The sequence below is a fragment of the Opisthorchis viverrini genome (assembly GCF_000715545.1).
Source record: "Opisthorchis viverrini unplaced genomic scaffold opera_v5_379, whole genome shotgun sequence".
NCBI classification, from domain to species: domain Eukaryota; kingdom Metazoa; phylum Platyhelminthes; class Trematoda; order Opisthorchiida; family Opisthorchiidae; genus Opisthorchis; species Opisthorchis viverrini.
In genome coordinates, this window is record NW_008752040.1 from 130,814 (window position 1) to 200,213 (window position 69,400).

The following is a 69,400-nucleotide window of genomic DNA, read 5'->3' on the forward strand; positions in this document are numbered from 1 at the left end:
CAGTAAGAATCTGGGGTTTTCCGATTTCACTTTTAAAACGAAATCTTCATCAGTTTCTCATTTTTATTTCGTATCAGCCGTCTCAAAAACAAAAGTTGATGAGCATTCCGCCTACTTTCTGCTTCTCTGGTGAGCTAATTTGGTTTCGCCTTGACAGACCAAATTAGTTTTTAGTTCCCTATGGCGCAGGCGTATCCTCATAATTCGGAGTAATAATTTAATAATATGATAATAGTTGAAAAATCCCAGATGTGCATCGATACGCTTACGCAAACACACAGTCCAAGTTCTTTGTACCAATGCTTGGCTTTCTTCCACGGCCACATCCACTTATTGGTTTACTGCTTGTCTTCCCAATCGATGAGCTTATTAAGGCGGAATGGGTATCGCAAATTTTGCAAAGTTAAAGCGGAACTTAATACAGCCAAAGGGAAGGGTATTTAAGTGTGTAACGAAGCCATCTGGGGCAAGACACATGTCGGTCGTACTCAAAAAGTGCGATTCAGCACGACTGTACGGACTGTCTAATATCTGGGAGCCAAATGTCCCAACAAGATCGTCACTGAGGGATCTAGGCTTTTCATCAAGTGAAGTAGCTAGTTCCATAGCTAGTATACTGAAGCCACATACGGGGAAACCGTCTTTCGACTTTTCCGACAGAGATTTTGGGTTGCTTTTGGAATTAGACAAATCTTCAGTGAGCTTCAACTTCAACCGATTTATACAGGACTCCAGAAAGAGAATGTTTTAGAGGTAACCAGAATATAGTTAAGGAAACCGCACAGCTTTTTGAGGATGAAGTGACTGGGAGCACAAAAATCCATTTAGTTCTTGACTGGTTTGTTTTTAATTCAGTCAACTGTACGCAAAACCGATGTCTAGAAACCAGGCGTAGACTATTCCCGGCTCTGGATAACACATAATTGGAGATTTAGGACGGAAGACCTTAGTCCGTTACGACTAACAACCAAGAATTTTTTGGGCTTGTGTCATATATGATGGTATCAGACCCTCAGTTTGCGGTTAGCTTCAAGCTAGAGTCCACTTTGAGCACACTATCCTTCCCAAATAAGGACTGCGACTAGGAATACAGCGGCCAGTGATTGAGACCACTGAAATCACCAAGTATCCCAGAGTGAATAGAAGAAATTGTAGCGCCAGGGAGCACATACACAACGGTTTTATATAAGCAGAGCTGACCCTCTAAGATGTACAGTTTCAATCAAGCGGAATCGGCCATGAGGCTAAACAAAATTAGCACGATCCCAACTCTTGGCCAAATGTCGTAGTACTAATCCAGCAACAAATATCAATTAAGTAGTGCAGAGGAACTGACTAAGAATTCTCACAAGAATTAAACCGGAAGAACTAAACCATGAACGTGATTCGAAGCAATTTAATTTTCCTCCTGGCCCATCGGTTTTTGTACTCACTAGCCCACAATGATAGACCTAATCCCTAAGATAACATCAGAAACTCTTTAGCCTGATAGTGAACAGAGATCTCTCTGTCTAGTTTTCCTTCCACGTTAGAACTCAGCCAATCACATAAAGTTTCCACTTGTCCTGATGAACTGTCTGTGAAAAAAACGAGACGTTGCTCGGTACTACGTCTACGGACTGTCCTCTACACTTTTCCATAAAAGAAGAAATTTTTAGTGTCATAATGATATCACAGAGGAAATAAAATTTTGAAACACAAAGTGTGAAGTAATTGTCGTATTGCAACACCACCGTAGGAAAATTCAAGCGGCGTTGCTTGGGAGAGGAAGTTCGTATCATGACACGTTAAATGGCGTTGGTACTACATTCGAGAGGGAAACTGAATTTGTACCTGCGCCTTTGTATGGTGTACGAAAGTATGCAGCAATCCAACTGAGCTCTGAAGAAAAAACAAGTTGAAGTTTACCTAAGAGATTCATCTACTTAGATGCTGGAGGAAAATAGACACACTCGTGTAACAATGAACGTATTTTTAAATTGGTCCAATACGGCCTCAAAATAGAACCGACTAAGTTTAGCTACAACAGATTTTTGCTGGTTTTTGGCAGTTTGCAGACACACCAAATAGTTTATGCTCTGAACTGGTCCGAATGCCCAATCGATTCTTGTGCAACGAGTCAGAAACGTGCGTCCCATTATTCGTTCCACGAAAGGCTGAAATTTTTTTTTCTGAATAACTTTAGCCGATGTGATCTGTAATATACAAACTGATATGCGTCTATGTTTTGTGCAACAATCGTTGAGGCGAACCCAAGAAGACTTACCTCAGAGGGTGAGAGATTGCACATCAAATTGTCAGCGTTCGGTGGCACTGGTTTGGTTGATAAAGTTTAAGGACCTCACGAGTGGCCTCATTCTTCTATCAACTCTCATGCTAGTCAGTTGGTTTTTTACTATCTAAAGACTCTTCGAGTGGAATATCTTAAACCAAATATACCCCACTTGACGTGCTCCGGCAGAGTCAAGCAAGCAGTCATCCAGACTGAAAAGCTCTGACCGCATCGTAAATTCTAGGTTTGAAGCGGCCTATCCTTTTCTTTCACAATGACATAAGAAGAGACCGTATTTAGAATAGGCTGATATAATTTATGGAAGGTCTTCACAGGGCCAGCTGATTCGGCTCGTTCAAATTAAGTACGGTGCTCCATACATTTACATCCCACATGTTGCACACACCCAAAGGGTTGAAAAGCCTAGAGGATGTCCCTCACTAAGCCATATGGTTATCAGTAAATTGATGTAGATCCTGTGAAAAGTCACTGTACTGTTTGGATAACGAATTAGCTCCAAAACTATTTTGGACGACCTAATGATGAGAAAAGATAGTGGGAAAATCGCACGTCTACTTACTTATAAAAACCGCAACGTCTTTCTTGTATGTTACAAAGTTTAACTACATTTTCCGCCCCATTCCAAAGTAGTTGACTGCTTTGTGGCATGTTATACGGAACAGTCTGTTGTTACTGATGTTACTGAATGATTAAATAGTTAAATACAATATCCACTCTGGAATTATGTTAATTGTATATCAGAACATTTCATGTGATTTGCAAGCGAAGCTAATAGGATATAGATACATCATGAATGGTTCATCTATGTCCGTGAAAATGTTCGGTATTTGGAGGGTGGAGGATAGACTTGTACAAAGATAGTTAGAAAGCACCGTCTTATGTCATTCCACACTATCAAAACTATTGTCAAACTTCTACGCTTAATCGGCCAGCGAAAACGCCCGGTATAGACAAGAACGTGGCGGAGGAATGTGCACAAATGCTATTCTGAAAAGAGAACATTTTGTAGCACAACACTGCTTATATAAGTTTGCTGTAAACTTTTCGACAACACACTACCGGCTCCTTGATTCTCGGATCTCACATCTTAAGCGCAGTCAATTAGTCTCCGTCAACCTAATGCCCTACTTGAGCTCACATTATACGGGACTCGACAAATGCTCTCATATGCAACCTAATTTGGTTTCAAAAATAGGCTCAGTTAGTTCCCAGCCGAATCTCACATCTTGAAAATCGTGGCCAACAGCATACTTCGTTTATGGATACCGTAAGCGAGACATTCAATTGAGTCTGTCCTTAAAACCAATTTTTTGCGTATTGGTCTTATCAAGAAACACTCGCCAATAAGAAGACAATTAATATCTTGAGTTGCGTCCCAAGTGACGTATGAAACAATCTTTTTGTGCTATATCAGGTTACACATCATATCATAAATATCATAAACTTCAGGTAAATTCAACACCAAGTTACTTTTCACCATGGTATATAACTCAACCTGCTAACTTGTTACTGCCCAAACGCGTACATTTTGTCTGTGAAAAAGCAACACGTAAAAATCAACCGCAAATTCCATTCTATTCGACAAGAACACCCCTATACTGAGGTCATACGAGTGAATTTCTTTCTATTCGACAAGAACACCCCTATACTGAGGTCATACGATGTGAATTTCTACCCCCGCCATTTTTCTCAGGTCCACTCGCTCGCAGTATTTTCTTGCATTTATGTCCTACTTAAAATCAGAAAGCGGTACGTTAGTGGCTGTTAATTGTTAATTGACGCGTTATCGATCATACACGGGCCATTTCTAAGAGATGTGATAGCCTTCGTTTTTTGAAAACTTCATGAATTAGTCGGAACAGGCTAAGACGGTTCGTTCCCAGTTTGTTCATTGCTTATCGGACTGCTTTACGAGAGGTACAGTTTTCTACAGCTCGCGGGATTATTTTTTAAAAAAAAGAATGCCCAGTGCCTAAAGACTCGCTACATTTCGTTTGTTTGCAAAAAATATTGTCTGAGTAAGCCGGTTTGAGGATAGATTTGTAAACACTGAATAACATTTCCAAATGTTCTTAGCAGAAATTTGAAGAGATTTTGATGCACTTCAAAGTGTATTGCAAATATTCAATCATTTGGGTTCTCCTAGATCTGTAATAGGTCTTACTGGTATGACGTTCCCATTTTTCTCCTTGTTTTTCTCCCGTTTTCATTGCTTTTTCTAAAAATCCCTTGGGTCACTGAACTGTTCACATGGTTTATGGGAACACTCTGTTAGCCGATATGATCAACACTGCTGAATGAGTGGTTTTATTCCAATTTCATAGGAAAGGAAGTTTTATGATTCACTCGGTGCATGATCGCAACTGTTCGCGCTCCTTGCATATGGGGCTATTTGCAGTACAGCTTCTTTCAAAGCTCTACTCAACTAATGTGTGACATAAATAGCCAAATAGCTTTCCTAAATTTAATCTTTTACGTCTTTTGTCGATAAAACAACGTGCATGCACAGCTTTTGGACTGAAACTATGGTCCAGTTGAAGGTGACCGTGCATTGACTTGAAATCGGAAGTACACGATGTCAGCCACTGGGTGACCCTGAGTGGTTCGCCTTCCCAAAGCATCTATCGCATACATCTTCATGAAGTGGCCCAAATGGAAGCTACAAGATTTTAGGGGGATATGGTCACATAGATATGGCATTTTGAGTGATAACTTTTTTAAGATGCTGCCAAGCGGCTATCGTTGACACTCCTCTGCTGCTTGTTCTATTGACTCGCTGGATGAATAACCAAATCGTTTTTACCTAGTTCACCACCCACTCAACATTTATGATAAGTTCTCAGTTGCAGACGGGAGTTGGCCTTAACATTAGTTTTTTACTTATTTCACGAAATAACTTTACTTTACCTCTCTCCGTGATGAAAATTTGCGGATTTCGAGGACTACTGGAGCCGTTTACGGTAAGAAACTGTAACATATCCCCTCTGAACACTGTGAAACCAGTCACTGTGGCCAACCGTTGATCGAGATGGTAACTCAGATAGTGGGAGCAGCATTGGTGAGAACAAAGCAGTGGTTACATTGTTCTATGCACTAGAGAACAAAATTACTAGAACCGGATATGTGGCACCAAATAGGACAAACGAGATACAATATAATTAGAATTGTCCAAAAGTAGGGCACCAGGTGGTTCTTTTTGGTAATCTAGCACAGTTCTTCGAAATGCGACACCATCCAAAAATTCTTATACATATTCATATAACAATGGGCCATTGTGAATTGTTACAAAGCACACTAGCAAAGGCAGTCTAATTTCGGTATAATAGAGTGAAACGAAGTACATATGCAACAAGTAACCCAGCTCCTGTTGAACGCTCCACGAAACGGACAATTTTCGAACCAACAGCTTGGGATTTGTTGGGTGTGAACTGTAAAATAATATCCTGAATTTGTCATTCTCTAACTTGCTTTCTTCTATGCTTAAAACACCGAGGATGAATGCCCCTGTTTATCGATGACCAGTCACTTTATTTCGCATCAGACCTTTTCGCTCACCATTCATCTGAAAAGGATTCCTTCAGCTTAAACATGGGATCATTTGATCTGAAAACCGGAAAAATCAACATTTGTGAAAAAATCCCGTAGAAATTATTTTCCCCGGATTTTTTTCAGCCACGTTTTCTCGGAGCGTAGGTTGATAATACGTGCAATCACAAGTGTAGCACAATTCAAAGTTAAGTCAGACGAACTTATAGCACAAAAACAACGGTTTACTATAGTCTTATCGGAGAGAGAGTTTAATTTATGTAGTCATGGCAACTACCAAGCTATAGTTACCATGTGCAGTTGCGTCACGATCACAGTAGAAAAATTTTGAAAAATTAGTTTGAAGTACACGCACGAACTGAGGAGTTTGAAGGGTGCTTCGCAGGTACAAAGTATATCAACAGAATAATTCAATGGAGGGTTATTTTGGCTTCTTTTATGAGTTGTTTGCTTACACACAGAATAGCTGTTAGACCATTAACAGTTAAATGAGATGAGATAAACTAGGATAAACGTAGGAATGGATTGTGGCAACGAGCCGGTGGAAAGGTCTCTCCAGGACGCATGTAGGTATCTGAATCTCACACCGAAGACCTCTCCTTGAGGTATTACACCGAAACTTTAACTAAAAAGCCTGAACCACAAGTCTAGGAAAACGTTAAATTTTTTACTCCCGAAATGTACTCGATGCTTTGACTTGACCCTCCACTCTACAAGATGGTGGGCCTTTCTACGGGAATCAGGTTCAGTGACTAACCGACGGGTTCGCCTATCCAGAAAACATTATTAGAAAAACCTAAAATTTTGACTCCATATTCTGTTGCACAAAATAGCTGTGTTCGGAGCCACGTCTAGCTCTTAGTAAGGCCGGAATGAGACATCACCATTACGTGACGTAGTTATTTATTTTCCTCTATTCCTCAGGCTATTTTGTTACCCTTCCTATGACTGATCAAGTTTCAAGACCGAATTGTTCGAGTTTATACAAAGTGGACTCTATGTTAACAGTTTTTCTATATTAACTGTTTTCATGGCTTGATTTGCTCACATTCATTGAACATTTCGTCCCACTTCCGATTGCATGACATTTTTCCCGTCACATATGTCCGACAGCACACTGCCCTTTCTGTGCCATCCTGGTTTGCTAACTGCCCAAGGTTCAGTCTAGCCGTTAGCTTTCCTTTAATTTTGGGCATTATTTACTATTAATTTCTTATGAAAACACGGTTTAACTATCTATACTCTCTTCCTACGTCTTCCCACGACTAATTCAATATACTGTTTGTTGCCCCAATGCGGCTACATAAACGCCGATGAAGTTCGTAGAAGTCCGTTTCGCAGTAACTATTAATGACCGTCCGTCGTTGAATTGGACTACACGCTACCTGTCAGATAGGACACTTAGACCGTGCGTTTAGGCTAATTAACCAACTCCTTGCCTTGAGATCACGGCCTTAGCACAGGATCGTACAACACCAATAATACATTGGAGCTCAACTACCACTGAATGACTAATCAGTGTTCACTGTCAATCAGAATGTGTGGTTTTCTGGCCGGAGTTTTTTTAATTAGGCTTACCCCAAGAGAGGGAGGTAGAATCAGTGAAAATGCTGATCACCTAAATGAAATACTTCTAATAACTGCTGCACAGGACAATCATACAAACATCAAAACCACCTCGCAAGGCTATTCATTTAAGTAGGGTTATCAGGTTCCATCTGTCTAGCTGCTACACCATAGGATACTGGGGACGGTAACGTAGAAGTTCGTTAACTTCCAGGGTTTGAACCCAATCACTTATGAACAACCTTGTGTCACCGGATGTTCGTCCTGGTTTCATTCCCCTATGTCATACCGAAAACCTGTGTTTTGACCACATCTCCCTGAATACACTGCTCCAGCGATCCAGCTAATTGATGCTAGTGGTAGGGTGAGTATTCAGAAGGTGGGACACAACATTTCACCATTTACTTCACCCATAAAACTTATAGGAAATTGGGTTCAGGCAATATCTTGACAAAACTCCGATTCACACCGATATAGAAGCCTAATATCCACTCAAGTTGGTTGAACTTTCTTCGTCTCCATTTTCACGCGTCTGTTGGACACAAACATGCTTCTCGTGTGTTATCACAATACCGAGGTGATATACGTAATTATCTGTCTGAAGGCTTTTTACACGTGTTATTGGACACACGGAGATGAAGCACTCAGTCGTAGACGATAAGCCGTTTTGCACTATACAGGCTCAATCCACTATTCATGAGGTTGCTGAAAACTTTTTGACATCATAAACGAGAGATTCGACTGCGTCCCGGGTGAGCTTCCCGCCACAACCAACTTGGTATGCAGATGAGTGTACAAGTCTAATTTTGCATTCTTTTAAAACGTTAGTTTCCATCGAAGACACTTGGATAAGTGCGCCGAAAACTTTGATCGGATCCAGTCTTTCCTGGTTCACTAGAATCGAACAAAATAGCGCTTTTATTGGATCTTAAGAAGCTTTCGAATTTACCAGAGTCATGGCTGGAAACTGATGCCAGTGACAAAGTGAGTATGATTGTAAAGTATCGGTTAGCCATTTCAAAAACCGACCTGCCGGCGAGTATCACACATCCAGTCACCAACTAGATGAAGTGGAATTTTCAGCCGACCTAGTTTGTTGATTGCAGTTTATACTGCCGTATTAATATCGCCGCACAAATCTACGCAACCTTGTCGCTTGAATTTCCTCTACAAACCAACTTTCTTGCTCCGTAAGTGGAAAAACAGATAACTGAACATTCATGACTTGTCAGCTGGACAAATTTGGTTAGATCTAGACATCATAATGCGGGCATGTGGATATGTATGCACCTAATCTCTGAAGACGCATTGTGACGCATCTGAATTGACTGTTGTCTTCATTAAACATCATAATTATAAGGTGATCGTGGAGGCAGAATATAGCAGCAGTGACAGGAGTTTAAAATGTTGAGGACATGTTGAACGCGTCATATGAGATGGTACTTCGCCCTACAGTATAACGAAATTACGCTTTTAACCTGTCAGACATGCCCCAAACAGCTACGTTTTTACCGTTCAGTCACAACCTCTCAGTCTTGACCTTTTCACATAGTTTTGTCTACGGTCACCCCAGTCGAGCGCTCGTGGCGATGATGATAATAAGAATGGCTATGTTGACGATGATGACGATAACGTCACTGGTGATGATGTTGAAAGTGATGAGGGTTGCGATGTTGATTGTTGTGGTGGTGATTGCCTGCGTACTGGCAGTGATGATGGTTGTGAGAGTTTCAGGGACAGCAATGCTGGTCTTGGTTGTGTCATATTGGTTGTTCCAGGATCCGACCACTACCGAGACCAGATCAAATTTTTTATGTTCCGGAGTTCAAAACTGCTCTTCCTCTACGGTTTCAGAAATTCGGCAAGATTGGTTTCATCTTTTGCAAGGATATTATTTTCAAATATGTGCTAATTACGTTCCGGTCGATGCGATATTTTATTCTTGACTGGCAGAGTAATTTAGCCGGAGATTTGAAGATTTTGAAATCCTGGCCCATCACTATTCACAAGCTGGAATTCCTTTACAAAAACACTCATAGCAGAACAAAAACCTCTTGTGTTTCTTGATAATGACCGCTGGTGCTCATCATTAAAAATATTAATAATAACAGTATTATTAATATTACTAGTGTTGTGAAAACTATGGTCAGTATTTGTAACTTTCCAGTATCCAAAGACAGCTCAAATTAAGTACATGCTGTAACTTCTTTGTGTGTTGTCTCCATTGATCAGCAGCAAACAAGACCATTCGTACTGGTTTTCTTTGTTCATTCACAAAAAAATAGCTATCACCATCGTGCATTATTCGGATATTCACAATTTTCTTTGGCCAATTCTAAACATTTTGGGTTACTCCTCATTACTTTAATTAAAATAATCTCTATGGGAGACTGTTATCAGTTTCCGGAACTGGCAGAGTGCACAGATAGAAATCACACAAACTGGGTATTTCTCCAAGCTGTCCTTTTAGACACCTGGCGCAATTTTCCCGGTGTAGACTTGAAGTGGTGATACCAGAGGGTCAAATAAACGGTTAGAATTCCTTGGTGAATAGGCAATTGGTCCGGTGGGTAAGTGGCCCAGCGGGAGACTGAATCATATTGATCATGATACGCGCTGGTTGACATACACCCATAGCTAGCTGGTGTCAGCCAAAGGACAATTTTGCCTGTGTAATGGCTGCCAAAAATTCGCTTTTAATACCGGTCTTGGCTCCACACTTGTATCGCACATGTTAGTTGGTCGAACCAGATCAAGACAGTTTGGCTGCTAAGCCCAAATGTGTCTATCCTTTCGGATTAACTAGAAGCCCATACTATTTTGCCGTACTCATATCTTAGGAGCGTAATTTTCTTTAGTTAGGTATGATCGAACTCGTTTTGTTCTATATTTGGATGGTCATGAAAATACACGCTCAGCATACCTAAGTGCTCGATTTGATAGAAATAAAATCATTTGTATGTCTGCAAAACTAAGAGTAATCAGCTGTGCTCCGCGTTTTCTGATTCTCACAAACCGTGACCTACCTTTTTTAGAATCCCAGCTCTGGTCAAAGTGGCATGGAATGGTCCATTTAGGCGTGGTTTGGACTGGTTTAGAGTACACCTTGGTGGGTTTACGTGCCTGGAAAACTCAGATGATTTAGGCAGAATCTTTCTTCATCCAACAATTTTTTGCAGCATGTCGTTGTGCATTCTGTTTGTGACTGGTCAGACCACAGTCCCCGTGGGCTCTATTTTTTGGTGGTCAGGTGAAGTAGCGCTGAGGATACCTCTGAAGCTACATGAATCAGACAGCGCGACCTCTCCACGCCACATTATTTTATGTTCCTCTTCCCATTTTACAAAAAGAAAAACAATCGCTTTTACAGTTCATCCAAGATCCTCAAGAATCGACGCTGATACTCCTCTAATTTAATCCCCACTTAAAAAACCCCATCCGACAAACAGACACTAACAATCTTAGATGGTTGTAAGTGACCGCAGGCTTTACGCGATCACGATGCGCCAATCAAAAGACCACTGAATCTGGCACTACTTCTCGGACAAACTCAGACACTGTACGCGAAACCTCCCCAGGTATCAGGCCCCGATGATATGATGCTTGTCCTCTTATACCGTAGAACAGAAAGGACGGCCTAGTCGACTTGCAGACACGCACCTTGGTCTCTAGCCCCAAGCCTTGGTTTCTTATTACTTGTTTCTCAAGTTTGTCAAATTTCACTCCAGTCTTGGCAACAATGAATTCCGTATGATGCTCAACGGTTATTTCAACAGAGAGAGCGATACCCATCAGTCATTAGAACATGTTGTCTATCTGACAAAATTTAGCACGTACCGAAGGGTTTCTTCAAGTTGCTTTGAAGTATGCAACAGCATTCGCGTAGTACCGCACTTCTTCATGCGTACGTACAAATAGTACGCAGAAGACTCTTGCATTTTAGCTCTAATTCTGCCACACTGGCTTCACCCATTACTCGAAAATTTTTAGCGGACAGCCATAGTAGACAAGAAGTTCCCTTAGGATTTCTCTGTAAATCGAAATTACAGTCTTTGTAAAGTATAAGATAGCAGGAGACGCTGAAGTATTCCACTACGATGTCATCCCTAGATATATGTTTTGACTGCTCTAGCTGAATTTAACATGTACCAGTGTAACGGTGGTACGGCTTAACAGCCAGATACCTCTCCAACTTTTTGATTGGATCTGGCTATCAATTTCATTCGGAATCAATCCATTAGTTGCAATGCGGCTTCCAACTTCTTCCAGAGTAATGTGTATTCCGATGTAGTTGGAGATTTCTTTTGCAAGTGTGGCCTTCCTCAGCTGATTTTCCATTGGAAATTTGAATCTATTCTCGTCGTCGCTCTTCGATAATTTGAAGAAAATTTGAGTGGTTATTTCTTCTTTTTTCCCATTCGGTCTACTCACTGCAGCACGGATGATACCTATAGGTTGTTTTAAGCATCCTGGATTCTTTCATCTGGCCTGCTGCACGACCTCCAAAGGATTTTGCTGGTTCACATAATTATTTTGTTGCCGTCAAACTAAAGCTTTGATTTGTTCGCTTCTCACCATGCGTCCTCGATGAAGCTTCATTTCTGAGCCCAGCTCTTCCGTCCACCTTGTAATTTTTCTCTCCTTCTCCTACCCCTCAGTTGGGTAAGAGAAGCAGCAGAATCGACCTTGTTTTTGTCCAGTTGTCAATCACTTTACCTTTTGATTGTCATTGGAACTATGGTCACAAAGTCCTGCCGCGTAGCTGATTAGTTCCCATTGTCAACACGTGGCACGTCAAGTTGTGATATGCTGCAATAAATCTGGTTTGGAGTCAAATGTAGATGCAGTTTTACATTGCCATACCAATCGATTTTTGGACATCTCAAGAGCTCCGTATCAGATCGTACACTTATTGCATAGCAATGGTAAATTTCAACTGTGTTCTGACACTCTGATATGTTGCTGCGCTGCTGATTCTCCCGAGAACTCGTTTGACTGACAGCTGTTGGACTTTTCGCTGATTATTGGTAACGCGACCAGATAGTCACAAATGAGCATACCCACAGGGCGCAATATCACCCTCTGAGGTTGAATTTTGTGTATGCGATGGTAACTGAGAGCGTAGTGCGCTGCCCAGAAGGGTGGATGCCCGTGGTACAGAATCGCAATTCGTCCGAAAACACCTAACCAGAGTAACACGACCACTCAACCAAACAATAAAATCATCATAAAACAAGGTACTATTTTTGGGTCTAATCTGACAAGAGTAAAACTAAGGTGTTAGCCTCGCTTTTTTGATTCTCGCTTAGTAAAACTCTGAAAACATGTGAATGAATAAGGATGGTGAGGCTCTGAAAGGATAGATTCAGGCACAGTAGGGTGAGAATTCAATTCGTTTCACTGGGCTCTAAATAAAGGTTTTCTTAGCGAACAAACAAATTTGGTTTTACGAGAGACTCAACTGGAACCTAGTTAATCTCTCGTTTTCAGGCTCAAGTAGAACATAAGGTTGACGGAAACGCACTGACTGCGCCTACCTGATGAGCCTTGAGAAGTGCAAAATCGGTAGGGGGGTTGTCGAAGAATTTTCGGCAACCGTATGAGTAGTGCAATACGTACATAGATGTAGCGCGATATCTCGAATATCGTGCCAACTGAAATATGGGGCAGCCTGTTGCATCACATTCCGTTGCCTGGACACATCACGAACGAGAGATTCAGCTGTGCTCAAGGTGAGCCCCTCGCAAAACCAAATTTGTTTTCAAATGAGTGTAGTTCGCCAATTTTGTGCAATCTGGTTTTAAGTAGAACCTAGAATTGACGGGAACATGAAGACTGTGCCCAGTTTATGAACCCCAAGAAGGGCGAAGCAGCTTGTGGGCTGTCGAAGAATTTTTAGCAACGTTATGAGTAGTGAATTACGTATATGAAGGTTTTCTTGGTGTCATTGCAGGTGACAAATCGAGACTATGTTCACCTCATTATTCTGTTACCTACCATGTATAGTTGAATAATGAGGAAACATTTTTTTGAAAAATGCTTAAACGACGTTTGTTCAGAGCCACACGATTGATTCTATATCTCTTGCTCGTCATACAGGACAAGTGACCTAAATAGCACCATGTCCACAAGGAGTTCGAAAGTTCCATTGGTAAATGGCTAGTGCTTGCCCTTAAAAACACGATCGCTACCCCGACAGTTACACTTTTTTGTAAGTGAATTTGGTTTTGACAGGAGATTCCATTGAATCCAGCTGGATCTCTCGCCTGTTGTGGTTTCCTTTAACCTGCGACATCCCGAATATCGTACCAACTAAAAATGAGGAAATTTGGCGCTTCAAATTCATGTGGAAAAGACCATCATAAACTAGATATTCGGCTGGATTCAGCTGGGTCTCCCGCCACTAACAAATTCATGCGCATACGATCCCATTCGTCGAACTATGTTTAGTTTCAGTTCCAGCTGGACATGAGATCTAGGAGATCTCTGGGGCTGCGCCCACCTGGTGAATCCCAAGGAAGGCAAAACCAATCGTGGGTCATCAGAGAGACCTTATAAGTAGCGTGCTACGTCTGGACGATGAATACTAATCGCCCTTCAAAAAGGAGGGATCCAACCCCGGTTGCACACTCCTGAAAATACTGTATGACTCTAACGTCGAATCAGCTTTTTGTAGGTTGCTCCACAGCTTTAGCTTTTCTGTCATATTCGATGGCTTTTTGGCCCGGTTTCGACCAAAGTCTGTCTCAGATCATGGTAAAACTCTAGCACCACTTTTTAATGTTCCCTGCTTACCGGGAAGAAGGCTAACAATTCAACGCGAGATGACGGTACAACTATTCCTCCAGTGTCTACCGGAACAAACTAGTACGCATGTTACCCACACGACAACCGTGTGATGACAAAGATGCATCTGCCATGATATTCCGTAAAGAGAATTTATTCACAACGTGGAGATAAAAAATCTGACCCAAGAGCTGCCCTGTTCTAATTGGTGGGACAGTAACCCCTGGTTGAAATAGATAAGTTGCAACCTTAAGTGAACTGTTTTGTATAGCGCGATTATTTCACTGTTCAAATCAGGGTTCTGAATCACTCCGGCCTGGAGAATCCCCTTAGGCTCGCTGTGGCAATTTGAGATCCGAGGAAGTGCCACGGTTTCACTCTGAAGAGGATATTGGCGTTCGTCTGCTCGCTGAACTGGAAACAGTCAGGATCCAGACTGTCCAGTCCTTCCATACAATAAACGACTTTGCTTGATAGAAGAGGCAGGTCGCAGAAAACGGATAAATAAAACAAAAAATCAAATTGACCTCCCGAACCATGGATTTGAAATGGAAAACAAAGCGGGTTTGTATACCGGCACACATGTCATTTGATTGCTGTGACTGACTCCTATGAAGATTGTGATATGCTGTCTTACCGTCGTTTGTCACCGAGCTGTTTCGTGATAAAGCGCTTTGCCAAGTCATCTGCTTTTTGGATATATTGCTTCGCAGTCGAAAATCTGGCACTGTTTTGAGACATTGTGAAAATTCTACGTGTGTTCAGAGCAATGCATTAAAAACCTGCATAAAATTAGGTTGTTTCGGTCTTATGCAAAAGCCCGCAACAAGCTATAACAAAAAGTTAAAGGACAAAATCAACCAGAGCAGCGCCATGGTATAAAAAACAGGAATGAAAAGGTGAAACCCATCGGTGTACGTGATTGTTTCGGTGAAAACCATTTGAATAAAATGTGTTCCATCAACGTCGGCTACTGAATCAGTCATCGGAGAGTGTAATTTCCATCGATTGTACACGTTTGCGTCACTTCGTCTCGCTCACTTATTTCATGGCAACACTCACCAACTTAGCTTCTTCTGTGTGGGAAAATCTGAAAACATGCCTGAGGGATGCTGGTGTGCTTACTCGATGTGACTTTTATTTCGGCCTTTTCTGTGGAATATCCAGTTCTTTCAGGTGGCTTTAATATCTTCTGTCATGTTCTGACCAAACGTTTATACTTCTACCGAAATGAATGTTGTCGGTTTAAGTAACCTTACATAGTTATATCTACACCGACTGTGCCAATTCAATGGAGCTCAAGTCTGCTCACAAAGGGCTTTTCTAATCTGTTGCTTTATTCGGATGTAGATGAAACGTTTTAAAATTTCGAATGGACTTTGTTATAGCTCCTGAGAGTGCGTTCCTCAGAAATGGAAATGTAAGCAAATATTTATAGCTGAAAAATTTTCTCAATGGAAATTTCCATCTTAAGAGGAGGGAATCCTCTAGATTGTAAATGGCAGCCTTCGAATTTGGATATTTTGAGCTTGTCTTTCTGACCCTGGATTGTTTGCTAAATCCCGCTGATTTTTTTAGTAGTCTGAGATGATTTTGATCAAACATCGGACTAGTACTTGAATGTCAGTTGACTGCAACTGGAAAGCAACTGTTGAACACAGTCAGCATTTTGGGTAGGATAAATGGGGTACAATTTAATTTCACATTCACACAACTCTCCTTCGAACAATCTTTCTCTTGTCCCGGCTCAGTTATTCTGGTGAGTTCACACCAAAGTGGGGAAGCAGTGGATTCGAGTTTCACTCTTGCTATTACCAGCAGTGCATGTCCTTGACCATGCAGGTGTTTAAACTCCACTTGGCGGGTACTATCCCCCTATGAGCATGATTCATTGTGTGTTTGTATTGTGATTGTGATCTTCAGCTAGACTAGTAGCATAGAAGGTGAAATGACATCACTGAGCCGGATAGATCTAACATTGACCTATCGAAAACAGTAATTTGAGCAAAATTTATACCATTCCTGGACACTGCCATAATTGGTTAAAGTCTGATGTTAAGATCTCAAAAGAATGTCAAATCACTGGTACTAACAATTCTATTCGGACTGTGACAACGTACCGATAGCTTTTGCGCCAAGTTGCCAAGGGCTATTGCAGATACCCAGAAAATACCATTGAACACCAGTCCAAGCCACCACTTGACCTTGTTGATTGCGTCTGTTGCATGATAACTCAGATTCATGTTCGCTTATGTGCACGTCCGTCACTGAGCTTTAGCGAGATAAATCAAACGACTGGCGAAAAGGCTCGTTTCTAAATCAAGTTAAAGTTCGTAGCAGGCTCAGTATAAAGCCAGGTGGATTTGTCGTCCAAGCTGTTCTACCTAGCTTCTCGGTGTGCATATGGGTGTATCTTGCCAGTTGCGTTCAATTCGCAGTTCAAAGAGAACATAAAAATGGCGTAAACTTGGGGACTGTGACTACCTATGAGCAGGATGCCTCATCGTACCATTAAATTGATCTTCTTTCTAAGATGTAACAATCACAATGTGGACAGTGTGTTCAGAGGTTGGCGAAGCTCACTTAAGCAAATCATTGAGCGAGGAACAACCCGTTTTCTGTGCTTCATTTGGCTGCCCATCATGCATGACCCCACTATGCATTCTTCCGCCAAACACAACTGGTATGCTCTCTAATTGAAATTTCACTGAGGAGAACCCATCGGACTGTGTGTGACCTCATCGGCAAAGCGGTGTCAACAACATATTCTTTCTTGAGTCATCCGACAGAGCTAAGCGTTGTCACCTGTAAAATTGCTGATGCCTTGTTTAGCGCCAACGACGGGTTCGGAGCTCGCTTTCACACGCTTCCACTTGCGACAATGCACTCATTTGCATTTTCAGCAACTTGTCAGTAACTTCCTTTATGGAAGTAGTTAGTACGTGATTTGTAGACAAATATGGTTTTGCAGGCGACTCACCCGGAACCCAGCTGAATATTGCGTTTAGGATGTTAGTTATCTCAATGTCATCATTGTTTTAGGGAGCTTGGTAACCGGTAAACAAAGCTGCATGTTTGTTTGTTTTTGTTTGTTTCGTGGTTTACTCTCGTGGTGCCAAAAACTACATGGGCAGCAGTTCGTAACCCGTACCAAAACGCTTGACATAACACCGAATTTATGGGCTTATACTAGTCTTGTCAAGTCCACCTTCTCTCACCATCACCGCCGTCGTTCACTTGAATCGTGACTGGATTTTCGAAATGTTCGCTTTGTTCACTTTTTAGATGGTTGGTACTATAAGCGTCCGATCCATGTTTTCTACTCGGCTAATTAGACAAGATCCCTTGTTTCGATCGGCGAATGTTGAAAAAGTGCAAAGTTCACTGATAAGCGTAACTTGTCGTGCTCCGCCACAGACGTTCCTGTACTTGGATGCCTAGTTGTGTCACATGAATCAGGTTGCATATTGAAGGGTGTATTGAAGGGTGTTGGACGATATTCCTTATCATACGAGTACGTTCAACATCAAGCTGCATCGTCATCACCACTCGGCTTTCATATCGTTAGGAGCCGTGATTAAGAGTTGTTTGTACATAGTAAAACTTTGCACGTACTGCTAGAGTGGATTGTTTTGGTCGGCCTTCTCGGATAATCAATAGTTTGCAATATTGTTCAGTAAGAAATTGTTGATAAACATACTATAACCTGATTTGATAGGCTCTCCCTGCTCCTGAGTTGAATTGTCAGCCTCTCGTTCAAAGAGTTGGGAGATCACAAAGTGGATAAACACTATATCAACGAGGAAATGAGATTGATTATATTTAGACTTTTACACACTCATTTTCCATAGAGTTGTCACAAACAAAGAAAACTGTTTTACAAAGACCGAAATATTTTTCAAAATATTTTACGAAAACTAGGCGAAAATCACCAAACACTGCGGTAGGCTGTTTGCTCTCCGCACAAAAATTATCAATAGCTCATCGATGACTAAAGCCAATGATGCTATTTTATTCTGTATAAATTTGTTCTCCCACATTAGGAATTTCTTCACGTCTTCTCAACTTCGGGTTGCTCATGATTTGCATTTCGCAAACAACCGCCAATTTTTGTCCATAAGACAATGAAAGACGCACTCAGTCATAGAGTGACGGCTTCTCCAGGTCACCGTATCTCTGAGACACCCATTACCCGCTCATGCAACACACAGCAGTCTGTCTCTAGACGTCCAAACCAGACAGACAGTTCATATTTCCACTCCGTGGTAAACACACGCACCCAAACACCTGTCTACTTCGCCGTTGTCTCACGGTTTGTCATAAATATTGTATGGCCCACTGAATCACCGAAGCGTCAGATTGGATTGAATGAGTTGGCTAGCGCTTTGTATGGGTGATGTAATTGGAAGCCACATCACGAGCGCATCAATCGGATTGCAGCTCCTTCGGATGTTGGTCAAAATTGCGCACCGTCAAGCACCGAAGCAATATGGGTAACTGGGTCGGCCTGGGTACGAATTGTCTAAACAACTGATAAGTCTAAGATCCAGTCAGTCGAAGACTGGAATTATCCGTCAACTTACAATGGAAGCGAGGTTTGTCTGTGGATGAAAAACAGACGACTAACTAATGAGACGGATGAAGAAGACAAACAGTTCTGGACTATGTTAAGTTGTCTAAAAAACAGTCCAATTTAAATCCTAAACACTATCGACATAATTGACCTGGTTAAAACCCAATTTAATATTGGTTCAGGCAAGTCAATGTCTGTGGGTGTCAGCGTGCTGAAAAGAGGTTATTGTTGTTCTTTTCCGGCCGATAGTCCGCGGTTTTTTCTGAACTGTAAGCATCGCCCTCGCTATAGACTATACAGCTGAGGGCAGTATCGTACTGGCCACAATGACATTTGGAAATTGTGCACTTCTAAAGAGGTTTAGCCCATAAATTAACTCACTGGGATAGCAAAGCATCACCCTATTTATCTGGTTGTTTCAAACTAAGTAACTGGATTGACAATGACCCAGAAACATTGAACATAAGACACACCACGCGTCCAGATACTGAGAAATCTTGGTTTTTTCGTGTAAGGGCCACCCGAGACGAATAGTACACCAAAAAAGACGAGGACAAGTTTTTGCTTCTACTTTTTGCAACGTGCATCCCAAAGTCGATCTTGCGGTGTTCCGTATTTTTCCACTTAGAAAGCAAGACGAAATACAGGAGAAGGCTTGTGCACATCAGTCGAAGACGGAAAAGCTAATCGATTAGAGGTAGACTAGGTCCGAATGGGTCTAAATTAACTCATCTAACTGATAGTCGTTTGGAAAAGGGCAGGCTCAGAATTGCACTGATAAAATGTGTCATGCAGGTTCCGGGAGAGGCTCCTGTGTGTATTGCATGGCCATAAAAATGAACTGAAATGAGTAGCGGGAGCTGAACTTTGGTGGGATATACTCTTCTGTGCCCATGATAGCATAAATTGTACATGACTTTTATGCAGACCCATCGTATGGGTTGTTTTTTGTAAGCTGAATGCTTCAGCTGTTTGTGAAAACGGTGATTTGGAGAAACCTTGTTACTCGTATTACGCTTCCGTTACCTATCATTAGTTCGCACCGTTTCAACTCGGCTGCATCAGTCTAATGTGTGTCCTGCGCGTGGTCATACATGCATGAATCTGTCACATTTTCAGCGCCGGTTCCACAACCTAACAACAACGCAAACTGTGCCCCGCGTAAGTCAACAGAAATTCTTTCCCATCAACGGCGACACGGAAAAACGGCAGAAGGCGCAATGGATTATCGGCTAACGCATGTTCATAACGCATGTTCACAACTGGTGGGCGGAACCCATCTGGGGATGGCCAAATGAGGGAACTTCCATCCTGAAAATACAACGAGATTGATTAGTAATCGGTTGACCCGATAAAAATGTATGCATAGTGTAACTGTCATTAGAATGAAGTGCTTTGACAGGTTGCTTGCCTTGATTTTCTGGTCGAACAGCACTCTGCGGTTAATCAGTGTATTACCTAAAGTAACTCTGGTTTCATTCAGCACAAGATAAATTTTGGTCGCTGAAAACTCTTCGACAGCCCGCGACCGGTTTCACCCTTGTTGAGGGGAGGGGCATCAGGTAGGCGCAGTCCCCGAGTTTCCGTCATCCTTATATTCTACTTGAAACCAAATTGACAAAATTAGCGAAATACACTCATTTGCACACCAATTTGGTTTCGACTATATACTCACCTGAAACTCGGGCACTGAGCCTACCTAATGAGCCCCAAGAAGGGCGAAACCGGTCGTGGGCTCTCGAGGAGTTTACAGCAACCTCATGAGTAGTGCATTACAAAAATGTATATGTATCGCGATATCCCGACTATCGTAGTGAATGAAACATGAGGCGACCTGATGCAGCACATTCAGTTTCCTGGAAACATCAAAACCGTGAGTTTTAGCTGGGTTTCAGGTGAGTCTCTCGAAAAACCGAACTAGTTTTCAAATGAGTGTATTTCGATAAATTTGGTCGTTTATGTTGAGCAATTTTGTGCTTTCTGTACGTTTCCACATGGTGGATGTGGTGACAGTGCTTCATGGATATTCCTTTTTGGCGAATGCTTGTGTGCATATTTTATAATCTTCCCTTTATGAAATCCACGCAAGAGCTTCGTCTCCGCTGTTCGCAAGGCAGCCGAGTTTAGTAGAGAACGCAAGGCAATAAATCTGGGCCAAATCTGGGTCTTCGACTTGGACATACCGAAAGAAATTCCATCAAAGTTACTAAATGTCTCCCGAAAATATTCGCTATCTTCCACCACAAGGGCGTGGGATGTATAAGTTGATTTACCCATTCACATGGATGTCAGTGATACATTTGTTAATTTGTGTAAATTCGTAACTACCACGAAGCTTTGGTTGGGCTGAGATTACACGGAATATTTAGTCGGCTTGGTTTATTCGATTCAGATCTCAGTTACGTTTGTTGATGGTCTTTACTGATAACCGCACACCACTTGTCAGCTGGACTCACCTAGAACTGACGTCCCTATTTGCCACGTTTCCTGTTACGTTTCCTGTTATATTCATACCATCGGCTTGGCCATCCACCTGTGGCGTACTGAATTAGATAACTGCTGAAAGACAAATATCGGAAAGTCCTCTATCCACTTTTTGAGGTGAATCTGGATGGCTAATAAGTTTTAATCACTAGTGAACCTTGTCTTCAGGTGATTTTCCACTGCTTTCTATTTTTTTTAATTGATTGGTTCTGTCCATTGGTTCCTCCAACAGGGTTTGTCGTATCCCTATTTGTGCGGGGAACACAGATTAGTTGAAGGACTTTGGAAAGACATTACTCATGTAAATGCACCAGGCCCTAATACTGAAACCGATCATAGAAGAGCATTCCAGTGCTGAGAAAAATGTTCGGGAATTTACCAACCACGGAAAAAAAAGTACAAAGCTTCGTGTATTGTGTTCAAAATCACTGGAAGTATCATAAGCTATGGTGCATTTATTGGTCCGTTCACCAAGCTAAACAATCGGTTTTCGAACAGCTCGCCATTTTTCAGGGAGGTATCATCTCTGCGCGGTTAAATGCGTTCTGAGTTCACCGTTCTATCTTCGGAAAGAACAGTGATACTGGGTAAACTCTTTCATCATTTCAGTTAGATTTAGCTGGACCTTGTAGACTCAATCAATTGACTTTGATATTGACCTTCAATACCGACAGTAAGAACAAAGGTTTGCTGGTACATGAGGAGCCAGTAAGTTGCGTGATTGCGGGTTAAAGGGCACTGTATCCTGTCTTAGTGCAGGTGAATCACACCACTAGCCGGGAGATTATGGGTTCGAACCTCTCTAGAGTTTCATGAGATGCACACTGTGGATGACTGCCAATCATAACAAAACAGCTGTGCAGTGTTTCTCGACCTTTCAGAGACAGAATTCTTCACTGATTAAGAACAACAATGAAGACCGGAAGAAGACAGACGTGTAAATGCTTTTTGAGCAGAATATTGTTCAAACACTCGCTGATGTTTCCCTTAGGAGAATGGGTTTACCACGAAGTGATCGACCTAACAGACACAATACCACACATTTCAACCGACATTCCCCATCCTCAATGCACTTGTCTGTTCAGGGCTGTTGCTCCATGTTCCATCCTGTCCAAGGTCATATTTTTATCTGTAAACATGATGGCACCGAATGCTTTTATTTTTAATTTTAATGAACTGAGACTCACTTATGGCCGTTATCGTCATCGTGTTCAGAACGGAACCAATTTTATACTTCCGTTTTGATCACTTTTCTTGACTCTGACTGACCTTTTAACCTCCGAAATTTGTTTCATGAGCGCCCGAAACCATTACTCACGAGATTTAGATCAACAGTAATATCCCGACTATTGGTGAACAGTTGCCAATAAAATAGTGACGTCATGATTGACAAAACTAGCTTCAGCACGCTGCAACAAGTTAGTTGTCTACTGTTGTCAGGAGTTTTGTAAAGCCTGTTAAGATGAAATGTCCCGACTGACTGATGCGAACTGTTGTTCAACTGAAGATACTGTTGTCATGAATGCGTAGAAGATGGTCAGAACAGACTCAGCATATGTCAGTCTTCAACCAGTCATGACCTGCTATTGTTTTCTGGTTGCAACCAAGCGTCATGCTAGGAGCGAATTTGGTCAGTCCCGGTTATACGACAGGTCAGCCTCTAAAAGATTTAATTAACAAACGCTCATGTCAGTGCAATTATATCAGACTAACTGGTTACATCAAATACCGCCTGATTATAAGGCAGCCATTTTTGCTCCGGCTTATTATATTAGGCAAAACAACTGTAGGTCCGTTTCTCTGGCCTGGACAATAGCCTGCCCTTTTATTTGAATTCCAAAGATAAAGGCTTGATTTCCAATTATAGTAGTTTAACGAAAAATTGGCTTTTTGGTTCGTGCCCAGCATTGGTAAGCTCTAAACAATACATACTTTGCAGGTCTGTGCTAGTATGGATAGTACACTGCAAAAGCAGAACAAGGGTGTAATTTGTCCAAGGATAAGAAACTGCCACACAAAAACTGGACTGGAAGCGTTCGTAATGAGCTTATTTTGGGGAAAAGAATAGCCCTTCTGAAATGTGGTTCCTGTGTAGTACCTGAGATCTGATCGATGTAGATTAGTCAGTCCTAAATTTTCTTTAGCTGATTGGGCAGGCTCCCATTGATGTTTATTAATTAAACCGGTTGAACTGTAGGTTATTCAGGACACAGATCTATATGGTTAGACTTATTCAACGATACGCACTCGTCCACCCTCCAATGGTTTGCTTTTCGTCGTTAATCAAGGGTGTGCGTAAGCTAGTGAAGAAATTTTGCCGTTTCACGGACGAATTTTTGAGGCCTCCTAAAGGGTGTTCCCAGCTAAACTTCGTAATCGGCAGTAGGCGGACGAGATTACAGTACACATTCGAAATGTTTTCGTCCATTCATGATTCGGTTGCGTTTCTGTGTACAATTAGTCTACATGGAGCGAAATGAGTTGATGAGGACATCAAGATATTCAAAAATGAGTAGACTGCCGAAGAATCTTGTGAAATCTTGTAAGACATCCCTGTCAAAAGGCTGGTTATCTAACGAGCTAAATCGACGAGCAGATAATCTACCACATTCACTGCCTCATGAGCTCCCACATCCCACCCTCAGCCAAGCTACATCCTATCCTGTCTAAGGGGTCTAGGATGACAGTTAACTCTAGTAATAAACACATCGTAAGGTGCATCGTGTTGCCTTCGTATAGTAGTTGCTACACCTGGTCATCCAGCTAGTGCGAGAACATTGCGCATTACATAAAACTGCATTTTTGTAGCCAAAAATAATTCCTAACAACTGGGAAATTACTAGCGCCTTTATTAGACCATTATATGCTTTGAAATCAACATTTTCTGGATGACGAACAGCTTGCTGGGTAGCATAGTGGTGCCTAACAACACGATACCTTGTGATCACGTTCATCGATCTGACGATGAAGCCCACCGAATTTTGCTGAAAAGCCATCCGTACTTTGTCTAACCAAAGCATTCTCTACAGGTAGCACAACCAATCATCTAGAGGAGTGGAACTTGCTCGCAGCAAAAAAAATGATGCCTTATCGGAGTTTGGAAGAAAAAATAGAATCACGCAGATGACCGCATCTAATATTACACATATTGGAAGCTATCTATTACTTTCCACAAAAGCGAAGACCACACCGGTGGCTGAGAATGATCGGTTTTAGCGAGATGAGCGTAGTTGATTAGCCAGCATCCAGCCTATATGACTGGATCAATTTTTGCCCCAAATTAGCCGTTGATGGTCACGGGATTTGTAGGAATTGAATTAACATCACTTTCGTATTGAAAGTAGTCTTATCTGATGAATACGCGATAAACAGTAGGGTTGATTCAAGGAACTTGAGTTTCTCACCTTGCTTCAGCTAGTTAGTAGAGCAAGTCATGGTCAGGGAGAGCGTGGAACTTCGAACATGTGAAATGCGTGAATAGCGTTTCGACACTACTGCACCTCCCCATGTTGCATTCACCGGAATTATCACGTCTGAACAGGCGAACGTGTTTAACTTTTGATGATGTCACTAGTCCCACATATTTGGCGACCGCCTGCAACCAAGAAAAGCCTTTTTGGTGGCGTGTGGAGATTTTGGAAGTGTTCAGTCGATATTTCTTTCTGTAATTGATGTCTTGCTAATCCGAAAGGCCGAAAAACAGTGCGCAACTGTTCCATCCTTATTGGGAACTACAGGCAGTGCGTATCGCACGAATCACCCTATAGAGTAAATAAAATACCCAGAAGCTTTCAAGTGTCCGTGGAGCCACCTAAGTTTGAAACCAATCGATCGACGGTCACTCGAGACGTTCGAAAGACCACTCGTATCCATGTGTTACCAGAGCGAATGCAATGCCAACGAGCTCTAGTAAGAGCGAAACTCGAGTCCACTGCAGCTTATCCTCCCTCTATAGTGGACTCACCAGAGTGATAAAACCAGGACAACAGTAAGACTGTTCAGAATAAAACGCTCTGAATGCAGAGTCTTCACCAGGCGTATCTATGGGCAATGGATGTTTCTAAGTTCGGCCTGAATAATGAGCACTACTCACAAACTCTTGAAAACTCTTGCGCAGTTCATTACCAGGTTTGCTCTTCTTGGGGCTCATCAGGTAGGAGCGCTCCTTGCGTTTCCGTCAACCTTTCTTTCTACTTAGACCCAAATTGTTCGCACTTCTTCAAATATATTCACTCACTACTTAGATTGTTTGTTAACGAAAAGCTCAAATGAATCGTTTGTGTTATTCTTCCACTTTACGCTGTGCATGAAGATCGCCGCATATTCCAGTTAGCATGGTATTCAACATATTGGAGAATATTGCTTTGACGCCATTCACTATATGTGAGTTTACTGTATACTCTTCGAGAAAATACCATAGGCGATAGATGTAGGTGAGACAATTGTTAACAAGAACGTAATGTGTAAATCAACATAGACCGTCAGTTGCGCAGAAGTTAGAGTTCAAATAGAACACAAGGTTGACAAGAATGTGAAGAAAACGCTTATGTGACGGGCCTTGCCTGATGTGGCCGTTAGAGTTCTCAGACACCTGCAAATAATAATTTGTGTCTAGAAAATCTGCCTTGCCATTTTGAATGCTCGAATGTAAGTGTACCCTTTGTTCCACCAGATTTGTGTGAGCATGTAATGCACTTACTCTACAAACAAACAAACCTTTTGAGGGTTCATTAGAAGTTCACTCAGCGTGAAGAATTGCTTTCAGCTTACTGATAAAGAACGTTTCCTTCTTGTATAGACATTATGCACTACTCATAAGGTTGTTGAAAACACTTTTACAGCCCACGACCAGTTTCGGCCTTTCCGGGGCTCATCGGGTAAGCGCATTCCGTGAGTTTCTGCTTGAACCCAAACTGCACGAGATTAGCGAAATTCACTCATCTGCTTTGACAGTAGACTAACCTGGACCCCGGCTGAATCTCTCGTTTATGCGAAGCTGTGTTCCAGATTAGTCCCCCGTCAAAACCAAATTTGTATGCAAATGAGTATATTTCGCCCGCTTCATTATTCTTTGGATTTTCCATACAGCTTTCCATCTAGCAGATTACGGGGAAAGGGAGTTGGATCTGAATGCTCGACGACGGACAAAATCCCAGTGACCAATGAGAGATTTTGTATTTCTTTGAAAGTATCGAATTACATGCTAAATTGTTTCCGGTCACGATAGTTTTTTAGCGCTGCATCATCGTACACACCCACACATCTAGTTAAATAACAACACTTCGTACTGTCTTGGACGTTGTCAGCAATTATCGATTGCTATGCAGTTTAATCGAGTAGGTCGATTATCGTGATCTTGTTCCACTTCCGGAACCCAGAAAATAAAGTACAATGTTGTTGTTCTTCTAAACTTAGCACTCATTATCCATTTGGCGTTTTTTTAGATTCGAACAAAGAAACAAAGGAATCGATTGCAGAGTAAACAATCAACTTTGAACGGTTTGACGAATAAGTGGAAACGTAGTGTTTATTCCATCACACGACTGCGCGTTCCGGGTTGGGGTCAGGACACTCACAAACGATAAATGTAATCATGGCTAATGGGGAAAGCGATTTTGTTCGACAGAATTCTGTTAGAATACCTGAAAGACAAAAACGTAGATGGGTTAGTTATCTCTCTCGTGCTATATTTCACTTTTTATTATTTCGATGCTGATGTGTGCGGTAAATCATTTGGTGACGTCGAAAAATAAAACGGCATAGCACAGCATGATGGTTTATTTATGTGTAAGGGTATTTTAGTTGTATGCTGAATGCTGAACAACTTGACCCGATTACATCAGCAACATGCACGAAATTTTTCATAACTCTGACGAACGTGCAGGAAAATGAGTTCGAGTAGGGTCAGTGACCCCATAACCAAATTCAGAGTTACCGAAATTGATCGATCTTGTTTTGACTACAAGCGTGTGAGTAAAATTAAGCTACAAAACTCTGTCCCCAGTAGACGTCGTAACGCGCCGCTCATGAACAACCGCACTGTCAAGTGTACACTTTTTTTGTAGCAGACTGATTTACAAGAGGCTTCCTCCTCCTACATGTTAAACTTCTCCACGAGCACATGGATCAAACTATGAGTTCTGGAAATAAAGTGAGGCTGTAACCAGTGTGCTGGTGGTCCTATTTTATGGCTTTTTTATTAACAATTTTATGTTATATGATTTAGGTTAATATGTGTCTACTTCATTGTCAAAACCATTCCAGTATTCGTGGATGTAGTTGACAGGATGGCTGACACTCGCCTGACTGGATAAAGAAGAAGACGTAATAGAGATATTCGTGGAATTTGTAAAGTCCTGTTCAATAAATCAGTGAACTCTTCGGTTCTCCATTCGCCGGTTTTATCGGCTCCGTAGTTCCTTAATGAACCCTTAACGTCTCTTAAGTTTCTTGAGGATGCGTCGCTTTCTTGAACAGTGCACAGACATCCGATATGTCTACAATGAAGTTAAAATAGAGTGACACTAGAACCGAGAACATCATGATGAAGTTACTAGTTCACTAGGGTGACCATATCGAAGACACTATAGAGCAGACTAGTTTTCGGATATCGCCATATAAAAGGAAACAAGAACCGGTCAGTCTGATGTACCCTAGATCCTGCTGCTAAGTTCAAAATACCCCACCCGGACTGCTAAGTGTAATTCAGCGTTCTGGGCGTTGCTACTTAGTTGATTGTGTAAAGCTGCCTTATGGACCAAGGCTTGGGCTGCTATGCTGCCTTCCAGGACGCCAGACGGTTGTACTTTGTTTGCTCACTGCTTTAGCAGAAAACTCAATGTGGAAAACTTTTTCTCGATCATCATGCAGGATATTTCACATTGCAGGACCACGTGACACATCCAACGCAAGAGGCTGATTAGGATCGATAGAGCAAGTTTCAAGGTAGTGAGATGCTTGTTCTAGTTCTCCAAGCACTGTCTTTTAACCAACCGTTTCCGATTGCATCGTATGGCTTAAAGACGTGGTTAATTATTCATATCAGTGCAACCCGAATGAATCTATAACGTTCAGGACACAAGGCTTGATCAAGAAAATTGCACGCCATACGCCAGTCGATGTAGACATGTGTGGCTGCCCGGTCATTCGTTTTATTGTCTCTCTGACGCAAAACTCAATGAAGTGTGCATAGTGCTACGCACTGTGTGGGTGTTTCACAAGTTCACTGGACAAAGTACGTCAATCTACTGGTAGTGGTTGTCGGAAACTGGATGACGGCCGACTGGAATCGCCAGAAAGCGGCTGTAAATTGCGTGGACCTTGGCTCAAATCTACGGTTTTTCCTATCTATTTGCCACTTTTGCCAAGCAAAAGTTTATCAAGCAACTCAGTTGTCGCCAAAAGTATTCAGAAATTTTGATTTATTTTTCGGTCCACTTGCGTGTAAGCTGGAACGGCAGTGCTGAGGAGGCGAGCTATTCGCTTATCAAACTAAACCATGTTACCAGTGCTTTCAGCCATAAAACAAGTACCACAGCATACAGCTTGAGTCAGCACGTCCTCATCACAAGTGTCCCGAAATTTTAGCAGATACATTCTTGGAGTACCCAAATGTTTCCTTCCTGTAGGAAATATGAAGCAGACATTAGTTGTGGGTAAGCCTGTATCACGTCCTCCTCTTAGCACACAGTTTCCATAACCGACCCGTTACTGATGAAAAAATTGGAGTCAGAGAACTGAATGAGTTGTAAGCCTATGGGACACATGAGAAGTACGTTTCCCGTAATGTATGTTTGGTCAGCAAATCCATCACTTCCGAGTTTGTGCCCCAACTCAAAGACTGGACATTGAATGGTACACCGATTTGGTTTATTCAATCAGATCTTGTTTGAACATCTTGGATAGCGCTTCTAGTGAATTCTATTGCAAAGATCAAGTCCACTCCCAAGTAAGGTAATACGAAGGTTCTAGACTAGCTCCTTTAATCCCTCAGAATACGCACTGAACACAGTGGATCTGTATCCTTTGAAAGGGTCACTGTTCCATAACCGACCCGTTACTGATGAAAAAATTGGAGTCAGAGAACTGAATGAGTTGTAAGCCTATGGGACACATGAGAAGTACGTTTCCCGTAATGTATATTTGGTCAGCAAATCCATCACTTCCGAGTTTGTGCCCCAACTCAAAGACTGGACATTGAATGGTACACCGATTTGGTTTATTCAATCAGATCTTGTTTGAACATCTTGGATAGCGCTTCTAGTGAATTCTATTGCAAAGATCAAGTCCACTCCCAAGTAAGGTAATACGAAGGTTCTAGACTAGCTCCTTTAATCCCTCAGAATACGCACTGAACACAGTGGATCTGTATCCTTTGAAATCAAGGGTCACTGACGACTTGGATAGACAGAACAACTCTGAGTCCTGAACGATCATCCACAAGTTATCAATAAGTGATCAGCTATACCCGCATTAGTCTCACTAAAAATTTGATAGTTTTCATCATCATCCTCGTCATCGACAGCATGACATCAGTGTTCAACAGCGATCTTCACTGCTAGCTATACCCGCATTAGTCTCACTAAAAATTTGATAGTTTTCATCATCATCCTCGTCATCGACAGCATGACATCAGTGTTCAACAGCGATGCTTCACTGCTGTACATTAGATAGTCTTGAATACTTCTCAACCATCGGTAGAGTGCGTGACTGATGAAGCTCACCCTCTAAAATTTTCATTCATAGACTTTAAGCTATAGTCTTTCATTGTGCACCTTGAGAGCTAATACGTGTAGTCTTTGCTGGCTCGCCGTCTAATGGCTCCCTTACAAGCCAAAAAGATGGGTCCTTGGTGAATAATAGTTCACTACTCCGAATGTACCACAGCTCGATTGCTCTATTTGTCTATTAAATAAACCCACGTCCAATGGCAAGATCAGCATGGAACTGTGTGATCAATATATCATGTAGACACCGGTACTTAGTTAAACTGTAGCGGTAGCTACTGTATCTTCAATTGATATAACTCATACACTTTTTGCAAGTACTCAGTGCGGTCAGTGGTGTATCCTTTGCCTTGCCATAGAATTACATTTTATCTTGTTAATCTTTCCAGCGTCAGTCTACATTCTGAACAGTTGTAGAGGCATTGAGGGTAACATAAGGCTTACAAGATCCACTGTTGCACTAAGTAGCCTGTAAGGGACCTTGTGCAAAATCGAACTTGTCGGCTTCGTTTAGTTAATATATCAGTGTGAGACGCTGATCTAGACAACTAAGCATATTGCACCGTACAACCACCTTACATTAGTAGGCTGAATGATTAGGTTCGAAACAACAAAAGTCTCTTGTGTTCGTGGAAACTCATTGGCGTTGAGTTCTGGGTGCCGTTCGGTAATGCTGCCACATTGCTGGAAATCTTGCGTCTGTTGTACTGAAAACATTTTTTACTCAATTAGAGTGAGGTTTTTGGTGGTTCGGGATTTTAAAACAGCGCCTCTCGAGTGGTGACGATTCGGGTTTCACTTCATTTTGCCACTAAGACCATTAGCAGTTGGCGCTCATATCTCCAAAAGCCCGAGTAACTCAATATAGGGTGGCTCATGGCCAGCAGTAATAGTGGATGCTGCCACTAGTTCCTGTAAGTACCTAAGCGGTCTACATACGGTACGCAAAAGACTTGTGAGACCGCCAACTTCCACGCCGTTTCTCACAATCCATACCATCAGCTCTTAGTTCGGGTCCTTCTGATTGTTTACCAGCTTTCCTTTAAAATGTACCGATAATGTTTTCCAATTTCTTGCTGAACGGTTACCCATCTTCAGAAAAAAGCGTTCAGCTGTAGCACTCTTTCAGTGCCTAGTTGTTGTGCCATCCAAAGGAAGCTGGGGCTGGAATACTGCCAAGTTGCCCAAGCCTAGACAGGGGAAGTCGAGAGGCAGAGGTCGGGTTCGAACCACGGACCTTCCGGTCAGGAAATTCGTGCTCTAACCCCTTGGGCCATCTCGCCCTTCATCTTCAGAAATAAAGTGTTCGACAGCCCTTTGGCCATTCTACTACAAAAGTGACCTCGAAGGTTCAACCGCTGGTTGTCATTGCGTAGTCTGTCGACAATCTTATTCTCAGAACCCCCAAACAAGGGACGATACTTTATGAGCTCTCCGGAAAAATGTTCTGCATCTAGTTTGACTAACCCGATATTAAGTATGACTGCCATGGAGAATTATTTCACTAGATATGTCAAGGCAAATTTTCAAGAGGAGTGTATGTGGCGCTTGCCTCTACAGCGCTGATCAGTTGCTTTCCAGGCCATCACTGGTTTGGCTCAAGTGAGCGCCTCTCTGTTTGGTCTCTAATTCAAGAAGCCTGGGAAAGCGGAGGAATATAATCGTTTGTGAACAGCACAAATACTGTAAGCTAGATCAGATACAACTGGTAGTTATGCACCAGCTTCCAGCAGTTGAGGAAGTTGTTTCGAGGTCAACAGGACGCAAAAATTTCTAGGCTCCAGCCAGCAATAGGGTTGAAATTGTTGAAAAGTGCTTTCGACCCTGAAAATTAATGCCTCAGATTGGATTTTTGAGTACCGTGACCGCCTATTGGGTCGCAGAGCAGACTGATGCGTCTCAATGGTCCGAAAATTCAGGAACCTACATATGATGTTTTGAGAAATTCTTGTCATAAGTCTCTATCTGCAAAGAACACTTAAAACAGTATGAACGAATGAACAATATCCGAATTAGCGTTCGACGAGTCATTTAGGCAAACAGTTAGTCTGAAAGCCGCCACATCGAGCAAAAGAGGATGTGACAATGCTCATTTAGGATGAATGCTATACGGTGCGGATAAGTATTTCCATTGTATAAGAAGTTGAACCGGAAGAAGAACTGAGATAAATGAAACTAGATACTGATGATTTGGATATGACTAAAGGCAGCAGGGAAATTTTGCAACTCAGATTTTTTTCAGACTCAACAAACAGCGCAGGGCATTCATATTTGCAAAGTGATTAAAAGGAATTCACATTCTCAATCGTCGGTTGATCACCCTCAGCTTCCAACACCGAAACTGCTGAAAACTATTCACAGTGGCTTACCAAATCTAGTCGGAAACGAGTGAGTCAATTCGAGCCATTTTAGAACTGTATACTTTCCAGTTGTATACGGATAATGAATACCATATATACGGACATTATGCAGTGACAACCGGGATGCGAGAGCAGTTTTGTTTGTGTTTTTATACATCGACGCACAGCGAATTCTCTTCGGGCCTGATGCCTGATCAATGAAATTTGTTGCTTCATTTCCAACCCCTGTCCCAACTTTCTTATACCAAACGATAAAGTATCTTCCCAAGGGACACGTGGTGTATACAGTAAGGCCCAAGGCAACGTTGACCTGAACGAAACGTTTAGTTGCGAATACATGCCTGTATGGACACGAACACACCCACAAACCGGGTACACATAGTCAGCCTGGTTAAAGCCTGTTATTTTTAGCTGTCTATTTTCAATATTGTATGTTTGTATGCATACCCATGGAGCTTATCTGACTAAACATCGGTTCGAATGCGTCCTAGTTCAAATCTCACACCCTCAAAACACAGCTTGGTAGCCCGCGATAGAGGAGGGGCGGTCAGGTATTATGCGTTTGGAAGTGATGTTCGCCACATCAGTGCATACACAAGCCAGCAGACATTCCAAAGGTCAGTAATGGGAGAATGCTTGAATTATTTATCGAACGTGTTATAGTTATTATTAAGGTATGAAATTATAGACACACTAAGAGACACACGATGTTGTTTCGTGCTTGTTTGCTACAATGTACCAGGTATTACGGTACTGGACGAACGAGTGACTCATCATCATCAACATCATCATCGAGTTCAACTGAAAACACGAAAATCGCTTCAAATAAGTTGCAGCGCACAGATGTGAATATATTTCCTTAGCACCCTCAAGTTGTTCAGTAATTCAGAATATGTGGGGATATGGGAAAACCGTTTCAGCCTATTGAGGGGCGAGGGTTTGCGTATTCTCCTCGGTAGTCGACGCAATGTTTTCCAAAATGAAAAGTTAATACCAAGCTAAAAAGTAGATACACCAAGTTGAGGATGGTAAAGATAGAACATGATTGATACGTAGGACCAATACCAACGTTCTCTTGAAGGCCAACACTGGTTCTGTCTAGTAGTAGGTTCTGCTACCTTCATCGGCTGTTTTAATGGTTCACAAACAGTAGCCCGTTTGAACGTCAAAAGCAACTCCTTTCCCTTTTCATAGTTTTCTGATAAATGATTTGAAATGATCTTTGTATAGCGCGAGGATCCCGTGCACATTTCGTTTTTCTATCTCTAATGTGTCCGACTTGCCTAATGTTCTTGTCATGGGTGTCAGGTGGCGGAGGGTAATACGTCCCCCACTTGGAAAACTCAGGTACTTTTACTATGTCGACCATTCTATGCCATTTTGCGGAATGTTACCTTTTGAATATTCCCATCTAGCAGCTCCTTGAATGATACATTTAAAAATGGTGCCAAGTTTTCAGTCCCTCCATCCAACCAAAACTGAATGTTCGAATCAGTCTGGCTGGAGTTCAGTGGAGACATCTTGCGTGTCTAAAAACCCTAAATCTACCACTCATTTTTCCGTTTGTAACAGACAAACGTCGTTATAGTAAACGTCAATTATTCGCTTTCAGTTTTCGTCGCAGATCCCAATTCATATCGGGTCTAAAGTTGACTTCATTATCACCCAGTGGCACCATGTGTAGCTGCAATCGTAGTGAATTGAATACTTCCTGTGCGAGTTAGTGGTGACGACTCATGTGAACGCATTGGCAAGCTATAACCACTTCAGTACTGCACGTACAGACAAAGCTAGTTGGTAGATTCGTCAAGCAGTAAACAACGTAGTGGAATCAACTGATTTACCTCCAAAACGGTCACTAACCACGGAATTGTCCATCCCTAGTAAACTATCAGTATCACAACAGGAAGCAAATATCACAAGAAGGCTTGCTGATTATGTATAACTGCACGTCCTTCTGTTGCTTACAAGTGTTTGCAAACCCTATCCAACAGTTTTTACAACAGTATATGAGAGCTAGATTTTATGTATGTCTCTCATGAGAAGTGTGTCTGCTCTACTTCGCGGCTCTTCCCAGCGATTCTGGACCATCGATGACCGATTTGTTCAGCCGGATCATTGAACGATGGTCCCCAGAAAGTAGAGCTTACTGGGAAGGAGGACGAATAAATTCCGAAATTGTAGTGCTTATTTTTCACAAAGGAAACTATTCACGAGGTTGCTGAAAATCCTTCAACAACCCACAACCGGTTTCGCCCTTCTTGGGGCTCATCAGGTAGGGGCATTCCCCGAGTTTCCGTCAAACCTTATGTTCTACTTGAATCCAAATTGTACTGTTTTCGATAAATACACTAATTTGCAAATCAGTTTTTCACGAGACTCAACTGAATCTCCCGTTTATGATATGAGGCGGCCTGAGTGCAGCATATTCAGTTGAAGACTACCATAAACGAGAGATTCAGTTGAGTCTCTCGTGGAAACCTTATTGATTTGCAACTGAGTGTATTTCTCGAAAATTTTAGCGTTTACTCTTCTCATATCTACTATAATGCTCACTAGTGCTTCACGCTTTGCGTTTGACAAATTTATGCAGACACATCAAATGAGTCAGAGTATACTCACGTTATTAATAGTAATAAATTTAACCCCAACTGAAAATTCAGGATCCAAAAAATGCTGTGCAGCCGTTAATACAAGTGAGTTTATCGATTCAGATGATATGACAACTTTCAATTGAAACTATCGGACTGATAATCCAGAAGAAACCGAGTTTGAGTGTCAGGATTACAAACTGCATTTGGTGCGGAAGGAATTTCAATAACTGCTGAGACGAACAGTATTTGTTTCTTGAAATCGGGAGTTTTTACGCTAGAGTTGTGTTAATAGAATCCATGGTGACACGTGCGGTTAACCTGAGCACGCCGGTCAATTTTTCGATGTTAACCATGCTGCCTAATGGTATGAGGCTTTTGAATTCACATCTTCCTAGAATGAGTAGACATCTTAATGTCACGAGAAGGATAATAAGGCATAGCCAGCATTAAAAAAAGGGAACAGTGGACTCGTTATCTTTTAGTGCTTATCACCTCGATATACTTGGCCATGCTGACATTGGAACTTTTCATATTTGGTGTGTGGAGCGCACTATTGACGAAGCCCCCTTGTCACGTCTGAACAGGTGAACATGTTTGCACTTTGAACGATGTAACTGATTTATCTGACGCCTCAAACACGACGACCTTTGGACTGTCCCGACAATTTAGATGAAAACGGTGAAGCTAGAGTGCAGCTCTTCCACCTCTAATTAGGGACTAAAAAGAATCATCGTGCCAAGATTGGAGGCCTGTACGAATGAGAGAAACGTGGATGCCAATTCTACTAATGTCGTAAATGATTACGAGTAATGGGACATTTGGGTTTTTCACTTAGTATAAGCTGGATCCATTTTAAATTGCTCGGATTTACCTTCTGAGGACTCTAGGTACGTAAAGCTTAGTGGTTTATGCAGACAGAAATCAAGCACTTCTTGAAAGTTTTTCTGCTTCAACTGGTTGAAGACATCCTGCTGCAGTGAAACAAGATTTCTATTGTTAGAAGGGAAATCGATCCAGTGTGAAGTTAGGTCTGATCCCTCAAAAACCAACACTTTCAGATCCAAATCGCGTGGAAAGCATCGATTCGGTCTTAGCCAGGAAGTTGGCTTTTTGTGTAAGTTGCACTCCCAAAAGTGACTAAGTTTAATCATTTACCAAAGGTTTGCTGCATATTATTTGGAATAATGATGGCTGGTGTGAAAACAAAACCATTTTGCCCGTTCGTGAAATATAAAGGATAAAGGGAGAATGAGACAGAGAAAGAAATTATACTGATCGTAGCAAGATAACAGTTTTCTGACGTTCAGTCAAGTAGGTAAGGGAGTGCAAACCTATTCTAAAAAACCACGTCGCTACAGACATTTGTCTTGGATCAGTTTATCATCCGGTCTTTCAGTACGAAACCACCTCATGACTAATTTAGCCACGGTCAGGTCTGCCGTGCCAGATGCTTTTAAAAGGTTGAACATGAGAACCACAGAAATAACCAACCCAAATCCGCAATTTCACAAAGGGAAGGAGTGCAAGAAATAACGAAATCAACAGCTTTAACATTGGAAGTCATAAGTAAGGAAAAAAGCAACAGACAGAAAAGAAGTCATGTTTCGCCGCCATCACCTTTGATACGGTGCCGCAGACGAAAAGTTGAACTAAGTCAACATCCATGTTATCCTTTTTTTTGAGATCGTAATTTCCCAAATCATTTGGAGCCCGTAACCAGTGACAAAACTAGGGACACCGAACTAACCCTTTCCAGTATTACTGTCATCAGTCACAAAAAAGGAACCACGAAACTTACATGGCAATTCCCGACTTTTGCTGGAGTTGTTCACATTAGCGTGAAAAAATATGATTTGCTAAACAAGTGCCTACTATCCTGTCCCTGTACATCACAAGCAAATCTCACTCTGATCTATTCTATCAGTGAAACACTTGACGGCCACGAATGGTAGACAAAATGCTGTCATTATTAATTGGTCCGTGTACGTTTCCGTAGAACGGCTGATCGACATCGTATTCACCCTCTCCGACCACCTTAAATTCGAAGTAGTTCTCACTGACTTCCACATACCCACTGCACCAAACTGTGATGCTCCTGAAAAGACTGTGCCTATGGAAACAGCCGCGTCGCCTCAAACGGGTGACCGGGGTGCACTTCAACATGGCAGGATTTACTTGACAAAACCAGGTTTGGGCGAATTAAGCATCATATTTCGTATGGCATTGTCCTTGCGAACCCTAAACTCATCGCATCCGACCTCACAGTTGAAGGTGACGAAAATGACAGCTGAAACATCAGGTCATCTTTATCCATTCCACAAGAACAGCCAGAAGACATAAGCGTGAGAAGTTAACGTGACCTTGGCATTCTGAATGCTGTTCTCGTCGCCTACAAATTTTGAATGTTTTAGGCCTACCAGTGATAAAATTAACTTGAAATCTCAATATCTTACAAACTCCCTGCGATAGATTCTCTGGAGGAAACGACACCATTATATCTGTGGAATATTTTAAGTGCCGCCTGGTGGAAACACCACTGCTGATTTACAACATATAGTACCTCAGGCTAGAAAAGACATTCCTGAACTTTACTGTCCATTCTTTATGAACTACTCTTGGCCACAATGCTCGTTGCAGAGGCTCTGAGAGAACTTGATCGTTCATTTCTGTGCTGACCAACTTCATTGTTCAAACATGGATTAGGGTTTACAAACAAAGTGGCCTGACAGGGCTTGGAAACAAACCTAAGCACTGAACTCATTACGTGGATTGTGACCTTGTACTGTGTGTACTTTTGGAGGCAGCAACCTGCAAAAGGCGGTCATGAAGCAACTGCGTGCTTATCAGCCCAACAACGCGAAATTTTAGTGACTGGAGAGAGTTGTCATAAGCGGCGTAGACCGTACTTGACCAGAGAATACCGGTGGTTCATACGATACGTGCCCAATAAATGCGCATACCCGTCATTCCTGAATCCTTAGAAAATTGGAGTGGACTATCCCATCCAAATACTGCGTATGGAGAACATCCGAAAAGCAAGGGGCTTCCTCTCAGGGTCGTATTAACCTTCATTGCGGTAGAGGAGCAGCCTTTTGCCTATGCTATGTGAGCTCGTCATTGAAACCAACTAATCCCATTCGAACGCACTGAACAACCAAGTGCACTTGTGACAAAGATATTCAGTCCGATGGAGCACTAGCTAGTCCTTTTTACCAAATGATGTTTTCGAGGCAGCAGGAGGTTTACACGGTGAGCTAAAATGATGCCTTGTTAGGAGGTCATTTTTTCAGTAAACTAAACAGCCACTCGATACATCCTGTCACAGGAGCACACTACTGTCAATAACCCTGTAATGAAACAATTCCAGAGCGTTACAGCACGGTGCGTTTCCGGAAGCAACTAAAGTCCAATGCTTCAAGAATGATGACCTATTTGAAACTACAACCTTAGCGAAATATTTTCATAAAATTGAAAAAGTAAAAACGAAAGCCATTCTGGAGAGGACATATCATACAAGTCGACCCAAGCCTCTTGTGCTGATAAACCACTCCCAATTTTTTCTCTCGACATCACATTGCGTCAATCGCTTCATCTACATTTGTGGTGAAAACGTTTTGAAACGAAAGGACATAATCATTGGATAAAGGTTTCCTGAGCGTCTCTCTATCTGATTACCGAATAAATGCATTAGACGAACAAGTGATGAAACCGCATCGCCATCGGTTCAGTTCAGTTTATCAGCTTTAATCCATGCACAAGGGTACGTTGATTCCAACTGCTGCAGCTTCAATCACCGGATAATGAGAGAGCAGGAATATATTAGAGGTGATGGAATAGCGCCAGCGAATGAGCGATTGAGTCACCATGGGTTACTAGACTAGATGACATCAGCCTCATATATAATACGATGCTGCGACGAGCGTTATTATCGAGGTTCTTGGAGGCTCTAACATTCGATACAGGCCGACAGTGTGCGCTAAGAAGCGCTTGACAGCAATGTCACACTTGCTGCGGTTTATGCGTATGATTGGACTTAACTAAACAACGTGTCTTGATGTAGTTGCGCGTTAACTCAAGACTGGGTTAAATGTGCTGCGAAGGTAGAAACATTACGAAGTGGTTCCTTCCGCACTTTATTTGTCTTAGTAAATCGAATCGAGAACAATTGATACCAAAGGTTAAATTAAGGCATTCCCAATATGTCCAATTTCTGGCAAGTCATGGTGGTAAGAAATGGGCTTGGATGACGAACCCAGTGTTAGATAAATCAGTACACAAGTAAATAAGGTCCTGCCACTTCGTCATACTACATTGTAAGTCAGGCAAATACAGGGGTCCAAGTCTCGAAATCTTATAGACGTTGGTTTCTACCTCAACTTCACATTGGAGTCTCATTGGTCAAGTAAACCAGTCGAGTGAGCATATCAAGCTTTTTTGAAAACAGATTCATTCACGCTGCCCCATTTGCAGCAAAAAAACGCAATTTCAGTAGAAAGAGCCTGCACACAATGGATACGTGCAATGAATACCACTACCAACACTTCTTGGGAAGAACGGTGTTGACTCCAAGAGAACCCCTCCATTGGAACTGACAATACCCCCGAAGAATGATTATCAGGCAGCTGAACACTCTTCAACAAGGGGAATCCTTCCTTATTAGGAGGGAAGTAGGAGAGAAGTAACTAATCTGACGATGCAGAACACCCGCCGGTAATCATTATTATTATTCATGGTAAGTTTTCAACCTTATTCCACTGCGAATTCTCAGACTTTGAGTGTCTTGATTAACTGAATACAGTAGAAAGGTACGTTTATTCAGGCATTCCTGAACCTCACCCACCAGTCCCGACAAATCAATACACGGTTCAATACCACCAAAGTTGATGTTGACAAACTGAACCTGTAGCTCGCTCACAGCAAACATCAACAGATCAAAGATTGGGTGATTGTATGCGCCAAATTTGCCTCAATTAGCAGTAATTCGGCTATCGCGATAAAAAAAATCACTAGGCCAGTTTATGCAAAAACAAAATAACCGCGATAAAACAAAGTGAAGTGTGAGCGCAGTCAGTATTCACAAGGAGTCATTCTATGTGAACAGACACTCCTGTGTGGAACCTGATACACCAGGAGCTCTTGTAATGTAAGTAATGCAAGCCTGGGATGAAGGTGTATCACCTGGGGCACCATTGTGAGAATGTTTCGTCAAGTTATCGATGCTGTTAGCAAATGGGCGAGAAACTCCTCATTGTTGATTACGGTGTCCGATAACTGGAACAGATCAGGTTAACCTATATCCCTAGGGACTTTCATGGAGGGCCCTACATTCACCCCCATTTTCCACTTCTGGAGGACGAGAAGCTCCTCTTTTCAGGTTATGCAAGCTCTGTTTCGAAAAGAATAATAGAGCAAGCGAATCACCAACCAATTGCATTAGCACATCAAGAAGAAACGATTTGTCGGCATTACAATCACCTTCATTGGTCGCGGATTCAAAACGTTCACAAAATGTGGCAACTGATTTGAAAACTGTTTTGATAGGTAATGTCACTTCAAGAGTAGTCACGATGTTTCGGTGAATGACTTCCGTGCACACAAACTCGGTCTAATGTGGATCAACATGACCTAGCCAAGTACTTGAAGTCTAGAGAGTCCGAATCGTGCAAGAGGATTGAGGGTGAACTTTAGGTAACACACGAGTGACCTGTTCACACTGTGGTAATAAGTGGATTGTACTGTGTTTAGTTGTATCTGGATAGCTCATACCAACCATTTTAGAGGGTCACCTCTTTCTGCGAGGGGTTTCATCGTAATTAAAAGAGAACTGGTAAAGCCTGTGAGGCAGAGAGATTGGATGAGGCCAGTCGAATACTCTAGAATGCGCACTCCCTTGGTGCTCAGACTAGCCTCAGATTTGCCACCGGCCAGGTTTGACAGTAAGCTGATGGCTTCTCTCGTGTGGTGACTTATGAACGGCAAAAACATGACAACCCCATTTCAGGGATGGCACAACTCAGTGAATGTGACGGCCTAGCCTCAAATTATATAACGACCATCCGTTTCAGGAGATGCTTTCCCGTTAGTAGCTGAAATAATTTTGGAAAGATAGATGCAAAGCTGACGAAATGAAGATCTAGGCCAACACGCTAGGTCTGGAGGGCCTAGTCATCGAGGCACTTAGGAAAGCCAAACTGCCGTTGGATTCACAGACTTGGGATTTATTCTCAAGATTTTGAGGCAAAAAAACAGTGCCGTCAACATAACTCGATGGGAGGGAGCATACTAAATGTCAACACCTTACGGCTTGTGATTGGTATGGGTGAAGTGAAAGCTGGCCAGGTTGGATAGTGAAAGTTTCGATAGTTTAGCAAACTGAACAGCGGGTAGACTGACAGACTACATGTTGCGGTGATCCACGACTTCCAATATAAAGGACCCTAAAACGCCTCTACATTAGTGGTAATTAATTATGAGACGTCAGAAAGCAAGCAGATCCCAGAGTTTGTTGACTGGATGGCCAAACCCATGGAACGATAACCTAGGATCAACTTTAACCCAATTAATCAATAAAGAATCGTCCAATGTCGTACGCACCCAGCGGTAAAGTCTGCCCGGGTAACGAGTAATACGAGTAAAGAAAGGACTAGGTGTTCAATCACCACATACAAAGGTTAAATGGAATTCAGTTGATATCACGTCTAAGACCAGTTATAAGTAGAAACCAAGTAATCAAGGCGTCTAGAAAATTTCACATGACTGACGACAAGGCTCCTTGACGAATACGTCTGCAAGGGCAACTAAAACGAAATCGAGGCAATCATCCAACATCACCTAGACCTTCGTCATCACGATTGACATCAACACAGGTGTTGAAATATTGTGTGCGCACAACCACTGACGGACTGCTGCCCAACGACACACTGATACCACCTCAACTGAAGAAACCTTTACAAGTAAATTGCCTAGCTTAGGGAAAAACACTGACCACCTATGCTACTTGAGTTGACAATACTCCCCGATTACAGACCATGAATAGGCAAAAAAGCTGCAAGCCTGGAACCGGCAAACTTAGCCAACTTACAACCTGTTGTCTTCCAGTGGGAAACCAGAGGTACCGCGCATGGGTGATAGATGTGACACTCTCATACAGTCGAATGGTGCTAGCGTATCCAATGTGTGATCGGACAACTACTCGCTATGTTGTAACCCCCCTGATCATCTGGAAACAAACAGGCAACCAAACTCATGTTTTCGGGGTGGTAGACCACATCAGACTGAATAGTGGTGATTTCCAAAGTGAGGTTTCTAAATTACAAAGCGTATAATAATAAAAAGAATTAGCCTGCGCCTGGCTTATGGACCGTTGGAACCTATGGATGCAATGCTAAATAGAATAAATTGAGCAAACTCACGAGCTTGAAGCTGTTCAAGTTGAAGATTTCGAGAAGACTGAGCGACTTTCCAACCAAGAAACCTGAATCTGGTTACTTGTGTTCCAATTCAGTAGCACAGCGGCAATGTCCTCAGAGCCCTAGATTTTCGATCGGCACTACGCAGAAATCAGTGTGAAACTGAATCGAAAATACATAAAGTCTAAACTTCGTTTGGGCTACATTCACGCTCCAAGACCAGCCCAGACATACAGGGGATGGTTAATTGAACTCATCAGGATCTACATGGCGCGTTTCTATTTATGGACACGCGGTATACAATTCTAGGCTATTATCTAACTGAGGTCGGTACACTAAGGCAACTCTCAAACAAACGTGTCTCGACGGTGTGATAAGCAAGAGCATTCCAAAGGCTTGCCTAAAATTAGCAAGTACTATATACCTATCCACACCCTTTTGGCTCAAACTTGTCATTTGAGGCACGATAAGGCAAACTCTAAAGGGTTTTCTGTGTCTTGCAGTTCGTCCTCTTGTGTGCGTTTTTTTACCAAGTGTAGGTTCAAGACTTGGTCTCTGAACTCCTTTTCGAACTCAGGGCGAATCGGTGGAAACCATGGAGCCTTTAAATTATTGTGGAAGTGGTGACAGTTGAAGGTTAGGACAGACAAAAGATGTACACCACAAATACCGAAGGCCAATCTTGCCAATCTATCTGCACCACCAGTCGAAAAGGCTGTCACCGAACTCAGGGCGAATCGGTGGAAACCATGGAGCCTTTAAATTATTGTGGAAGTGGTGACAGTTGAAGGTTAGGACAGACAAAAGATGTACACCACAAATCCCGAAGGCCAATCACGTTTGCCAATCTGCACCACCAGTCGAAAAGGCTGTCACCGTGCTCCAAAAAGGGATATTGGATATTACACTGTACAGCATCTTACCATATGGCAGCAAAATACGACATCTAGATCATCATCGTCATCATCATCATCATCATCATCATCATCATCAAAGACAGCAACATCAGTGTTGGCACTGATGCTTCACTGCCGACATCTAGAGCTCTTTCACTTAAAATCTTAAAACCACAGGTTTATTAGGTGATGCCAGCGGATTCGCAGAGTTGTCATGGGCTTTTCGGACGCGTGATGAACAATTCTGCGGTGACCGGATGTTATACATGCCAATGCAGCGTCAAAAAACGAATAATGCTTTGAAAGGCCAGGTAGCAGAACAGTAATCGAGCCGCAGGGCGAAACGTAAATTGGTCAGAAGGCATGGAAGCAGCCGGAAAATCCGGCTAATGTGTCAGACCCCGACAGGCAGCTGACTAGTGCCATGCCACTGATTCCGACTGGGTGCTAAGCTTTGGTCAACAAATCCAAGTATGAAACTTGGGTCGAGGTCCAAACAGCTGACCCGATGTGTGGCATGCTGAAGGCACCACTACGGATAGCATTTACAACAAACCTTGAAGCCTTCAAGGGACAAACGGAACAAAAAGCAAGAAAGCAATACTACTGCTAATGCTTTATTTGAATGGCTTGGCAGTAGATGCTGTGGTCGCCATCAAGGACAGGGTTCGCGTGACCCTCTCCATGATTAATTAGAGAGGTTACGAGATATAGCGGTGAGCTGACGTTAATTGAATACGTGTCCCAAGTTTCTACCCAGGTTATCCAATCAACCACTGGTGGCGTAAACGCTGGGAATATTTGTGTTGCATTAGCGAACAGCCCCCTTACCGCCCTCAGTTTTTTCTATTCCCCACACACCAGGGCGTCCTTTAAGCCAAATGACGTATTCTTCGGTGGTGAAACAGATGTTGCCGTCTGTAGAAGCAGTGATGGTGGCGATTATGGTTGTCACTCGGTCCATGCACAGCGTAACCCTTAGTCGATTATCGACAATAAGTGGGAAAATGAACGATATACTGAAAGCGACAGAAACAGTTTCGACTCTGGAAACCAAAATGGGAACTTCCGTCATTGGCAGAGAGGTCGGGAAGCCCATCCACCTTATCACCTTGGATCGAGAACCTCTAGCTACGCGCACACGACCTTGTGTGTGAAAGTTGCAAAAATGTGGATAAAAGACCGCAAAAACCGAGGAATCATTCGCAAAGAGAAACCGCATCCAATTTCAGTCGCTCTGATCCACTAGTCTCAAAAGTACAAGCGTTAGCACCGTCTGTCATCATCATGCGCAGGTTGACGTATCATCGGCAGGGCCAAAGTCACCAGAACCAAGTTGGGTTACGTCCTACTGGAAGTGCGTCGATGATACCTTCCTTTGACAATGCCCTTCATTGCACCGACAATTGCAATTTTGCCTAGTTTGGAGGTTGCTACTGACTCTGTCGATAGTCAGAAACTATGGGAGTGTCTGACAATGCAGTAGGTACTTTCTAGACTCCCTATCCCTAACAAAGGCACAATAGGACTATTCTCATCGACAAGCATGGGTCTACCATCAGCCCTCGCCTGAGTGGACCACGACCAGTAGCATCAGAAAATGCTGCACTTCCTGAACGATCGATGGCCTACCTGGGTCTTATCCGACTTGGAAACGAAATACCCCCAGACATTCTCTCAAAGACAGTGTGTATGCTGATGCTGATATTTTGGATCGGACCCCTTGGAATGTAGATCCCAAACCTAAATAATCCTGCTGCATAATACAGCGTGCGCTGCACATCCAAAGGTTGTAGGCTATTACTGCAACGCCGAGACGGATCAAGCCCAAACCTCGTACTCACAGATAAAGTCATCCATCTGAGCAGGTGAATAAGTCCCGGCAGGCTGGCGAAAGACGAAATCCCTCCCCAGATCTGGAAGCTATGGACGGTGACATCTGTAACGCCGATGTGATATCTATCAGCCACTCTATGAATCAAAGACGTGGTCGCTGCTTTCGGATATAAAAAACGCCCTCAAAGCATTAAGTGACGCAGGGTTTTAAGAAAAACACCGCCTCGTGCTGGACCGGTCAGCTACGCTAGTTGGGCCATATAGACCGTATGCGTGAGAGCAGTACGCCTCACAACGCTCTTTCCGCCTAGCCATATGTAGGCGATAAATGATCGGGGGACAGTCGGTTCCTGACTTGGTACCGAAGCATGAAAGCTCATAACAGCCAACCGGGGCGAGATGGTCCAAATGGTTAGAGCGCGAATTTACTGACCGGAAGGCCCGTGATTCGAACCCGACCTCTGCCTCTCGACTTCCCCTGTCTAGGCTAGGGCAACCTGGCAGTATCCCAGTCCTCGTGCAACCTTCGAGTGGCACGGCAGTTAGGTGCCGGAAGGGTGCTACAGCTGGACGGTTTTTTTTCCCGGAAAGAACAGCCAACTGAATCACGTTTGTAAATGCCTTCTCCCTGGAGGGGCAACCCTGGCGATACACGTACATAGTTTGCGGTCCTGGCAGATATGGCTGTTACGCAGCCAACTGAGTTCTCGCTATAAACAAAGCAAACAAGTAATAAGCTTACTAGACCGTTGTCTTTAACAAGTGGCTAAGGTTACATTCTCCCCTAACCTCGCAAACCAAGATGTAGGAGCTGGAGCCTTGCACCTTGGTTTACAGTGACTTCCTCTCATATGATGAGTCAGCACCCAAAATATCTTGGGTTGCCGATTTCCATCGCCAACACAACTGGGACACGATTGTGGATCCAAATGGAATCTGTTGTATACGCGACATCCGCTCACCACACTGCTTCTACTCAAGGGTGCATTCCTAGCTGATCGGAGGGCGTCAGAAACTTTATGGAGGCTGTTGGATCTTGCGTTGATCTCACTGGCCTAGTCTATCGGCTTTGGTACTTGCTAGAGTTCACTCACCTAGCCCCTGTATAGTCAAGTGCTATCCACAGTATTGCACAGCTCCTCCTTGTGANCCACAGTATTGCACAGCTCATTAGCTCCTTGTGACCGTCGAATGGTTGGCACAGCGATTGATCAGCGTCGTGTCTATCAGGAGCCCATTTTCCCCATGTAGCACTCACCAAGTCATAGTCTCCTCACGACACTTCATAGCCAACAATCCAGATTACCCTAGTGGCACCAAGCCCAGAGGCAGTCACGTGATGGTCGTCACATGGAAGTGTTGCACCATAACTACCTTTAGAAGCTTATGGCTGGAAAACTTACTGAAGCGCTTACCCTCTCTCTAAACAAGCCTAAAAACCCATGCGCTAAACACACAAAACAACACAATGCTTTGGTAATCACCCGAGGACTAAGAAGAACACAATGCCCGCGCACCACCGATCATTTGCATGAACCCATTCACTCTGCTTAAGGAAACAGAGGAACTATATCTGACTGACACCTGTACATTATCAATCTCAAAGATATTAGACTGCGAGATGCAAAACGCATTCACCTGCACACCAACACCACATGGCGTTACGGTTGTACCAGACGTCTAAGGAAGCAATACAGTTTGCACATTGATGATCCGCTTCGGATTTCCGAATATGAACTAGCCGTCGTTGGAACTGGGAGCATGAAAAACTAAGAATTACCGTAAGCCCGCCAACCAGTTTCTGCTGGGATGGTTATCGCATAGGAATAAGACGCCGGACCGACGGGTCCCATCTTTTTGGGAGCCAGTAGTGTATCTACAACTGTTCTAACTTTGTAGGTGTGCCCTGATTTCCGCCGGACTTCTGAAAACCCAGGCACCGCCAGAGAACCAACCAGCAATAAAAGTTGTATAACCTAGACTGAAGAATCGCTGGCAACGAGGCGGCCATCGAGTGAACAAATACCCTGTGACGTTTGGATCATTTGAAATATTTGGTGTGTCTATCCTCCTTGAAAAGACGCGTGTGACCATTTTTAGCTTCGATAATGGTGACCAGTTCTTAATTCCGTCGTAAAATGGAGTGCGGGGTTTTCTGCGCAAAAGATGTGCAACACAAACCGACCATTCAACCCGTAAAGCGCTGCTATGAATCAACTAAATAGTCATAGCGCCCCCGATATATAAAATAAGTAGACAACACAAGGGCATACAAAAAATCGCACTGAGATGTGTACTTCAATATTTACTGGAATTAGTAATATACTATACATAAGTAGGGAGGGTAAGAAAATGACAAGTCGATATGAAAAATTGAAAATGAACCTGCCAGGTGGTCCAGATAGTACATGTGTAGTAGTGGACCATAAAGGACTGACTAGTACGGTGTAAATGCAGCAGTACACTGAATGCGCACCGGGTTAGCGTACATGTGACTGAGTGTTTCATTTATGCTTATTGCAGGGTGCACTCAAAGGATCTTCTAGACATCAAGTTAATGAGAAAGACGATGAGTGATGTGCCTGTGCTCGGAAGCCAGAAACATCAGCCTGGTATGGAAGTGAGCATGGTCCCATGGCTGCTGGTAAAGGAATGCAGCGCTGTCAGCAACAGCAGTCTGTTGTTCTAGGCTCGCTGATTAAAATGAAATTGAACTGAACGAATTAAGGCATAAGAGGGTGAGCAACTTGAAACAACGCTGAGGAAGAACTGGAATATTGGCATCTTGGTTCTACGACTAAGTATGTGTTGCTAACAGCTCAGGAGTCTGAGCAGCCATCGCAGAAGCCACCCCAGGGGCAATGCAAGTCTTCTTATGATAATAAAACGAAGCTCCCCAGCGGTATCTCTTTCCACAAGTAGGACACAGATACTTGCCTTCAGCTCGATGTTTTCCATCAACATGCTGCTTTAATGATAATTTTGAGTTGAAGTCCTTGCTACAAATCGAACAAGAGAAAATCCCTGCGGGGGCCGAATGGTTGTATACACACGTTTCTTTGGACAGGGAAAGATCCTCCGCTGGGGCATCCTGCTCCGAGCGTTCAGAAGCTAAATTTGTCGAGAAATCAACCCCCAAGGCTGCAGGGAAAAGAACTGGCGAAACCCCACTAAGAGCGCTTGAAGCAGTAAGCATTCGGGGACATGACTTCACATGCTCAAAATACTTTGGAATGGTGGGAAAAACTTCGCTGCAAACGCATGTCGGCTGGCAAGATGGAAACTGCCCATTTAGTGGAGCGAACGGAGGGATGTCCAGCTTATCGGTCTGTGGGAACGCTAAAGTATGTAGGTTGATGAAATGCGCCAGCGCTTTTTGTGCTATTGTGAAATTTCCGTTTTGAACATCCGCATCGTCAGTATTTTCTGGTGAGCACTTTCCAGGTGAAGAAGCATAGGAGTTGGAACCCACAGTGTTACCATGGGTTGGCCGTTTTTTGCATTTTTGCTTATGATGATAGTAAGCAGGAGGCCATCTATATACATTTGCACACCATCTGCACTTATAACGGGGAGGGTAGTGGAGATGCATATGCTGATCAAGTAACGATTTGCTCTTGAACCCTTTAAAACATTTCGGGCACCCGTAGGGCTTCTCTTTTGAGGGACCTGGGACTGGGGCAACAGAAGGATGGTGATAGGAGTGATAGGTTTCTGTAGTGGTTGAGTTATCGTCCAATAAATCCAATTTCAGCCTGGTGTGTTGCAGCGAACTGCTGATCCTCCCTTGAACATCCACCGTGGTATCCTGCAAGTCGGTGGCCGCTACGGGGCAATCAACATAGTGTTGTAAGAAATCCGGCAATCGACAGTATTGGTCGCCACATGTGCAAGAAAAACTGCCATTCCCAGGATGCACAGATTCGAAATGCTCACAGAGGTCAGCTGGAGAACCCGTTGAATATTTGCACTCAGGACAGAAACGCTTTTTCAGCTGACTTTCAGTGTCCATATCTACCTTGACATCCACTGGTGATGTGACATCCATTCTAAAACATTAAAACCTGATTATTTGAAACCGAGTACAAACCTGTTTTCCTCGTGGTTGCATTTGTCCATGTGATCCAGGATATGCAGTAAAAATGCGTTGTCAGACGAGCTTTCCATATTGTATTTCGACTTTAGCCCGTTAAATTTATCATACACTTCGACGTCAACCTTTATGTCCATTTCTGCGAGCCAGATGGACGGAACGAAGGTGATTAATCAGAAGAGAGCTACAACCCTTTGTCCATCGGACAATTTCGAAAACGGCTCCTGTACGGTCCTTCAGGGTCAGACTAATCTGTCACTAGATTCAATAGACACAACAGGAGTAATGGTAAATTTATTTCCAAACTTGTGGGCTACAAGTTAGAGGCTTGTGGGCTGGGATCGAAGATGTTCTATATCACTCGCAGTTTAAATGTGGATAGCTGAAAGCAAAGGAGACAGCTGCATGCCATATTTTCTTATGGTTATGGCTGCCACAGCAAAGATTAGGTAAAATAAAAGTGAAATAATATTGTGAAGTTTCAAACATGGCACATCCAGAACTTAGTTAGGTACTGAAACCAAGAAATACAGTACATCTATCTGAAGGTGTTTCCTACCTACATTTTGCTTCCATTACAACACTACGTGTTTCGTCCACCGCATAAGCGCTTTTGCGAAAAACCGTTTCGGATACCTCAGCGGAAAAGGTTGCCCATTCATTTTATGCATGCTGCAAAAAATTACTCACCCAGTGGCGTGAGTAATTTCGATATACCTTCCACCGTCACTACGGATCGCGGTTCACAATTTCAGTGTAATCTCCTCCGTGAGTTTTCCACACTACTCGGTTTCCAGCACATTTCGACTACCGGGTATCGCCCACGTTCCAACGATCTGGTTGAGCGTTACTATCGCCACCCCAAAGCGGCATTGACTGTCCAAATGAACCCATCTTCATGGTCCTCTTCTTTACCCGTTTTATTCGCTATTCGATCCACTATTTAGGAGGATCTTCACCGTCCACCAGCCGAACTAATATACAGTACAACTTTACGTTTACCCGGTGGACTGGTTTCCCCTTCTGGCGCACAGCCCGAATCACACGTCACATTCGTCACCCATCTGAAAGAGCGTATGTTCGAACTTCGTGCGACACCGACCAGACGATCGACGCGAAAAGAACGCATCTCAACCGATCTCTCGTCTACTTCATTTGTATTTGTCCGACATGAAGCAGGAGGGAATCCCCTTCAATCCCATTATGATGGTCCCTTCCACGTTATCGAACTTCATTCTGAATACGTCGTTCTAGAGAAAAGCGAAAAGCATGATGCCATCTCTATTGATCGCGTGAAGTCTGCCTTCATTGAAGTACCCACGACCACATCCAGCAATCCTGCTATCCCGGCAAAACCCGCACCCACCCAGGTACCCCTGTCGCCATCTTCACTTCTTCCACTAATTGATCCGGACGACGCGTCCGTTTCCCTCAACACTTAGCTGATTACGAAACTTAAACTGAGTAAATTTCGATTCATTATTTTCATTATTCCAGCGTTTTCCCTTTTCATAGTCAACGCTCTAGTGGTGGAGTAGTGTGGCGTTTTGTACCTTTATTGTACTTCCATTATAACACTACGTATTCCATCAATTGCATAATCGTTTTCTGTTTGCATACGAAAAACTACCAAAAAAACGCGCACTTCGACTCCCTCTTATTACTTCGCTCGCGCTTGTAGCGGTTATTCGCGAGTCTCATGTACTCACTCTGGTACCGAAACATTTCAGACCATCTTCGGAATCTATTTTATGTGGGAGCTGTTCAGAAGAAGACCTCTGGACCAACATAATTAGATTATTGTTTATTCGCTGACCTAGGCCAAAGACGAACTATTTTAAAGAGAACAACTAATAATGAGTCTGTTCCATCTGACCTCTTTATTTGTGTATACCCAACCTAGTGTTATTATTTTTTATTTCTTTGCCACACACTCCCGGTAAACTAACTTATTGGGTAGCCAGGTCACTACAAATTTGGTGAGCCGGAGTATTTCTAGATATTTTCTCTTGAAAGCTTTTCCTTTCAAGTCGTCTTAATTTTGTTTCTTTTGCCCGGTAATTATGGAGGCACACTGTGCTTCAGCGGATTTAGTCGAGAATGCGATTAGCATACGTTTACCAGACTGCAATCCACGCAACCCCAGTGTATGGTTTCACCAGGTGGAGGCCGTTTTTACTACTCGACGCATCACTTCCCAAGCCACGCGATTTTCCTATGTTGTCCAGCATCTTCCTTGTGATGTAGCAACAGAAGTAGATCTATTGAAATATATGCCCAAGGATAACCCATATGATGCCCTTCGAACGGCCGTCATATGTAGGACAGGAAAATCAGAAAACCAAATGCTACGGGATCTATTCACCACTGTCGAACTTGGGGACGGATCGCCATCGCAACTGCTTCGCCAAATACTCAGTCTCCTCTGCAGTCGTATGCTGGCCCAACCACGGCTCTCGAATGAAGCAGGCTAACTTCGTGCATGAAGCGCCAAAGCTATTTCAGTCCCACGAACGGGGGCTACCGAGCAATGAAATTTCAATAGGTTCAATAAAGGTGTGCAATGCAGGAAGCTATTAGGTTTGAACTACAAGGCGTTTAATACAGGGGCGTTTCCTAAGTTGGTGTAAAATTTCGTACAGACTCTGAATATTTTTCACACTCAGGAGCAAACGCGCGCTAATTAGGCTCTCAGACAGCCGCATTATTGTCAAAGTTCGTTATGGCGTACTCGGGATGCGCTTTGGGCATAAAACTCATATTTTCATTTTCTTTCATAACTTGACTTTCCGTGAGGACGTGGTAAGTTTTTTGGAAATTTCATTTCTTAGCGCTTTTTGTCATATTAAAAGCTAGACAAACTTAGGTCGTATCTGTACGCGGAAATTCGAATTGGATAGGCTATTCGCTACCTCTCTATGGCAAAGTTTTCACCGATTGCAGCAGACATACCACCGGACGAAATCAAGATAGTCCTCGCAGTTAGATAATTTAGTGGATTTATTTTACGATAAGTTGTACCGGATCGAAAAAAAGGACTTTATCTTCATTGGTATATTGGTTCCTTGACAGCCATGGAAAGAAGTAGTGGCTCTAATGGCAGAAAAAGGGATAGTACCCCAGTTATCATTGGTGCAGAAATTTCCACACTCATTCCACGGATCTCTGTCCTCAGGTGAAGAGCTACTAAAGAAATGGGACATGTTGCGGATCTCCGTTCGATTCCGTGTGCGAAAATGGCACGGAAAAGCCCGAACTCAGTACCTGAATTTCTGCACCCAGTCCGCACTTAGTAAGAATCATCCGGTTGATGTATCCGGCCCATTGTAGGCATTTGTCGCTTCACATATACGTACTCAAAATCTGCCGAATACATGTTGTCGTGCAGTTGTGTCCCATTTACTCACACGCTTTTCCCCAATGTCTCCCTGCTTGTACGGATGGAATTTTTCCGATGTACGGAAATTTATGCAAGGGGTGCAAAAATTCGCAGAATATCTTTTAGTCGGTCAATTCTGGTGGCTGAATTTGTTTTCAGAAATTGTCTTTCAATTTCTAGACACAGGTGAATGATTCTCCTTATCCATTGTATATTTATAAACGGGAGATTCGGAGTTGGAACGTCTCTAATGAAGAAAATTAATGCCGAGAATGCATTCAAACATTTGTTCAAATTAGCCGGTTATAAGTTAGCGACTAAGCACTTGTGAGTAAGAATCCGGTCCATCCTGGAAGAGCTTAAAGTTATTTTATATTTATTCCTAGCTAGCGGCGGATTACAATGAGTCTCGGAGCCAATGTGGGTGTATTTTTGTTATATACTGTTGAAGGTTACTGACATCCTGCACGCGCTACGTTCCCGCCATTGCAAAATCAGCCATCGCTACATAGGCCAACGCCCACTAATTCTGCATACCGGCGACCATCTCTGTGGATTTTTCTTACCTGTCCAGTTCAACCTTGGGCGATAAGAGTAGGAAGATATCACTATTTGGCATTGAAACATCTAAATTCATATACAGCCCATCAAGCGGTGATTAATTACGCTCCAATTTCCTTATTATATAGTTGACTTAGGGCCCTATAATTAGCTCATTGAGAATAAGATCTACGAGTTGTTTTTTGGTTATACTCGTCCTGGTATTTGGAGAATTTGCCTTAGGAAATAAGGTACACAATGCGCGATGCAAACTTGAATTGTCATGTACATCTCCATGGTCCCGGATCACCTTTGGCGAGAAACGCCGCATATATGGAGCTGCTGGAAGGTAAACATATCCCGTGGGACAGTCAACTCAGGCATATCTGGAACTTGTCGTCTGGATAATTATGAATCTTACACAGAGGTTCAACCCAGGGCATTGTGAACGGATCCGTCTTTTGGACGACAAAAATGGCCAGTTACTATGGCCTCCCAACGTACTTATCTGAATATAATTGTGCTCGGTGGGACTCTATGCGCAATACGAATGAATTTCGGAGTGATGATTATCTTAAACAGAAAAACTCGTCATCAATTTTTGTATACCTAAACATAGCAGGCATAAAGCATATCATGGTGCGACAAAACTCACTGCCTGAGGCACGCGGCTGTCGGAATGCGTGCAGAGCTCTTCATGCAAGAACGAATTGGTAGACGGCTTACACTCCTTGGGGTTCCTGAAACGTAGGGTGTTTTGGCCTTTTATTACCATGAGACAGATAAGAATGATTTGATGCCTCCGGAATGTATCCGTCTTTCACGGCTTAAAAGCTCTTGATTGGTGCTGAACTTTCTGCACATGTTCTGCATCCGAGCGTGGACGCGTGTTAACTGGAACAATGCGATGGCAAGCACTTTGTAGTACCGCAACAAATTCAGCGGATTGATATTGTCCTCTTAATGTATGTAACACGCTCGATATAGAAATAGTATAGACCATGTGAAATACGGACAGGCCAGCAGACAGCGGCCACATTACCGTTTCCGCAACGTCGTACTTTGGTTGGTCATTTGGGGCTATTAGGGTAATTGAGACTGTCACGGGACTCGTGACTAAGACCAACATGGGCCAAAGAAGTGCTCGGATTCATTGAGGGTGCGGGGTGTTTCATTACCATTCTTCAAAAGAAGCAATGAGACAACCGTAGTTAGAGTGGGAACTCGAAATTGGATTGTTGAAAAGGCGATCACGCGACTTGCGGCGTCATCCCCATTCTGATTGGTTGAAAGCTGAACGGCGAGAAGATTTAGAAATGGCGACATGGCTGATTTGAGGCTTATGACTGACCCTCTCAAACGAGGTGACAATTACAATGCGGTTGTATTTGCGGCAAATTTACATCTTTAACAGGTTTTCAAATGTAATGAACACAAGGGGTGTGCGATTCCCAATGGTTCAAGGCAGGTCGGTTTTAAAAAGTTTAGCCTTGCATTTTATTCCTAGAGGTATCTATATCTCCATAGGCAGATGATATTTGGTATTAATGGCGGTAACCAAAAGGACTAAGTCGGAACCTCCTATATTTATCAGCTAACGCTGGTGTATTGGCTGTTTGCACTAAGCGACGTTCACATGTTAGGAAACGGCTATTCGTTCAAATGTAATGAATGGCCAACGTGAAATAGTGTATGTTCCTTTCAAAGAATATCTTGGAGGCCAAGTACCATAGCAATTGTGTTCGGTAGCCAAGGGACCCGACAGATTCATTGATTGCCCCAAGTGCAAGACCCGATTTGTTCCTGGACAGCCCTAACTTTGGTTTGTAATGACCGAAGTATCGGTGTGTCCTTTGCAGCAAGCGGATCACTGATATTGTCTGTGGTTAGGCCATAGCTGGTCACCGATTTTCTATTTATGGTCGTTCACCGTTTGCCTTAAAGCACTGTTTGAGCATTAAGAAGGGTTAACCAATTGTCTGAACACACAAAATAATGCGAGCAGTTGTTGACGTGGTGACGACACATATCAGGTACACCCAAAGCAAAAGTCCCAGTTGATGTGTTTATTGCTCGAGGACACTTTTCATAGGAGCAAACAACCAGAAATTCTGTGAGATTGTGGTGATAGCAACAGGCATGCTTGTGTGCTTATGTCACTATCGTAGGTTTGAACCTTGAAACTCATTTTTGCCTGGAAATCATTTGTTACGGTTGCCGTCGGCGACTACATACTATGCAACAACAGACGAGATACGAAATACACGGTGAGCCTCCGTCAAAAAATGTTCTGCTTGAATAGCTTATATTTCCGTAGATTGCGTAAAATGTAACACCGAGAAATGAAACAATCACGAAGCGATATAAGTGTTTCAGGCAGATTTAGGCTGCCGGACTATTGTATATAATCCTAAGTGTATGCTGTCAGAGGTGAGCCGACGTTGTCTTAGAAAGTTTCGGGATCATTCTGAGGCTATAGACGAAACTTTTCTCACCTACGCAAGCTGGTCTTCAACGCAGGGCCTGAATGTTTCGGTTGCCGTGACGCTTGCGCTGTCGGAAAATATGATACTATTTTTAGGAAGACCAAATTTTATTATGACTGATTGCAAGCAAATTAAAGAATCAACAGAATTGTGTTTCACAGTTATACCTGGAAAGTAAATAAGAAAAGAATTAGTGAAGGGCAACTGAACGGAAACTACCAGAGCCCCGTTCACCCAGCATGTGTGAAAGACGCATCCTGGTTGCCACTGTCGTCCCGCGTTGAGAAGGGGAGGGATTTCATGACAGGTTCTACCAACGAGATCAGTGATTGACCATGAAACTCAGCAAAAAAGGCCATATGGCGACATGGCAACAACCATGAGCTCTTAAAAGAGCACGAGCATTTCATGGGTTCTCCCAACCGAAGGTTGTTGCCGTCGCGAATAAAGGTACGACGTGGTGCTTTCGGCAAACTTCACGTGCTTCAGAGCATGCTTTTCCCAGGCTCTCAGGTCGTTTAACCAATGCTCGCTGAGGTGTGTCCAGTACTCCTGGTTCCGACTTCTAATGCTGGTGGCGTAGACCTTGATCTCACTCACTTCTCAACAGCGCATCATTCACTTCGACCATGCAAACAAAATTTACTTATCTGGATGAATCACATCCCTAAGCCTATGAATTCTAGGCTGTAAGGCTGTAATACATGGAAAGAACAAAAATTACAGCGGCGTCATGCATCGCTGTCTTCAAATTACACAACCATTATTTATTCTTGACAACAACAATCGTTCTGACAACATTCACGGGAGATATCATTCGCATAAAATGTTCAACAGCCACATCCTTACATTCCTGTAACCCATTTCGGATGAAGGAGTAGAGCCTCTAACCGATTTGGTCTTCACGGAGGAGGAAATTCGTCAATTCTTGCACAAGATCAACCCATTCTGTGCGTTGAAGCCCGACGAGGTCCATCCAAAGATCCTGAAGGAAACATCCTCCGCACTGGCATATAATTCACACCTGGTGTTTCGTCAGTTGCTTGACGAAGGCCGCCTTCCCTCTGCTTGGAAGGAAGCGATTGTCACGCCTATCTACAAAACTGGTGACCGACTATCGCCTGGCAGCTATAGGCCTATAAGCCTCACTGGCGTGCCGTGCAAGGTGATGCAACGCATTCTGAAGCGAGCTATCCCAGATCGCCTTACTTCCAGCAACCTGATATCTCAAGCCCAACACGGATTTCCCCCACACTGTTCTTGCGTGACAAACATGCTTGTGTTTATGGACAGCATAACCCAAGCCAAGGACGAAGGACTCATCGGATACTATATCTTTTGAAATCATAAAAGATTTGATAGTGTCCCACACGTTCCGCTGCTCCACAAACTCGAGTCTTACGAGATTCAAGGGAAACTCCATCACTGGATCANGCTAGCGCGGGTCTCCATTGGAGTTCCTCCAGGCTCCGTCCTGGGACCAGTGCTGCTTCTGATCTACGTCAGCGACCACCCAGATCTTCATTGCAAGTCAATGTCTGCTTTTTGCGGACGACTTGAAATCCTGGAGTTCCAATGCCAGTGCCCTACAAATGGATGTAGGCGCTGCCAAGCAGTGGTCGTTGGACTTGTACCTTCCTCTGAATGACGAAATATGCGTCCATATATCATTAGGATGAGACTCTGAAAATGCCTTTTTTATGCATGGTGATAAAAGACAAGCAACCATCATGAGGATGGAAGCCAAAAAGGATTTGGGCATCTGGGCCTCCTCAAACTTGTCCTTCTCACTACACTATGAGAAATCGGCCCAAAAGGCATTTTACGGATGATCCGACGTACCTTCTCCCGTATTACTCGCATGGACTTCCAAATACTCTATGGGGCCCACGTCAGACCGCTTCTGGAGTACGCCAACCAAGTTGTCTACTGAGGACGCACGAAAGACCTCACCCTCATTGAGCGTGTCCAGCGAGCCGCCACGAGGATGTTTGCCGGCCTCAGATCCGTGGGATCCGAAACGCACCTCGCGATGCTTGAACTCTTCCCCCTGGAGTGTCGTCGCTCCAAAGAGACCTAATTCTTACTTACGCCCTGTTTGAACAAAGCTTGGCAAACAGATTTTTACCGTTGACCCAGAAAACACACGGCGGGGACAAAGTGAGAAAATTTTCAAGCTCAGAGCACACACATCCATTAGGCAAACTTCTTTCTCTTTTCGGGTAGTAGGTGCATGAAATAACCTTCCTCCGACGGTTGTTCACGCTCCTTCTAGACCCCAGGTTAAAGCACTGTTAGACACTTATTTATGGGAATCCTCGCGCTGGCAAGCATATTGCCCAGCGCTGAGAACATAAAGAGCAGTACCACACCCTTTTTTCACTTAAGCCTTTCAGGTGAACGATAGCCACTGACCGACAAGAACAACACCGACCCGGGAACTTGGGCAAAAGCTTCGATTGTGTGTATCAATCCGTGAATCCGTGGACGCTGCGACCAACACCAACACAATCGGTGATTATCACATGTTGCAGGTGCTAACCACCTCTGTTACACTGATAGGCTGAATCTGCCTGAATTACACCACCATACTTTGCAAACAAACCACACACACGGACGGAAGTAAAAGAATGTTCAAACTCCCATCATCGCGAACAGACACAGCCATGGGTCCAAATGGGTGCAGCCCATCTCGGATATCCTGCAGATCATATACACGATAGTCCAAGCGGTGCAGCTTATAGCGCAGGACCCGCAGATCATCACTGGTCAAGTCGATTCCATAGTTTTTCTGAATATAGCCTCGGATTTAATGGATGACTTGAAACATTGCAACAATCCAAACACCATGCGCTCCTGCTGGGCATTCAAAAGTCGGTTCGCAGCAAAAACTTGCCAATCAGACGTGTGCGGGTCATGCGAGTGTTGCATACTAGAACTAATTATCGCAAGACGGCCGTCACGGTGAACAACACGCATGAACGATCGGCAGTCGAAATTGGCGTACCCAAATATAAGTTACTTGCATGATTATGCACAAATATATCGACACACCGACGACCCTTTTGATTCGCATTCCGGTGAAAACGAGCATGTACACATATGTACACCATAAACGCCTACCCGACGGATGGTGGAAGCAGTTTACCGACATTCTGTTCATACTTAGCCACCGATAAACTATGGCGGCGAGCATAACAGGTGCCCGTTTCCCGTTGGAATTCTCTCAGCTCGGACTCGAATTCCGCAAAGGAACGACACTCACCGCCGGGGGAGTACACCATCATCCGTCTGGTTACGTCGCGTTCGTCGAGGATACATCCTGTAAACCTAGAAGACACCATACCACAACAAGCCATCCTGCTTGACAACAGTACAGTTGATTAGCTACTCGGCTTAGGCATAATTGGCGGTACCCTCTTTGAAACAGTGCTGATGGCGTTCGGTATGTCGTGGGAACCCGTACCCCAAACGGAGCAAGCGAGACATCAGTTTATATAACATCCTGACATTGGATCGCTCCGGCCTTTATACGCCAGCTGCCCGGTCCAGACCGAACGTCGCCGACTCTGGTTGGAATGTTTGCTTGATGGCACTAGAGTGTTGGGTATTCTGTGGCCCAAAAAAGCAGGCGAATAAGAATGTTTACATTTTCTGGCTACTGTGGTGAGACGACACTGCCTGATTTCGAAGGCAATAAACAACCTTCCGGTGAGCATAGTGGTGAGTGGCGGTATGAGCTCGATACAAACAGACGTGGTGATGTGTGAATATGCGGAATGCGCGTTAACTAAATGGTGACCAACCACGATTATAGCTCGGCATGTATCCGTCCAAGAAGCTTGGTGAGAATGGCGGTAGTGTAAACAGACAGTTCTCAAAATTGCATTTGAATTGTACATTCCCTCGTCGTTGGCACTTATGCTAGGTCGGTTAGCTAGCAGTTATTTGGGCAGGTAGGACTGTCGCGTGATCATGCAGGATAATGCACATGGGAGGTTGGAAGGTCAACAAGAACAGCTTATGGATGGCTTGATAATGCTCGTTCAGTAAGTGGTTGAGTGAGCTGCAGAGGAGGATGATTTACGGGGTGGGGACTAGGGTGAAAGGTAGCATAATATTTGGGATTGAGGTGCTGTTATGACATTAACTGCTGCGCGGAAGGAGATGCTAACTAATCTCCGAAGTTGGATGAATTAGAGAAGTTTGTGGCTCAAGACACGCATGGGGCAAGTGGTCGGAGAAAAATGTGCGATGCACGGTAGTACTGCATTTGTAGATGAGATGGTGATCACATCAGAGTGTACTTGAGAGCTAGGATTTGAAGAAAAACAAATTACGTTAGAGGCGTCACGCAGCGTGCATTTATTGTGTCGCTGTTGACTTCTACATGAGGAAGCGTTTTTATCTCTGCGGTAAATCATGTTTTAGTTTATTTAGAGGGTTACTTCGGTGATACGATACAACCGGGCAAAAGTGTTAACTGAACGCGTGCCCTAGGTCAGTCCAAGCATATTAAATCCTTGGCAGCGATAAACCGAAGTATAAACCCGCGAAGAAACCTGCGCTCCATGGAAGTCGCACACCAAATAAACAAATAATAACCCTTTGCTGCGGAGGTTTTGTCCAAGGCAGAACAAATCGTAAGCCAGGTGCAAGTACAACAGGCAGCCCATTAGGGTAATTTACAAGAAGGATCTATCCAGATCGGTTAAGAAGTGACTAATAGTTTCTTGCAACTGCCTGCCTACATAGTAGTATCTTACACTTTATAAGCTGCCTAGCCAACTTTTGAAGCTAGCAGCGTCTCCAAAGCCACAGTTGATGCAGTTTGAAATTACCACCTGCCTGCTGCCAGTCAAACAAGGAGTCATCGCGTATTTACGACTTTAGTGGTCTTGGTGCTCAATAGGTTAGTTTACCAGGAGTGTGTGGCAAAGAAATAAAAAATAATAACACTAGGTTGGGTATACACAAATAAAGAGGTCAGATGGAACAGACTCATTATTAGTTGTTCTCTTTAAAATAGTTCGTCTTTGGCCTAGGTCAGCGAATAAACAATAATCTAATTATGTTGGTCCAGAGGTCTTCTTCTGAACAGCTCCCACATAAAATAGATTCCGAAGATGGTCTGAAATGTTTCGGTACCAGAGTGAGTACATGAGACTCGCGAATAACCGCTACAAGCGCGAGCGAAGTAATAAGAGGGAGTCGAAGTGCGCGTTTTTTTGGTAGTTTTTCGTATGCAAACAGAAAACGATTATGCAATTGATGGAATACGTAGTGTTATAATGGAAGTACAATAAAGGTACAAAACGCCACACTACTCCACCACTAGAGCGTTGACTATGAAAAGGGAAAACGCTGGAATAATGAAAATAATGAATCGAAATTTACTCAGTTTAAGTTTCGTAATCAGCTAAGTGTTGAGGGAAACGGACGCGTCGTCCGGATCAATTAGTGGAAGAAGTGAAGATGGCGACAGGGGTACCTGGGTGGGTGCGGGTTTTGCCGGGATAGCAGGATTGCTGGATGTGGTCGTGGGTACTTCAATGAAGGCAGACTTCACGCGATCAATAGAGATGGCATCATGCTTTTCGCTTTTCTCTAGAACGACGTATTCAGAATGAAGTTCGATAACGTGGAAGGGACCATCATAATGGGATTGAAGGGGATTCCCTCCTGCTTCATGTCGGACAAATACAAATGAAGTAGACGAGAGATCGGTTGAGATGCGTTCTTTTCGCGTCGAGGGTAAAGAAGAGGACCATGAAGATGGGTTCATTTGGACAGTCAATGCCGCTTTGGGGTGGCGATAGTAACGCTCAACCAGATCGTTGGAACGTGGGCGATACCCGGTAGTCGAAATGTGCTGGAAACCGAGTAGTGTGGAAAACTCACGGAGGAGATTACACTGAAATTGTGAACCGCGATCCGTAGTAACGGTGGAAGGTATACCAAAATTACCCACCGAGTGCTGCAAAAATGAAAGGGCAACCGTTTCAGATGAAGTGTCCGGACTGGGTACAGCTACTGGTCAACGGGTAAAACGATCGAGCATGGTAAGAATATGCGTGAAACCATTTGATGGGGAAAGTGGGCCAAGAATGTCGAGATGGACGTGTGTGATTCGAGCATCAGGAACGGCAAATAAACCGATAGGTGAGTTTGTATGCCGAGTTACTTTACTGCGTTGACAGGCGATGCACTGTTTGTCCCAAAATGTCAGGCCCTTATTCATGAAGGGCCATACAAAGCTTGCACTAATCAACTTTCTGTTTGCTCTGATTCTTTGACGAGAAAATCCATGAAATTGGTCAAAATCAACCCGTCGGAAGGCTTTGGGGGCGATTGGGCGAGCTGATCCGGTTGAGATTTCACAAAAATTGGTTGCAAATTGGAGGGATAAGGGAATCGTTGAGACTTGAAATGAAGGGAGGGATAGACTTGGCAAAAAATTTCGATCAATATTTTGAAGGTTAGCCAGCTTGGCTAGGTCCAGGTGCGTGGAAGTTTGAACGGCGCTGATGTCAGGACGGGATAGGGCATCTGCAACGACATTGTCCGAACCAGAAGTGTACCGAATATCCGTAGTGAACTGTGAAATATAGTCGAGGTGGCGTATCTCGCGTGGTGGATATCGATCAGGCTTGGCGTTAGAGGCATAGGTGAATGGCTTATTGTCGGTTTGAATGGTGAAAGATCTACCTTCCAACAAGTGCCGGAAATGACGAATAGCAAGGTAAATTGCGAGTAACTCACGACCAAGAGTACTGCAACGCGTTTGGGCAGTCTGCATCTTCTGCGAGAAAACGCTAGTGGTTGAGATGTGTTGTTAACAACTTGATGAAGCACTGCACCGACGGCAGCATTCGAAGCATCAGTTGTCAAAATCAGCTTCGTGCTTCCGTGAGTACCAAGGAAAGTTAACTTTGTGGCCTGAGCAGTGGCTTGCTTGGCTCTTTCGAAAGCGGCAATTGCGGCGGGGGCAAAATAACGGATTTTTCTTTAGAGCCAAGTAAATCGGTCAGTGGCTTCAAAATATCTGCACAGTGAGGGATGAATCGGCGGTAGTGGTCGGTGATGCCTATGAAACGACGGAGTTGATTGAGAGTAGTGTGTATGAAAAAAGACTCCAGGGCCAAAATGCGATTGCGTGATGGTGAAATACCTGTGGCGTCAATGTGGTGGCCAAGAAAATCCAGGCTAGTAACACAGAATAAGAATTTGTCAATGTTCAAACGTATGTTGTAAGTGGAAAAACGTTCAAACACTGCTCTGAGATGAGCTGCATGTTCAGTTGGGGAGGTGCTACCCACTAAAACATCATCAAGTTAGGCATACACAAAAGGTAAGCCACGTAAAACCTCGTCCATGAAACGCTGAAACGTTTGGGCTGCGTTTCGAAGACCAAAGGGCATATGCGTGAACTCGGAAAGGCCAAACGGTGTTGTGGTGGCTGTTTTAGGAATGTCATCCGGGGCTACGGGTATGTGGTAGTATGCTCGTACGAGGTCGACTTTGGAGATGTTTGTGTGGCGTAGGGTACATGCGAAATCGTGGATATGTGGGTGGGATACCTTGTCTGGGCTAGTAGCGTTGTTGAGAGAACGGTTATCTCCACAGGGTCTCTAATCACCTCTAGATTTCTTAGGTACCATATGTAGGGAGGATGACCAATGATTCGATAAAGGGCGGATGCTGCCGAGTTCGACCATGTGTTCGAACTCGTGTTTTGCGATTTGTAGCTTTTTCGGATGAAGTCGGCGGGGGTTGGCATGGACAAGTTGACCTCTCGTCTGAATGTGATGAACGACGGAATGAGTGACCGGTTGGGTGTACTGACATGGGTGAGTAAGGGTTGGAAAATCCCTAAGTATGTCAGCAAAATATGAATCCGGTAAGATAACTCGGATAACGTGGATGAAGTTGGGGCACTAATTCCGTTGACTGAGAGGGAAGTAAGCATGTCTAAGAGACGTTTGTGTCGCACGTCGACAGATAGATTTTAATGCGTCAGGAAATCTGCACCGATTATTGGTATTTGGACGTCGACCAAAAGGAAGATCCACTTGAACGCACATCGCAATCCAAGGTCAAGGGTGAGGGAACGTTCGCCGTATGTAGCGATGCAGGTACCGTTAGCGGCTTGTAAGAAGAAAGAAGCGGAACTGGGAAATGGATTCTTATTTGGTAGCACATTAACTTCATCTCCCGTATCTACGAGGAAACGTAGGCCGTCCGAACAATCGGTGATGTGGAACAGGCGACTGGTGCGAGGAGGGCCACAGACAGTCGTCGACGTTGCTGACTGGCCGGAGCGTTTAAAGGGGTGTTGGAACCCGGCCTGAAGAAACAAGGTGGTTGACACTTGCGTGCTTTTGGGCCATAAGATTGGTGACACCAGCACCAAGAAAGACGGGCACGAAATAACGATCGTGGACGTGGTCGATGCCTGTTGATCTCTAACCGTTGTAGGCGATCGGTCAAAGCGTCAAATTTGGTTTGTAGGTGCGATATAGAAGCAAGAAGCGGGTCGGAATCTGTAGTGGGTGCAGGGCGGGAGACGGAGTTTACGGAGTTACTGGGGTATGTTTCGTGTATCTTATCCGCCATCCGGGCTAGCTGCTCTAAGCTGTGGTCATCAACGAAAGCGCTGATGACGTGGGACATGGAGGGTGGGAGTTTGTCGAGCCATAGTTGGGCCATGATCTCCTCTGCTAGCTTACGGCCGCAGAGGAGACTGCGCATGTGGCGAAGCATTTGTGATGGCGATCTGTCCCCAAGTTCGACGGTGGTGAATAAATCCCGCAGCATTTTGTTTTCTGATTTCCCTGTCCTACTTATGACGGCCGCTCGAAGGGCGTCATACGGATTTTCCTTAGGAATATCTTCCAACAGATCTTCAACTTCTGTTGCTACATCACAAGGAAGATGCTGGACAACATAGGAAAACCGGGTGACTTGGGAAGCGATGCGTCGGGTGGCAAAAACGGCCTCAACCTGGTGAAACCATACCCTTGGGTTGCGTGGATTATAGTCTGGTAAACGTATACTAATTGCATTCTCGACTAATTCCGCTGAGTCAAAGTGTGCCTCCATGATTACCGGGCAAAAGAAGTAAAATTACGACGATTTGAAAGGAAAAGTTTTCAAAAAAAATATCTAGAAATACTCGGGCTCACCAAATTTGTAGTGGTCTGGCTACCCAATAAGTCAGTTTACCAGGAGTGTGTGGCAAAGTAATAAAAATAATTACGCTAAGTTGGGTATACAAAAATAAATAGGTCAGATGGAACAGACTCACTAACAATTGTTCTCTTTAAAATAGTTCGTCGTTGGCCCAGGTCAGCGAATAAACAATAATCCAATAGTGTTGGTCCAGAGGTCTTCTTCTGAACAGTTTCCACATATAATAGATTCCGAAGATAGTCTGAAATGTTTTGGGTACCAGAGTTAGTATATGAGACTCGCGAATGACCGCTGCAAGCGCGAGCGAAATCAGAAGAGAGAGTCGAAGCACGTGACCACGCTTGTATTATGTGAAATTGTACAAGGGCGCGTTTTTTGTAGTTTCTCGTATTCAAACAAAAAACGATTATGCAATTGATGAAATACCTAGTGTTATAATGGAAGTAAAATAAAGGTACAAAAACGCCACACTACTCCCCCACTAGAGCGTTGACCATGAAATGGGAAAACGCTCGAATAACTAAAGTAACGAATCAAAAGTTGCTAACTTAAGTTTCGTAATCAGCTAAGTGCTGAGGGAAACGGACGCGTCGTCCTGAACGACTAGTGGAAGGAGTGAGGTTGGCGGGAGGGATATCTTGGGTAGGTGTGGGTGTTGTTGGAATAACAGGATTGCTGGATGTGGTCGTAGGTGCTTCAATGTAGGCAGGTTTCAGACGATCAATGGAGACGGTGTCGTGCTTTCCACTTCTCTCTAAAACAAAATATTTGGAGTGACGTTCGATAACTTTGAAGGGGCCATCGTAACAAGGTTGGAGGGGTTTCCTCGTTGCGTCATGTCGGACAAATACAAATGGTGTAGAAGAGAGTTCGGTTGAGATGTGCTCCGTTCGCGTTGATCGTCTGGTAGGTGTCGCACGAAGTTCGGCCATATGTTGTTTCAGAAGGCTGACGAATGTGACGGGTGATTCGGGCTGTGCGCCAGAAGGGGAAACTAGTTCACCGGGTAGACGTAGAGTTGTACCGTATACTAGTTCGGCTGGGGAACAGTGAAGATCCTCCTTAATAGTGGAGCGAATAGCAAGCAAAATGAGGGGTAAAGAAGAGGACCATGAAGATGGGTTCATTTGGACAGTCAATGCCGCTTTGGGGTGGCGATAGTAACGCTCAACCAGATCGTTGGAACGTGGGCGATACCCGGTAGTCGAAATGTGCTGGAAACCGAGTAGTGTGGAAAACTCACGGAGGAGATTACACTGAAATTGTGAACCGCGATCCGTAGTAACGGTGGAAGGTATACCAAAATTACCCACCGAGTGCTGCAAAAATGAAAGGGCAACCGTTTCAGATGAAGTATCCGGACTGGGTACAGCTACTGGTCAACGGGTAAAACGATCGAGCATGGTAAGAATATGCGTGAAACCATTTGATGGGGAAAGTGGGCCAAGAATGTCGAGATGGACGTGTGTGATTCGAGCATCAGGAACGGCAAATAAACCGATAGGTGAGTTTGTATGCCGAGTTACTTTACTGCGTTGACAGGCGATGCACTGTTTGTCCCAAAATGTCAGGCCCTTATTCATGAAGGGCCATACTTGCACTGCACTAATCAACTTTCTGTTTGCTCTGATTCTTGGATGAGAAAATCCATGAAATTGGTCAAAATCATCCCGTCAACGTTACTGCTCACCATGAGAAAATCCATGAAATTGGTCAAAATCATCCCGTCAACGTTAGAAAACTGCTCACCATCAATTCTTACATGTTATAACTCGCCCTCGGGATAAGACGTATCCAGTCATTCAAAACGTGATAACAGCGGTTTGAATCAGGGTTTTCTAAAGTTGTGACTGGTAGTCTGTATTTGATTCTCCCGTATTCGATCATGCAAGCACGAGCATTAATGTAGCGGTATTATTTAAGCCGCTCAGAAACGTTGTTTCAAAATAGTCGGAGGTTAACTGGAATTCATAAGCCCCACGAGGACTAGAGTTTTGATGATTATACGGTGCTGGCGTTAATTCTGAAGTGTTCAGAATGACACTGGCATACTGTCAACCATATAATTCGTGAGAACCTCTGGATTTATGGGAGCTGGATACGGTGTTGCGGTCGAAGCTAGGAACCGAGCACACATAAAGTGTAATGTTGCGCACAAGCTGTGTCTGAAAGATAAGTTTCTGCAAATCATTGGTGTAAAAATAGCCAAGATTGATGATGGGCACAAAAGGCGGCATTTGCGTTTTCCAGCTACTTAATACACTAACATCGGCTAAGCAAAGTGGAAAATGCTGCACTCACCGCTGTGACGGCATCCTCGAAGGATCTCAAGTAATATTCGGAAAACTTCCGTTGCGACGTTTGCTCCAACCCTGCATGAAACCGACGGCAGTTTCATCAAGTTTTGCATCAAAATTCGGAAACCAGAATTATACAACTGCTTTGTGGGGAGACATTATATCTAGGACTTTTAAACTAAGTGCTGCACACAGGGCCATCATTCAACTTGTTGCTCTGTTGAAGAGTCCCAAAGGTAACCGATTCAACGTACGGCAGTAACTGTGGCCTTCCAGAGAGGAGAAATTTTATGACACATTTGTTACTACACGCAGGCGGACTGGAATCCAGGCCAGGGAATGCCTATCGGTGCCTTTCACCCATCGACTGGGAGAATGGCGCTGAGCAGAGTTACAGCTGAAACGTGAAAATAACAAAGAGGGGCGATGGTCTGGCAACGAACTCTAGCTAACCACCCGTAAATCTGAAAAGCTAAATAAACGGCTCTGTCAAAAGTGTATTTCCTCCGCACATCTGGATTTCAGTGACCGCTGCTCCACAACGACCGACATGATGCTTTCAAATACGAGAAGCACCAGTGACAACGTTCAGTTGAATTTTGTCAGACTTGAATCGCAGTTGAAACAGTTTCCAATTTTCTGTAATTGCTGAAACTATTCGTAGCTTCGATGATGAGCCAAACGTTTTAACCAGCAAGTTGTGAACTTGCTCGCAGCGTGTTTCGGCATTATGGAAATTCGGGGGTGGGTGGTGGCACATGAAGCAAGGTTAACCAGGGGAGTCTCTGATCCGTCAAGGAGTATGTAACACTGTAGTTAGAGAAGTGAATGGAGGGAAAGCAATCCTATACCTAGGGTAGGAGGTGGAGTATGAGGCTGAATACGGAGTTGCGAATGTCCCTGGTAGGAGGACATACAGCTAAAGGAGCGAATGTCAGCCGCGTAATCTTTAGTATTATCGAGTTCAGGGAATGTGGGGAAAAGGTCAGGGTACGGGAAGATTTGTATGCGGTTAGGGATGAGTAGCGGAGGGAAAAGCTAACCAGGTGGAACGATTGTACATGGGCGGCCAAGATATGTTTAGAGAATGGGTGATGAGAAGCTAGGGTCAATCAATCGGTTAAAGGACAAAGGCGGAACTGTTGGTATGACGCTTGGTTACGCACCTAGGATATTTGTTTTGTAGCGGTGTCTTGCGCCTTCGAAGCACTTTCATATGCATTGAAGGAGAAAAACGAGGGGGAACTAACCTATGCACAAAATTTCTCACCACCCTAGCAGACAAACTACGCGGTGCAATGACAGCCATTAGAAGTATCAATCCTGTGCCCATAGTTGACCTTGACTAAGTTTAAACAGCGTTGCAATTTTATGGAGAGATTTTGATGTTTCTAACAAATACCATAAAATTCTTGAACACTATGCAAAAGTCACCGTTTTTGAAAACTTTGTTCCAGAGAAATCCGGGGTATGCGGCCAGGGATCGTCATTTCAGGTTTTGCACGAAGCCGCGTTTGCAGTTTTGCAAGCTTCGACTATCCTAAGATTAGCAGCCATCGTTGAACATCCGCGAGGTGATGGATTACCACGTACAGTTTGGAGACCGGGCATCTAGACGGTAGCGACGGACGTGGTGGCTAGCAGCCCTAGGGAGTATCGAAGGGACAGAACAAGCTAATAATGTCTGTCAGGTATAATGTCACAAGGGGAACTATCCGAGGAAACCTTGGCTCACAGCTCACAAGAGGAAATTCCGTTGGTCCGTATTCCCTTGGACCATCACACCAATAGAAGGTTCCACTTTCCAGGTGTTCCAGACCTCCGGTAATCACTTCATCAGTCCAAAAAGACAAACCAAATTTGCTGCTCCCAGGAGTGGACACATACAACACATATAAACATACATTCAGACTCCCGACTCTCCACTATCAACATCCGAGGATAGCATCGAAAATCTTCTTCGTCACGCACCACTCACTGATTAAAGCTGATAGTAGTGCTTCGGGGACTGGTGACCTTCCCCCTCGCATCCACCTTCCTTCCTAGGTTGTCCTAGTATCGTCCTTCTCACTAACAACCCCCAGGAATTTACCCCCCCCAGTCGTTACGAGTTTGGTTTACCCTCACCACACCGTCTCTTAGCCCACATGCATTAAACTGTCCTGTCTCAGGTAGTATAGTTATATTGGCAATCTTAGCTTGACTCTGATGACTACACTAGTGAGTACAGATTCATCCTTATCCTGTCTTGTTTAATCACCTGAGGTCCTTCCATAACTGTGGTAGACGTTCATTTTTTCCCTATTAAAGGACTATATCCTGTCTGATAACCCCTATAACTCTC

The 69,400-nt window shown here is 43.6% G+C and overlaps 4 protein-coding genes across 4 annotated transcripts in view; 2 read left to right on the top strand and 2 right to left on the bottom strand.

The window, feature by feature from the left end:
* Positions 1-25,326: 25,326 nt before the first annotated feature.
* On the top strand, positions 25,327-34,771 carry T265_10565 (hypothetical protein; the record flags this gene model as incomplete). The annotated part of the gene is made up of 6 exons (XM_009176973.1): positions 25,327-25,401; positions 25,447-25,576; positions 29,242-29,344; positions 31,010-31,217; positions 32,217-32,362; positions 34,537-34,771. The coding sequence occupies 6 exons, from the start codon at positions 25,327-25,329 to the stop codon at positions 34,769-34,771; spliced, it is 897 nt and encodes a 298-aa protein (XP_009175237.1).
* Positions 26,784-46,922, bottom strand: T265_10566 (hypothetical protein; the record flags this gene model as incomplete). Its single annotated transcript, XM_009176974.1, has 2 exons — positions 26,784-26,890; positions 46,850-46,922. The coding sequence occupies 2 exons, from the start codon at positions 46,920-46,922 to the stop codon at positions 26,784-26,786; spliced, it is 180 nt and encodes a 59-aa protein (XP_009175238.1).
* A 944-nt stretch (positions 46,923-47,866) lies between these two features.
* On the bottom strand, positions 47,867-49,299 carry T265_10567 (hypothetical protein; the record flags this gene model as incomplete). Its single annotated transcript, XM_009176975.1, has 2 exons — positions 47,867-49,118; positions 49,160-49,299. 2 exons carry the CDS (start codon positions 49,297-49,299, stop codon positions 47,867-47,869), a joined length of 1,392 nt encoding a protein of 463 aa, XP_009175239.1.
* Positions 49,300-68,752: 19,453 nt separating this feature from the next.
* Positions 68,753-69,400, top strand: part of T265_10569 (hypothetical protein) — a gene marked incomplete at both ends in the record, with an annotated part of 14,326 nt that continues 13,678 nt past the window's right edge. Inside the window, one exon of the mRNA XM_009176976.1 lies at positions 68,753-68,880. Coding sequence (XP_009175240.1) covers positions 68,753-68,880 — 128 coding nt within the window. The remainder of the gene's footprint in view (positions 68,881-69,400) is intronic.